Consider the following 70,211-nt stretch of genomic DNA (forward strand, 5'->3'; position numbering starts at 1 on the left):
GTAGAGTCATGGGTGATGGTTTCATTGCATTGCACAAGGCATGGCTGTCCAGAGGACAGCACACCACTCACACCTGTGCCCGGGTGGCCCTCTGAAGACGTAGGGCACTCAGACACAAGCCACATCTCTGCAGCCACGCTCATGCCCACCATGTCGGGATGGAACTGAGGCCAGAGGCTGAGACTGGGAGAGAGGATGGCAAGGCCTGGGGACCGTCCATGGGTTCAGGCCTGCACAGGGGGCTCGGGCTGCTCTCCTACAGGAATCCCCTCCCTCCCACCCCCCCTCCCCTGCTTGGCGACACACACAGGGCCCAGTAAATAGAGGACGTTTAATATTTCTGTGCAGGTCGATGGAACACAGGTGGGAGTACATGGGGGCCCTGCCTCTCAGGAGGGGGTCGTGTGCAGGGGTGTGGGGTTTGCTTGGGAGAGATCCAAGGAGTCTTCTCAGCCAAGGGCCTGGCAGGGTGCTCAGAGCAACCCCCACACACCTAGTCCTTGGTTTTGGTTTGAGGTTCCCCCATAGGGGGTCGGTGGAGAGTCTCACATTTCCAGCTCTCCTGCTAGAATCCACGCTTGCGGTGGGATGGGGGACTTGGTCCTAAGAGAGGGGTCTGGGAGCCCCCGGGAAGCAGCCCAGAGTGGGGAGCCAGGGTTCTGTCTCCTCTCTCCTTTCCCCAGGCAGGGCAAGGGCAGAGGGAAGGAAGGGGAGCAGGTCCCTCAGCCTCTTGTGAGTCCCGGGGTCCTCGAGTGGGGTAGAGGAGGGGTGGGGGGAGAGGTCTTGCCACCAACAGACACTGTAAACTTTGGTTTAAAACAATAAGTTAAGTGGAGGGACTGGGCGGGGGAAGGGCGGTAGGTATTCAGTAGGCGACAAAGGAAAAAGCCAACGAAAAGTTTTGGTTTTTGCTTCCGGCATAAGAAAGGTCTTTGGTCATCCATTTTAACTGGGGGATGGGAAGGCGGGGGCTAAGGGGGTGTAAGGACTGCAGTGGGGGGATCCCCAGCCAGTCCTGGGGCGAGGCTGGGTTTTAGCCCGGCTTCCCCTGTGTGCCACCGTGGATGTTTCTAGTCAGATCAGACACCACTCAGGCTGCAGGGGTAGCCCAGCTCACCTGCCACAGCACCCAGCAACCAGTACGGGATGGAGGCCAGCTCAGTCCAGTTTCAGAATAGAGGAGGGCAGGAAGTCTGCGGGAGACCGTGGTGTCCACCCCACCCCACCCCTCGGCCCAGGGGCTGGTCTGAATGTCCACACCCCTACCCAGGGATCAGGACTACTTAGGGTTACAGAGTAAATCTTCACAGTACAGAAAAGACGAGGCGGGAGGAGGGGGGAATCAGAGGATGGAAGTAGGGACCTCTGGACAGAAACCACTGCCAGAGCCAGGTAAGGGGTGGGTGGTGAGGTGGCTCAGCCCCGCCTGCGGGTCTCCATGGCACTGAGGGGCCTGTAGGGGGCGCTGGTGGGGAGGAGGGCTCTGCTGCGGCTGCTGCTGGTAGTTGGGGAAGGCGGTATTCAGGTGTAGGGGAGGGTTTGAGAGGGAGGGACCCTCCATGTCCTCTACCGTCCCAGACCAGGGGTCCCGTGTCCCCAAGTGTTTGTCGGTCAGGTCGTCTTGGGAGCTGCTAGCTCAGGCCTCCGCCACCTGAGTCCTGGAAGTGCCTTGAGGTTGGAGGGGCTGTGGAGTGGGGTAGGTGGGCCTGGGGTCTGGGCAGTTGGGGGGGTTCCTCACCCCTTCCCTGCCCACCCCTCCAGACCCTTAGGACAGCTCCTCTCCAGGCAGCTCCTCTTCCAGGTCCCTGTCTTCAGGGGGTCCCACGATGCTGGGGGTGGGGGGTGCCAGGGGAGGCCCAGGCCTCCGATCGTCCTCTGCCTCTGTGGGCTCCTCCTTCACCTGTACCTGGTGGCTGGGCGGGAGGGGTGGGGATATGGAAGGGATCCTCTTGTTCCCTCTGCCTCCAAATGTATCCAGAGCCCACAGGCTCTGGACAGCATCATCCCTGACTTTCCCAGGGCACCCCAAAAAGAGGATGTCCAGATGGAGTGGAGAGGGATGTGGGGAGAAGCGATTGGGAGGGGAGATGGAATGTAGGGAGAAAGAAAGAGGAGGGAAAACAGAACGTGGGGGAGAGAAGGGCGGGAAGGGGAGAGCTGAGTGGGCCTCGGGGGAAGGGTGCTGTGGGTGCAGGGGGGCTTCCTCCTGGTGTCTGAGGGTCCCTGTGCTGTGTGCTCACCTGTACTGGGGAGGGGAGAGGCGAGGAGGGCTGCTGCCGCCGCCATTGCTGGACAGAGGCTCCCCGGGGGCGCCTGTGTCGTCCTGGCTGAGGGGCAGGAGGCTGCTGGCGGAGCCGGGGTTCAGCATGCCAGGGCTGCTGAGCAGCGGGAAGCTGCTCTCCGCCAGGGCAGCCTGGGGGAGGGGGGGCAGAGCTGGGGTGATGAGCAGCTGAAGGAGGCGGGTGCCATTCTCACCCCTCCTGTGCATGCACACAGCCACCACAGCCGCCTTTGGAATGCAGTGGCCCCTCCTCGTCTGAGGCCAGAGCTCCGACCACCCACCTCCCTGCATTCCTGGGCACTGGTCAAGCTCACCCCTTGCCCAGGGGACGGAGAGCACGTGGCCTGAGAAGCTCCAGGAGGAGGCCATGCCAGTGCCCCCGTGTGCTGCCCAAACCCAGCCCTGACACACGAAGCACGGGCTGGATCAAGGTGGACGGGGCAGGGACCTGTCTTCCCGGCACCCTCTGCAGGGAGACACACCAGAGAAGGGGATGGGGGAAGGGACAGTCACCTGGTAGCTGGCGTTAAGTGCTCCATAACTGAGACCAGAGATCATATTCTTCACCAGGGTAGGGCTCCTGGGGAGAGAGGGCAGCTGCAGCTCATCCACTCCCTATCTAAGGGCCGGCTCACACTAGGGCTGCGTGGCTGTGGGCCTGGGAGTTGAGAGCTGGGTCCTTACTCCTCATTCCCATCTCAGGTAGCAGAGGCCCCCTGCAGGGGACTGCTGCACTTGCTGACTCCATGGCCTGCCTAGAGTCTCAGTACCAGGATACCTTGCAGTCTGCCTTCACATCTGGCACCCAGTGACTTATGGCCCCCACTCCCATTGACTGAAGAACCCCCAGCCTAGCGGCTGGCATCTGCCTGTGTCCCAGCCTGGGCTGCCTGGGGGCCCTGCCTTTGTGGTACCAGATCCTTCTTCGCTACTTCTCTTGATCAGAAGAAAGGATAGAAGCTAGGCACAGTAGCTCACATTTGTCACCCTAGCTACTCAGGAGACTGAGATCTGAGGATCATGGTTCAAAGCCAGCCCGGGCACTAAAGTCCAAGAGACTCTTATCTCCAATGAACCACCAGAAAACTGGAAGTGGTGCTGTGGCTCAAGGGGTAGGGTAGTAGCCTTGAGCTGAAGAGCTCAGGGACAAGGCCCAGAGTTCAAGTCCCACAACCAAAAAAAAGTAAGGATGGTCAGGTGTCAGTGGCTCACGCCTGTCAGCCTAGCCACTCGGGAGGCTGAGATCTGAGAAGCGTTTCAAACCAGGCGGGGCAGGAAAACCTGTGACTATGTACAATTAACAAGCAAAAAGCACGAAGAAGAGCTGAGGCTCGAGCTGTACAGGGCTGGTGTTGAGAGAAAATGCTAAGGGAGAGGACTCTGGTCCTCAGTTCCAGCTCCAGTATGGACACACACACAAAATGAAAAGGCAGCTTCAGAAGGCGCGAGGGTCTGCTTTCAGGTTCCGGAGGGGGAGGGCCCACATACCCGGTCATCTTTGGTGGTCTCCGCTTCTGATACTCTCGTTCGTCCACAGTCCACACGGCACCCTTGACATTCTCCACGCGGACGAAGCACTTGTGCAGGCTGAGGTTGTGGCGCACGGCATTCTGGGAGAACGGTGGACAGGAGCTCAGAGGCAGCCACTCAGCCTGCCCACCCTTCACCTTCAGTGAGTGAAGCTGCAGCAGTGCCCTGCAGCCCCACATCCCAGGCGGCACAGTGACAGCCAGAGGGGAGGAAAGAAGGTCCCTCCCCTATCCATCCCACCACCGGGATCCCCACTTCCTCTCAACTGGCAGCCCACTTCGCTATCGGGCCCCCTCTCTCTGCGGCACTTTAGAAAATGCTGTTTGCTGACTAAATGACATCTAGGCAGCAGCGATTACTTTCCTTGTCATCACTGATCAAAGACTCGCGTGGCTGTGACTCAGAGCTGCTGATGGTAAGATGGTACCCGGGAGCTGGCTCAGCCCAGACACACGCCACGCTCCCTCCGGAGTCTGACAAGTTTGGAAGTAACTCATGACCTTCATGGCATCTCCACCTACCCGGAAAGGCTGAGAGCACAGCCTCGATCTACCACCTGATACACACTTGTAGCAACAAACCACCTGCTAACTGGGAAGGAGCGCGCAAACTGCTTCAGGCAGGACCCAGCGGGTGGGGCTGGGAGGGGGAAGGAAAGGGAGAGAAAGGGGAGAAAGAAGAGAAGAAAAAAGAAGAGAAGAAAGGAGAGGAGAATGCGTCACCTTGTCCCTCTCCTCTCCGCCTGACAAGGTGAATTTAGGAATCGAGGTCATCTGGCTTGGGTGAGGGTGGGGCTGGCTGGATCCAGTTCCCCACTGACAGCCTAGGCTAGGGTTCTAATCCATCTCCGCACCCTCAGTCCTGCCCCTGCACTCTGTCCTCAGATTTTCTGTCCCCCACACCTCCAGCCTCCAGTGTCACCACCATCACCATCCCTGCCTTCGTCCCTGTCCCGTTACCTGTCCTCTGTCCACTGCCCCCCCCCCCCATGCCTCATCTCTTCTTTACATTTCTAAATGGGGAAGAAAGCGGGCAGGGCGGGCGGGCAGGCAGCCGCTGCCCCTGGAGAGCCCCTCTCCCTCTCTCCCTTCCAACTCTTGCCACTTGCAACTGGCCCGATTTCATTACCAATTTTAATTTGCCTCTAATTAAATCCTGTGTATTTTTCCGACTCGCTTGCTAATCCACGAGGGAGGCGGGCGGCTGGAGTGGAATCTCATGGAGCGATAATTACAAAGGGCCTAATCACGCTGGGCTCCTGCCTCGGAATAAATTTGCCCGCATTACAGGGCTCCGATCCTCCGCTTTGCAAATGAGAATGACCCCAATTTCCGAGGATGGCCTCACCAGGGCTTTTTTCCCTCATTTCGAAGCCTGATTCGTGATGGGAGACTAATTCGTTACGCTAAAACATTAGCGGCAATTTAAGGGGTCTGGTGGGGGCTGCATAAACAAAAGGACGGGCCCACAACACGGGCCCTGGGAGGGGATGGACACGGCAGGGCCAAGAGGATGGTCGCCTTGGCAGATGGCAGCTCTGTCCCTGGATGAGCAGCAGCTGGCCGGGCCCACACCCACTCCTGGTCCTTCTGGCCTCATCTGAAGCAAATGGTATCTTGGCGTGGGGGGGCGACAAAGGTTGACGGAGAAGGGGTAAGAGGAAGCCCAGATAACTTAGGGCAGGGAAGTGGCGGAAAATGGAGGTCAAAGGGAACCTGCAGACAGAGAATACTTCACAAACGATACAAATGAAGTGTTTCTTAAAAAGAGAAAGAGAGGCCGGGAGTTTGGCGTAGTGGTTGAGTGCTTGCCTAGCAGGTAGGAAGATCTGGGTTCGATTCCTCTGTACCACTTACATAGAAAAAAAAAAGCCAGAAGTGGTGCTGAGGCTCAAGTGGTAGAGCTCTAGCCTGGAGAAAGTCCAAGGACAGTGGGACAGTGCTCAGGCTCTCAGCTCAGGCCCAGGAAGGGCAAGGGGAAAAGAGAGAGAGAGAGAGACAGAGACAGAGAGAGACAGAGAGAGAGAGAGACAGAGAGAGAGAGAGAGAGAGAGAAGAGAGAGAGAGAAGAGAGAGAGAGAAGAGAGAGAGAGGAGAGAGAGAGGAGAGAGAGAGGAGAGAGAGAGGAGAGAGAGAGAGAGGAGAGAGAGAGAGAGAAGAGAGAGAGAGAGAGAGAGAGAGAGAGAGAGAACAAGAACAAAGGCCCTTGAGCTCAGAGCTGGTGTCACACACCCATAATCCCAGCTACTCAGAAAGTGAAGATCTGAGGAGCACAGTTCAAAGCTAGCCTGGGAAGAAACATCCTTAAGACTCCATCTCTAAAATAACCAGCAAAAAGCCAGACTGGAGGTAAGACTCGAGTGCTAGAACCACAGCTGAGCAAGCAAGCCCGGCACTAGCAAAGTCAATAAATAAACACCCCTGGAACGTCAAGGTGCATCTTAAGCATAAACAAAGTCTGGCATGAGTAGCCCACAGCATGGAAGAATCAGGCAGCAGAACAGTGCTAACGAGGAAGGCCACTCGGTCATCCCCTCCACTAGCCTCGCTGGCTGTTTGCTGGGATCCAGAGTAGTCAGGGAAGAGATGGAGGCGAGCACAGAGGTAACCAGCCCTGGGTGACCTGTCTTCAGCAGAGGTGTCACATACACCAGCTCTCGATTGCAAGAGGAGACACAGGTAGATAATCCCCTAAAGGGAGAGGCTACTGGATACAAATGAAGCTCTACATTCAGTCCCCAAAGAGGCAAAGGACTAACAAATGGCAGCATCCAAGTTAACACTAGATCACAACTGTCGTCATTCATCTGTAGGGAACTACCATTTCTAAAACCTGCTATCTGATCTGGCCTGAAGCCTTGGTGGCCCCAAGAAGGCCAAGCCGGTTCAGAAAGGGGGTGAGACTGTGGCTGGCAGGAAATGACATCACTCATACCCAATCAGAGCAGTTGCCCTAGCTACCTAGTTTCTCTTCCCAGGCTTTGGGGACCAGAGGTAGGGACCTGAAAGACTATGAAGCAGAAACCTCCTCCTGCACTCAGCAGCTGCACACTCCTGGGCAGAGGTGGCTATGCCTAGGATACTGTGAGGAGAGAGGCCTCCATGGAGTAACACTTGTTGAAATGGAGGAGTGAGGGGGAGTGAGCTTGTTTAAGTGCAATTTCTGAACTGGCCAGCAGGGGGACTCGAAAGCCAGGGATTGAGAAAGGTTTAGCACTAGGGATGCCCTCAGGTGGGCCTATTGCTCTGTGGGCCACACACACACACACACACACACACACACACACACACACACACACGCACACAATCTTGACTATAAAAAAAATAAATGATTTAGCACCCAAGCTCACATCTCTGTGTCCCATTTTTCTAGGGGTTCCCCTCTTGCATTCCTCTGGTCTCTCAGGAAAACTCTTAATGACTGAAGGTGTTGAAATGACTAATTGGATAGAAACAATTATCTTCCTGCCACTGGTGGCAGAGCTGCAGAGTGTATGAGTGGCTGTGTTTGTGTTTCAGAGTATGCTGTACCCCCACTCCCACGGTCAGCATTCAGCCAAGGGGTCCAGATCTATGCATGGACTCACCACCAGGCCTGGCCACTACTGACTCCCTATCTCATGGAGCTGGAGTCTGGGACCTAGAGCAGAACCATCTCTGTGCCTGGGATGGAGTTTTTGGTAATTGGGAGAAGGACTTGTTTCCATAAAGGTGGTAGCATAGTCTGTACTCCTAACTAATCAGGAGGCTGAAGACCATGGTTCAAAGCTAACCTGGCCAAGAAAGTCTTTGAGACTCTTATCTCTAATTAACCACCAACATGCTAGAAGTGGAGCTGTGGTTTAGGTGGCAGTGTGCCTGGTAGAAGACGCCTGTAATCGTTTCTTGGGAGTCTGAGGCAGGACACTCCTGAGGATCCTCTCGAAACCAGGAGTTCCAGGCTATCTTGGGCCACCAGTGAGTCCTTATCTCCAAACAAACAAACCAACAAAGGTAGCCAGGGAACTCAACAGCTCCTGCTGAGATGGGAAAGGGGCCTTGGTCCTGCCAGGAGCTTTTTGGGGAGGGGGTAGTGCTAGGGTTAGTACTCAAAAGCTCTCACTAGCCCTCTAGTGGCTTGAGCCACACCTGGCCCCCTGTTGGGTGACTTCTGCAGAGCTCCATGTTGAGAGAAACTGTGACGTAGCCTTGCCCTGGATAGGATGGAGAGAGCCTGAGTGCCAGGGGCAGAGGGGTGGGGTGTGGAGGGTGGAGGACACACGCCTCACCTTCCAGGTAGCGGTGTTTCTGCGGAAATAGGCGAACATCCTGGTGAACCAGTTATAGATCTCATTCAGGGTCAGCTGCCTGTCGGGGGTTTCCAGAATGGCCTGCGGGTGAGAAAAGAGCAGAGACCCTCCATCTGGGCCTGATAGGGTCTCCTGTATCTCTTCCCTTCTGCCTGGGGCCTAACTTGCAGACTGGAGGAGACCCACTGCAGGTAAGAGGATAGATGGGCAGATGTGGAGGTCCCCTGGGTAAGCGTGGGGCAGGGTTGATTGGGATTTGTCCAGAGCATGGAGGAAGTACATGAGAATGTACATAAGGGTGTGTGTGTGTGTGTGTGTGTGTGTGTGTGTGTGTGTGTGTGTGTGTGTGTGTGTGTGTGACAGAGAGAAAGAGATAGGCAGGCTGAGTGCTGCCTGCTTCTCACGAGTGTGTCCATGGAAGTGACAGATGTCTGACAAATCTAGTTGCGTGTGTGAGCAGTTGAAACCAGTGTGCCTTAGTCATGTGATGCATGTGAGCAGTAGGCCTGCAGAAGGCAAGGTGAAGAGGGCAGGGCCCCCAGGAGGCTGGGTTCCAGGGTACAGCCTCCATGCCATTTCCCACCTCTTCTGTACCGCCCCCCATACACACTGCAGCTTACCTGGCGGATGAGGGAGGCGTAGGTGAACGGGGGCCTGACGTCAGCATTCTTATAGAACTCATGATTCTGGGCCAACTCTAGGGGAGACAGGCAGAGATGAGGGCCCTGGGGTGTGGAGTGCCCCCGCCCCCCAGCCCTGCTGCTCTAGCTCACCCTTCCTTACCCGAGGAGATTGGAGAACAGAACTTGTCACTGCTTCTCCTGCGGGCAGGGCCCCCACTGTGCAGGGAGGCAGAGCCCAGGCCAGGGGGCCGTAGGGGGGTGACAGGGGCAGCAGCCGAGGTTGGGGGGTGCACGAGGCCATCTGGGAATGGGTCTGCAGAGACAGTCACCTTGGAAAAAGAGGAGGAGCCAGAGACTGGGTTCAGCTGTGAGCAATGTGGGGGGGGGGTGTTGAGAACAGCACCAAGGGAGCCAAAGGGAGGGTGCAAGAGACTGGAGGGGGGGGGGACTCAGGATGGGGGAGGGCGGGAGAGTCACTCACGGGCTGGCTGAAGGGCTTGGGCTCAGAGGGTCGCATGTGCAGGTGGGCCATCATGGCCTGTAGCCGCTCACTCTCCTTGGCGAGCTGCAGAGAGGCAGGGGGTGAGCCTGGGGGTGAGGTGAGCCTAGGGGGTGAGGTGAGCCTGGGGGGTGAGGTGAGCCTGGGGGTGAGGTGAGCTCGGATTTCTCCTTCCCTCTCCTGTGGAGAATTTGCTGGTAGGAGGACGCTTACATAGTGATTCAATTACTCAGGCTTAAGCCTGTAATTGTAGCTTCTCAGGAGGCTGAGATCTGAGGATCAAGGTTCAATGCCAGCCCCAGCCCGGCACTAAAGACCATGAGATTCTTATTGCCAATTAAGCACCAGAAAACTGGAAGTGGTGCTGTGGCTCGAGGGGTAGCACTGAGCTGAAGAGCTCAGGGCCAGAGCCCAGGCCAAGGGTTCAAGCCATGACCAACAGTCAAACAAACAAACCTGAAGGACAGTGCCCAGACCCTTGGTTTAAACCCCAGTACAAAAACGAACGAATAAATAAGCTAATTATTTTGATGGATCTTTTGCTACAACCCTCTCTTGGGAGGGTGTTCTGTGGGTAACAGATTGGATTCTTCTTCTTTTAATGATTAAGGTGTGGCCGCACAAGGCCACCTCGAGGACCCCTTGAAAACAGGTTCATGAGGTAGTGCGGTACTGAGCAGATGCCTGCCCTTCATGTTGGTTTTTATTTACTTACTTTTTTTGTGCTGGTACTGGGGTCTGAACTGAGCAATAATGTTGCTTGGCTTTTCCACTTCTGGCTAAAATTTTGCTGGTAAATTAGAAATAAAGCATCTTTTGGCTTTGTCTGTCTGGGCTGGCTTCAAATCTTGATCCTAAGCCCTCAGCTTCCTAAGCAGCTAGGATTGCAGGCATGAGCCACCAGTGCCCAGCTGGTTATTTGTGCTTGTATAGCCTGAGTCTTTTCAGTTCCTCGTTCGCACTCAGAATTCAGCTGTCCTCACCTCAGCACAAGGTAATTAGGACTTAGCACCACGAACTCCTCCCACAAGACTATGGGGACCCTTCCTGGAAAGTTGACTGGGCCCAGCCCATTGTTCCCCTCCCCCAACTGCCCCCTTGGACTACACCTGGATCTCCAGCTGCTGGACCACCTGCATTTGCACACGGCACTGGGCTGTGCTCCGGTCATCCAGCGCATGCTCTGTGTTGAGGTGTCTTACAGGGGGGAAGAGGCGGAGAAGAGAAGAGAATGGGTCTGGGTTTTCCAGCTTCACCTTCCAACCCATCCTCCAATCCCACTCGCCTCTAGCCTGCAAAGCAGACAGACCACAAGATACAAAGAGAGAGGTGGAAGAAAAAGAAAAAAAAAAACAGGGCAAAGGAGGAAGCCTTCTCGTCAGGCTCCTTTGATGTCTTTGCTAAAACTCAGCTACAGAGAGATCTAATTGCAAATGAACTAATTAAGTAAACCTCTGACGAAGCGTGAAAACAATTTGTTTGACCCTGATGCTGCATGGGTCCGGGAGACAGCAGAGTTAATCAGTCAGTGACAGCCTGGCACTGCAGTGGCAGCTGGCCGCCTGCTGCCAGCCGCCTGTCGGCCTCCCGCCCTGCCTGTCCACAGCCCTCCTTCTCCAGTCTGTGGGGAGGGCGGTGGGTAGAAGAGCTTCCCCCTGAGACTCCCCCTTGTCTGGGTAGGGATGGCAGGCTGCCAGCCAGGAAAAACAGAGGAGGAGGGGAGTTACGGGGAGCTGATAGGGGCCAAAGAAGAATCAGACCCCCCTGCAGGGAAGACACAGGCCAGCTGGTGACCGAAGGCCCCAGAAGGGACGGGCTTGGTGGCAGGCTGGGGTGGGGAGGAGAGCCCCTGTGGAGAGGTGCTGCTGGGGAGCGGTCAGGGCGACACTTACTTGATAAACTGGCCCAGGTCTTCACACAGGGTCTCACAGCCTGGCCATTTGCACTCTCCGTGTCCATAGAGGGGGTGGGAACTGGGGGTCTCCTCATGGGAGGAGCTGAGAGGGCAGGAGATAGTTGTGGTTAGAGACCTCCATGTCCCCAGCAGCCCTGGGCCTAGCTCCACCGCTGAGCTTTCTGATGCTCTGGGAGACAGGGCCAACTTCTGGGTCCCAGCCTTTCTCTCCAGGCTCCCCCTCAGTGCTATTCCTGGAGTCCAGGCCAGCCCTGGGGCAGGTAACTGCCGCCCACCCCCACCCCCGCTCACCTGTCTCTCCGCGATGTGAGCACAGTAGGTTGTCCATTGGGCAAGGGGTGGTGGGAGAGGGGTGGGGAGACCTTGGGGGGGCTGGCAAACGAGGTAGCAGTAGCAGCTGTGCCAGCGAGGTCCAGCCCCTCCTGCCTGCCGCTGTCCTCGGCAGGCTGCCCGGGAGCACCCTCGCCCTTCCACAGCTGGGGCAGATCTGTCGGGCACACGGCTGCTGAGGGAGAGACGGGGAGGCTGGCAGGGCCCAGGCACCGCCACTGCCTGTATCTCACCTGGTCCTGGGCTCAGGGATGACTGGGGTGGGGGGGGGGGTGGGGGAGGATGGGAGTGGGCTCACCTTGCGGGAGAGTCTGGAGGGGCCCCGAGGCTTGGCTGGGCTGCAGGCTGACCAGCCCCTGTCTCTGCAGGTTGAGCAAGTGCTGCTGCTGTAACTGTTGTATCTGTAGAAGCTGCTGCTGGAAGGCCAGCTGCTTGTTCCCCAGCGCCTGGGAGGGGGCCCGAGGGGGTGGGCAGAGAGGGGCGCCGTTAGCCTCGGCCGTGCCATCTGGCCCCCAAGCTGCGGCCACCCCCTCCCAGGGCCTGTCAGCCCCCGGAGCTGTCGTGGTGGCGTCTGCAGCTGCAGCTTCTCTGCTCCCAGCCCAGCTTCCATAGGGCTGCATGCCTCCTCACAGTAAACACACGCATGCACGCATGCACGCACGCACGCGCGTGCGCGCGCAAACACACACAGCCAGACCCAGACTCGCAGCACGAAGCCCTCCTTCCTCCCCCTCCCGCCTCCGTTGCTTTGGCTCCAGAGCTACAGCTGCGCATCTGGGGGGAGGGAGAGGCTTGTCCTATCACCATGATCCATTAGCCTCGGCAGATCTGGGGACCATTCCTGCCTGGAGGGCATCCTTCTAACAGGCCCAGGGCCCCCCTCCACTGGGGGGAGGTTCTCTCCCTGCACCCCCAGATCCCATCTTTTCTTGCTTTTTGGACACAGAGACTCAGGGTTGAAAGGAACTTGGCTGGCCTCAGCTGGCCAGGGAACCAATTCAGGAGCAGTCATGTCACCACACACACACACACACACACACACACACACACACACACACACACACACACACACACACACACACACACACACACACACACACACACACACACACACACACACCCCCCCCCGCTTCTGCTGCTGCTCTCGCTGGGTGTCGCCTGCCTCCTCCCCCTTTCAGTTCTTCACGCATGCACTGACAAGCAGGCTGTCAGCGAGCGCTCTCAGTCCTGAGAGCCATGCGTGTGCTGGGTTCTCGGGAGGAGGCAGGGTCATCAATGCCCGCTTGCCCTCACTGGGGCACTGGCTATTGAATGAGACAGGAAGCTAAACCAACAGACTGAAGATCTGAAGCATTTGCAAGACTGGAGAGGTGCTGAGGGGATGGGGAAAGGGCCAGGAAAGGCACCAGAGAAGCTCCGGCTGCAGTGGCTGGGACACAGGTGATGTCTGGGATGTGGAGAACCCTATGCAGTCACTGACCCTGACAGGGCAAGGGATGTGGGCTGGGGAGATCTGAAAGGAGTTGGTGGGGGCTGGGCAAGGCATTATTAAAAAAAAAAATAGGAGAGGTTGGGCACCGTGGTTCATACCTATAACCCTAACTACTCAGGAGCCTGAGCTTGAGGATCACAGTTCTTTAGCCAACGCTGGCAGGAAAGTTTATAGGACTCTTTAACTACCAAAAAGCCAGAAGCAGAGCTGTGGCTCACATGGTAGTGCATTAGCCTTGAGTGCAAAAAGCTAAGAGACAGCACTTACACCCTCAAGTGTGTCTACAGACACACACACACTAAAAAAGCTTAGGTTTCTGCTGTGGGGCTGGGTCATCAACAGAGGTGGGCAGCAGAATGGCATGAGCACAGGCAGCTGGACAGAGTACAGAATGTCATTCACACACTGGTAACACGCATGCGTGAGCAGAGACAGCTCCAGACAAGGAGAGAGAGAAAAAAAAATGGGTGGCATGCGAGTATCCTGCACTCTCACTTCCTTAACCCTTCCCTCCAGCTTTTTCCTGGCTTTTCCATCCCCACAAGGCTGACCACTTCCAGACTGCAGCTTGTGTCCAGGACAGGGCTGGGTTAAAGGTGTTGAGGAGGGAGCGTTGAGGGTCATCCAGGGCTTGGACAACTGCTCACCTCTTTGGGCTGTTGTTTTCCGGCCTGCTGCTGGGTGAGGAGCTGTAAGTGGAGCTGCTCTTGCTGCTTCTTGTAATATTCCTGCAGCTGAAGGCGCAAGGGCAGGTGGTTAGCCATAGGGTCTACTGGCTGCAAATCTAGCCTTGTTCTGCCCAGGCAGAACAGGTTTTAGGGGTTCCATAAAAAAACCTGTCCTGATAGGGTTTGTGAGCTCCAGGAGCAGAAGGGGGGACCAAAAAGGGAGGAGGTAGTCCCTCAGCTCTGACCCCCTCCACTTCTTGGCAAATCTCCTGAGTAGATGACAGGGACAAGGGGCCTCCATGTTCTAGTACTCTGCCCTTCCCAAGTCCTAGAGAAGGACATGGGGCCAGCACACCTGGAAGGGGGAGCTGCTGAGGCAGGTGAGACCTTTGACCTCTCCCAGCCGCCCTGAAGGAATGTGGATGGATCCAGCCTGGGCAGTCTCTCTGGTTTCTACCACAGCCCGAGCCTTCAGCAAGTTGGTGGTAGAGAGGGAGGCCAGGGGCCAGGCAAAGCTGGGGAGCCTACTATTCTGGGGCCAAACTCACCTGCTGGAGCATGAGGGCCTGTTGCTGCTGGAGCAGGGCCTGCAGCTGTGGGGGTGACAGGATCTGCTGCATCTGCTGGGGGGTGAGCATCTGCTGCGACATCATGGCCACGGACACAGGCACCTGTGGGATTCCCCTGTTAGTGCCAGGTGAAGCCCGGGGCCCCACACAGGGAGGTGGAATGCCTCCAGTGAGACTGTCTTGGTTTGCATGCTGGCCCTGCCACCTACAACCCTGTCTCTTTAGACATACGACTTAACCCTAAAATGGGGAGGGGGGGTGGGGGGAAGCAATGCCTACCTAGCAAGGGTAACAGAAGGACTAATGGGTTAGTGGCAGGGCAGAGTGTGGCAAATGCCTGTAAGGGCTGATGGTGATGGTACATTGTCCTCGGTGCAGAAGAATTAGACCCCTGTGACCTCCGATTAGTGGAAGCCATGCTTCAGAAGGTCTTCATGCCGTGCAGGGGAGGAGCACAGCAGATATTCCCAGCTCTGTTCTGTCTGTCCTGAGACCACCAGCCAAGGTGGGCAACCACAGGAACATTTTAACAAGTGACCTGTGACTCGCGCCTATAATCCTAGCTATTCAGGAGGCTGAGATCTGAGAATCACTGTTCAAAGCCAATCTGGGCAGCAAAGTCCATGGGATTCTTTACTCTCCAATTAAACATGAAGAAAGCAGTAAGTAGAAAGGTACAGTTCAAGTGGCAGAATGCTAGCCTTGAGTTAAAGAGAAGCCAAGCGAGAGCACAAGGCCCTGTGTTCAAGTCCTAGTACCAACATCCTGCTGAGTGTGCAAAGAACTGAAGACGCATCCACAGAGGAGGGGATGAGCAGCAGGCAGGGGGGGAGGGGGAGAGGTAGGTTGGTTGGTTGTCAAGAGGACAGTCTGTACTTCTCACTCACACTAAACTTGTTGGGGAATCTCTAGCAAGCAGTCTGTCCTCTCTGAGGTGTTCCTTTTCCACACACATAAAGTACAGGCTGGCTCCTAGCGGGAACACCAGGGATTCGGAAGGGAGACTGGCTTTACACCTCTGGCCTATGGTCCAACTACAGGCAAGAGGTTGAGGGTAAAGCAGTGGTGTCATTCCTTCTCTAGCTCCTTCACCCCGTGCCTGACAGACTTGCACAGTCACAACCAGACAGGTCTAAGCCACTGCACTTTCCTCTTCCTTTGTTGTACAGAACAGGTGCTCTGATGGGAATGACATCCCATCATCATTCTAGGAGCCAGACCCACCCAGGACTCTCACCTCTCACTCCCAAGCCCAGCACACAGTAGGTGCTCTTAACTGCTATGCTCCCTAAACTGAAATACCTTCCCTAACAAATAAGAGGTTCTTTGAAGATGGTAAGGTAGAAAGGGAGGGGTTTGGGGACAGCCCAGTCAGGAAGAAAGTCCTGCAGGAACTTGTCTTTTGACAGGGACAGGTTAGGTCCCTGGGGACCCTTCCCAGAGCCCCAACCCTACCTGGAGGCTGGGGGAGGAGTTGGCTCCCTTCCCAATCCCTGCAAGAACAGGACTCAGTATCTAGCCATCTCATAAAGCCTCAGAATATGAAATCTCCAGGCAGGGTCTGAACAAATGGAGGACCCAGGGACATGGAGGAAGTCCTACTGACAACCCCCCTGCCCAAGTGGTTGCTGAGCCCCATACCCAAGCTTTCCCCCAAGACCCTGGAAGGGATGGCAACCTATCTCTTATCCATGAGTGCACCACATAATATAAAGGAAGGCTCCTGCCAGGGACCTCTAAGCTGGTGGGAGGTAAGTGAGGCAGCCTGGAGGGCTCTTCGAGGCTTGTTCTTTATAGCCCGTTTCTTCCCTGGAGCAGATCAGAGAGACCACCTTAAAGTGTCTTGTTCAAGCTGGGTGTGGTGGCTCAGGCCTATAATCCTAGCTACTCAGGATGCTGAGAACTGAGGATCATGGTTCAACGCCAGCCAGGGCACAAAAGTCCATGAGACTCATCTCCAATTAACCACTAGAAAACGGGAAGTGGTGCTGTGGCTCAAGGGGTAGGGTGGTAGCCTTGAGATGAAGAGCTCAGGGATAACATTCAGGCCAAGTTTAAGCCCCATGACCGATGTAAAACAAAAAAAAGTGTCTTGACCAGTGTTTCCTATCCTCAAATGTGAATGTGAACATTATCGGGAGGAAAATTCTTTGTGCTGCAATATTTGATTCATTTGAAATAGATCACATCATGAAACAAAATGACTCTGGTGTGGTGCTCATGCCTATAACCCCAGCTACTGGGGAGGCAGAGATTGAGAGAATCATGGTGTCCATGAGAGGATGACTATGCTTGCAGGAGCTTGTCCTGGGCAGGGACAAGTTAGGTTCCCATGGGACCAGCCCAAACAAAAAGGCAAACCTGAGAAAGGGTACATCAGGCACACTGAGGATGGGGGGGTGTTGCTCTGTGGCAGTCACAACTGAAGAGCACAAGCAGCTGAGGTCTCAGAAGCAATTGCCTTCTTTGTACCTTAATTCCTGAATGATTCTGAAGTTTTTCCATCCAAAGACCGAATGGCACTGCCCCTGAGCTCTGCAGCTCAAGGCTACCACCCTACTCCTGGGCCTGGGTATTGTCCCAGAGCTCTTCAGCCCAAGGCTATGGCCCTACCCATGAGCCAAGCCCCACTTCTCATTTCCTAGAGGTTAATTGGAGATAAGAGTTTCCGGTCCTTTTGTGCCAGGGCTGGCTTTAAACCTCAATCCTCAGATATCAGCCTCCAGAGTACCTAGGATTACAGGCATGAGCCACGGCGCCCTCAGATTACAGCCTCCAGAGTACAGACGTGAGCCACCGAGCCCAGCTCCAAGCCCTGGCTTTCTGAGTCACCAAGCCTCACTTTGCCCATCATCTTCTGCCCATCATCAGAACACCTGCCCTCCCCATTTCTCACTGCACACAGGCTGCTGCTTGCTGAGCAGGTGTGGGGCACATGGCTAGGCTCTCCCTGTGGTACCATGATCGTTACCATTTCATGAATGAAGCCTGGCTAAATAACTTGTCAGGCTCTCAAAGGGACAGCAGAAGGGGAAGCAAAGGGCACTGAATGGCCAGGGTCATTGAGGCCCAAAGTACCAGTTCCCTTGTTACCTATGACACAGAGAACTGAACTAAAAGAGATAGATAGGACGGACAGACGAGAGCTGCCCAGAGCACTTCTTCAGGCACCAGGGCTGTGAGTCACTGGCAGAAGCACATAGCAAAGGCCTGGCTTGGCTTGGCCTTCCCCTGGGCTTTTCACCTCAGAGGCACAGAAATAGAAGAGACCTTAGAAGGCCTCTGTGGCTCAGGGGCTCCTGCCAGGCTGGCTGCAGAGGTCACTGACACCCAGATGGAGTTCTCACAGTATGCTGGCCTCCAGGTGGCCTGATGGGACCAAGAAGTGTCATGAAGGGGCTGAGTACAGTCACCCACTACTGTGCCCTCTGGGGTTCTGAGAACAGAGTCCCTGTGGACTCACCAGGCTGGGACATGTCAGCACAGGAACTTGCCAGCTGGTAAGCTCAACAGGGCCCCAGGAGGCCCCATCTGGAGAGCAGCCAGGAGTTTCCCTGGCTGGGGAAACTGGGTTGAAAGCCAGCAGCTGGTCCAGCCCCCTAACAACTCTGCTTAGGCCCCAGCTCCTCTACCCATCATAAACAGAATGCTAGAGGGGACAGGGACAGTAATGACAGAGAAAATTCATCTGGGAAATGTAGGGAAGCAATCTGGTACCTGAATAGACGACTTAGACTTAACTTCCTTAAGTCTGGGGTCCCTGGGTGAGGGGAGCAGTATGGAAAGATTAGGATGAAATATTGTTGAGGTTCACTCCTTTGCAAATGACCAGAAGAAAATTCTCAGACTGGCCAGGCACCAGTGGCTATAATCTTAACCACTGAGGAGGCTGAGATCTGAGGATCAAGGTTTAAAGCCAGACAAAGCAGGAGAGTCTTATTTCTAATTAACTAACGTGAGCCTGGTGCCAGTGGCTCACACCTGTAAGTCCTAGCTCAGGATCATGGTTCAAAGCCAGCCCCATGGCGGCTTTTCCCCATGGTGGGGAAGGGGGAAAGTCTGGAAGATTCATATCTCAAATCAACCACCAGAAAACCAGAAATGGCTGTGTGGCTCAAAGTGGTGGACAAAAGAGCTCAGGGGCAGTGCCCAGGCCTGAGTGCAAGGCCCATATGTGGGGAGGGGCGGGAGAGGAGCCTGAGCAGAGCTGTGGCTCACTAGCTATGACTAGCCTCGAGCAAAAAAGCTCAGCCAGGCGCCAGTGACTCATGCCTATAATCCTATCTCCTCAGGAGGCTGCCACCTGAATATCCAGTTCAAAGCCAGCCTGGGCACAAAAGTCTGTGAGACTCTTATCTTTAATTAACCACCAGAAAACTGGAAATGGCACTGTGGCTCAAAATGGGAGAGTGCTAGCCTTGAGCTGAAGAGCCTAAGAACAGTGCCCAGGCCCAGAGTTCAAGCCCGATCACACAAAAACAAAACAAAACAAATAAAAACAGCCATATAGCTGGCCTCAGCCATCTCGTTTTGTGATTGGCTTTCTCTCTTCCTAGGGCTCAGGCCTGACCACACCAGGCAATGGCCCCTGGCTGGAGCTGGAGCCTTAATATGGTTTAGAAAGCTATGTGAGGCTGCTCCAGAATGGTAAAGGAAGCTGGAAGCTGGAGGCAGGCTATGCTGTTAGGGAGCAGAGTGGCACCCGAGGGGGCCCTAGGAATGACACCATCAACCTTCTAATAGAAAGCAAACACTTTCTGCTCAGGTGAAAAGCTCAGCCCTCTCTTCCTTGCCTGAAGGCCTGAAGCCCACAGGAAAGCTCTGTTTCTAGGCCCCTGGATGTAGAATCAAAAGCAAGGGCTCCCAGCTCCAAGGGAAGTTCAGACCTGATCCCAGTGAACCTGGGTCTCCATGATACAAGACACAGGCAACAATAGCGTGTGGGGACACTGAGTATGAGTTCTAGAGCAAGGTGTATGGGTTCACTCCAGGCTCTGCCCTTACTGGGAGCAACTCTTTGGACAACATAACCTCTGGGTGTCACTGCCTTCATGTGTAGGATGGTTTAATGATAGCACCTGTCCCACAGGTATGAGGACAAATGGCATGATGCATATAAAGAGCTTGGGACCCATCTCTAGGAAAACACTCCACACATGTCAGGCACTGGTAGAATAAGCAATACTGGGTGAGATCTGCTGAATGAATCAATGAGCTGATTACTGGGAAGACAGAAGGCAAAAAGAGAGATGGTTTTTATCTGTTCCTCTAAGCTCAAAACTGGCCGGGCACCAGTAACTCATACTTGTAATCCGAACTACTCAGGAGACTGAGACTAGAGGACTGTGGTTTGAGGCCACCCCAGACCAAACACAGAAAGAGGACTTGTGCCTCATGTGATAGATCCTATGGTCTGTGCCCAGGCCCTGTGTTCAAGCCCCAGGAGTGGCACCAGAAATGACAACAAACTCTTAAAACTGCTGGGTGGCTCTCATTTTCTCAAGGTCGAAAGTATCTTAAGGATGCTATGGGCTTCCTGGTCTCAGCACCTTGTCACAGTGCCCCACTCAAAAGCTCCTTATCCGGTTTCATGGCTCCAGCTGGGGCCAGCAGGTTCTACCTGGCTTGGGGGACAGTTCTGTTGTATGGCCAGTCCTTTCCTGTTCTTATAGGGAGGGCGTGAGTCGGACTGGCAAGGACGAGACCAGGCACTGCAGAACCAGAGCACATGTACTAGCAGTGGGGGAAGAGTGTCTCTCTTTCAAACAAACCCAGTCCTGACATCTCAGAGAGCCGGAGGACACATGTGCAGCCTCTCTTCCTCTCTGCACCCCTCCCCAGCCATACCCCTCCTCCCTAGCCCCCTCTGAGAGCCATTTAGATAGCTCACATAATGTTCCTTGGGCACCTTGAACGTTTCAAAGCACTTTCTGAATGTACAATTCAAGTTTTAAAAGTAAGACACAGACTTGGCGAAGCCCTGGAATTTCCCCCAGAACCAGGCTCATTGGTTTTTTTTTGGGGGGGGATAGGAATCCTATATTCATCTCCCCTTCCTTACATCCCTGCTCCCTCTGGCCCCCTTCAGAGGGAGCCAGAGGCTCCACCTCCACCGGCCCCCCTTTGCCCCCTCCCCCCGCCCCCTGAAGGCTCAGATCAGCTCAGTATAGGGAGCGCTCTCTTCCTCCCTTAGATAAACTTCCTTTCAAAGCCTGGCTTAATCCTCTCCCCAGTCCTCTGTCGTCCCCACTGCTAGGGGTGGGCTCCACTGCTGGGTAGAGGGGGAGGGGAATGGCTGCCCCAGTAGTGACCCAACCAGACTCAGACTTCAATTCTCCCAAGTTCTTTGTGTCACAAAAGGTAAACAGAAGGCCTGGCTTCCCCTCTTTCCCCTCTCTCCCTCCCCCCCCCCCAGTCGGCCAGATGGGCTGGCATGCTGGGGGGGAAGGGAGGGAGGGGGGAAAGGGCAGATTGTACAAAGGAAAACAAGAGAGATAGAGAGACAGCAGAGACGGGAAGCAGGAGAGACTGGGAGAGTCAGTGGTTGAAAGATGGGGGGGAAGGGAGACTGCAAAGGGACAGGCGGAGACTCTGGGACAGAGGGACACACAGTCACCCACATGGAGAAACAACAGGGAAGAGTGCCCTGGACAGACCCCAAGTGGTAAGGCTAGGCAACGGAGGTCCAGCAAAGGAAGCCCAGAGACAGCGACTACAGAGACAAAGAGGCAAAAGTGACCAAGGCCTGGGGACCGCCGGGGGCAGGGAAAGTGAACATTTCTCTACCCACACCCTTGCTGTGACTTGACTTCTTCCTGGAAAACGTTGTCCACTTCCTGACGGCCCCCTGGGCCTAGTCCAGCACTGATGGTACACCCTTCTCACCTGCAGGGCAGAGGCTGACTGTTTGCTGTCATTGTTCCCGGGGGAGCTCAGACTGGAGGCCTGCTGTAGCAGGAACTGGCGGGCCACCTGGAGAGCCTGTAAGACAGGGGCTGCATCAGTGGGGACCCAACAAATAAGAGCCTGAGACAGCTAAGGAATTGGGGGAAGTAGGGGATTGCAGTAGGGCTTGAGGCTGGCAGGTCCATCTGGAATCACTGTCTGTAGAAGTTTAAGCCCCCAGGGACTCACCCTGGGACCAATGAGGACAATGAGTGGAAAGTGGATGATCCAAGAGGATCCAGAGCAGCAGGGTTCACACCTGTAATCCCAGCTACTCAGGAAGCTGAGATCTGAAGATGGCAGTTCAACACCAGTGCCTGAACAGGAAAGTTCAAGCAGGAAAAGTCCATGAAACTTTATTTCCAACTAGCTACCAAAAAGCTGGAAGCGGAGCCATGGCTCAAGTGGCACAGGGCCAGCCTTGGGTGATAAAAACTAAGGGACAAGTGCCCAGCATATAGCATGGAAAGGTATAGGGGCCAGATGTCAGGGGACAATAGACTCAGTGCTGGCCAGCCCAGAGGACCGAAGGGGACACGTCAGGATGGGCAGATGTCCATCCCTAGTGGGGTGGGAAAGCAGCAGGGGAGGGGGAGCTTTGAGGGGAAACTGGGGGAGGGCCTAGATCAGTCTCTGGGGCCTGGGGAGTAGCCAGGGGAGCTGAATTCACTCTTACCAACTCTTTCACGTTTTGGTCCCCTGGAGCATGAAATTACAAGATTTACAGGGGGGAAAAATGACAGGGTCTTGCAGTCTCATTCCTCCCTGTGACAGGCCTTCCACACCAGATCCCCCCACCTCCCCCAGAAGGTCCCTTCCCCCTCCTCCCACCTTGCCCAGGGTCCCGCCCTTCCCTTTAGTCCAGATAAAAGAGAAATCAGGTAAGACTCCTGACCTAGTCCAGACTATGCCTTCTTAGCCCCAGGGGCTCAGGTGCTGTGGCAGAGGACTACAGAGACTGCTAAAGTGGTAGGCCAGGGAGCCTCAACTCTAGCCCAGGGAAAGGCCTCCTCTGTTAGGGAGGTAAGGTCTGAGCAGACCTTCCTGGAGGACTGGGCTCTAAAGATCTAAAGAGCAAGGTCACCAAGTGAGAAAGTAATGAGAAGGGTGTCTTTGCAGTGACAGCTGTCCAGGGTTGAGGGGACATGGGGTAAACGATGGGGCTTTAAACAATCTCCAGGGCAGGTAGAAAGCTGAGCTGCACTGGATAGCAGTAGGGCAAGGCTGGAGAAACCCACAGAGGCCCCTGGAAATTGGGAATCTTGTCCTCCAGGCCCTTTCTTCATTCATTCACTCACAGCCAACTCATCACCTGTAAGCCTGCACCTGGAAGACATGGGAAGCTGACCTTGAACATGAATGTCCTGACATACACTGTGCTCACAGTCCAGCCCAGATCCAGTGTGAGGCCCAGAACCACCTAAAAGCTAAAGCCCACCTTGGTGTGCCAAATGATGGGAGCTTGGGATCTGAATGCCTTTACTTAGATGGCCTGGGCATGCTACCCACTGCTCGGGAGTGCTACAGACGCTGCTTCACGCCCTGCTGCTCCTGGCCTGCCATGGGCTTCGCTGTCTATTCCCAGCCTGGGAAAACTTGCAGAAACAGAGGAAAAGCTGCAGGGGTGGAGGGAGGCGGGGCAGTGAAGGGGGACAAGGACAGAGTGGAAACCTGGCAGTCACTGGTCCTTAAGCCTCCTTTTCTTTCTCCCGTCTCTTGGATTGAAAACCATGTCTAGTGCTCTGGTTTGGGGGACAAGGTCTAATTTTCCTTTTGGGGTGGCATAGTTCTATCAGGAACATGAGTTGACCTTGATCCTGACAGTTGGTGATCGTAGGTAAGTCATATCAGCCTGCTGAGTCTCAGGGGTAGTCGTGTGTGTGCGTGTGCACTAGTAGTACTAAAGCTTGAACTCAGGGCTTCAGAACTTTATTACTTAGGAATGGCACTCCACCGCTTAGTTTTACTTCCCTCACAGGGCACCCCTACAAGGGACAGCGCAGGCCACATAAAGCCCTTATACATAGCACCTAGCACACAGCAGGTCTTGGACCCATGAAACTACTATCACCAACCAGAAGACCCTTTTCCAGACCATACCTCTCAGTCTTCTTAATGAAGCCGAATTCCCTTCCCCTACCCCATTCAGAAGTCACCAGCAGGATCTCCACAATTAGTAACAAATGGCAGATGAGGATGGCATCCAGTACCCTGCCAGCATCCAGGATATCGGAATGGAGGGGAGCAGAGCAGATCTACTGCAATGGGGGGGGCGGGGTTCTACAAAAAGAAAAACTAATCTTGAGGTGGTGGGGTTCTATCACTTCCACAGTGAGACCATACTCCACCTTTCTGCTGGAGGGGGAGTCGGGGCTGTGGTTATTAAAAAACAAAGCTTGGAGCCAGGCACTGATGGCTCATGCCTGTAATCCTGGCTACTCAGGAGGCTGAGATCTGAGACTCATGGTTCAAAGCCAGCTGGGGCACAGAAGACCGTGAGACTTTTATCTCCAATTATCTACCAGAAAATCAGAAATGGCACTGCGGATCAAGTGACAGAGCGGTAGCCTTGAGCTGAAGAGCTCAGGTACAGCGCACAAGCCCAGACTTGAAGCCCCACGACAAAAAAAAAAAGCTTGTTGCCGGGCTATTTTAGTTGGATTAGGATAGGAAGCAGTCAAAACAAATCACATCCCAGGTGGAGAGCATGGCCTAGTGATAGAGTGCTTGCCCAACATGCACAAAGCCCTCAGTTCAATTCCTAGATACCACATAAACAGAAAATGCTGGAAGTGGTGCATGCTCAAGTGGTAGAGTCCTAGCCTTGAGAAAGCCCAAGGACAGTGCCCAGGCCCTGGCTTCAAGCCCCAGGACTGGCCAAAAAAAAAGTGCACCATAAACTAAAAGGACCAGTCAAATAAGGAGACACACACCTGTAACCCCAGGCCTCAGTAGCAGATGCAGGTCGATAGGGAGTTTGAAGCCATTCAGGACTAGATTGCAAGAACTTATCCAGAAAATAAAAGAAAAAAGAGAAGGGGGGAAAAAAAGCCAGGCACTGATGGTTTATTTCTCCTATTATCCTAGCTACCTAGGAGGCTAAGATCTGAGGACCATGGTTTGAAACCAACCCAGAGAGGAAAGTCTATGAAACTCTTCAAGTAACCAGCAAAAAGCCAGAAGTGGAACTGTGGCTCAAGTGGTAGAGCATCAGCCTTGAGTAAGCTCAGGGACAGTGCCCAAGACTGGCATACATGCATGCACGTACATGTACGCACACGTACGCGCACCCCCCCCACACACACATACACAAATGGCCGGGTGCTGGTGGCTCACTCCTATAAAGATAGCTACTGAGGAAGCTGAGATCTGAGGATAAAAGCCTGTCTGGGCAAGAAAGTCCATGAAAATCATCTCCAATGAACTACCAGAAAACCAGAATTGGCGCTGTGGCTCAAAGTGGTAGAGCACTACCCTTAAGTAAAAAGAGCTCAGGGGCAGTGCCCAGGCCCTGTGTTCAAACCCCACAAGTGACCCCCCCCCCAAAAAAAGACAAATCATAAGGGTCAGTGTAACAAAGGTGTACAGTGTTACATCAAATAGGAATATAAATAGATAGATAGACCAGCCTAGTCCTGAACTTGCAATCCTGACTCAGTCTCTTAAATCTTGGAATTACATGCAGTACAATGATTTATTGCATTCTACTTGATGGTTAAAAAAAAAATCACTGGAGAACTCTGAATAGAAAGTGATTAATCTAGAAAACAGCAGGTGTCTAATATTCCTTGAATTGAACTAAGTACTCATCTCTCAAAATTGAACTCCTTAGGGAGTGGGGATAGGAGGGGAAGGAATATAGGAGAAGGGACTAGAGGTCAGAGGCCAGTGACTCCAGGACCATAGAAGACACTGACCTAGGGAAACACAAGTTCTTGACCAGTTAGACTTTGTCCTCTAGCAAAGGGACACTAAGAAGAGAGCGAGAGAGGGAGAGGGAGAGAGAGAGGAAGGAGAGGGGGGAAAGGAAGGAGGGAGGGAGGGAGGGAGGGAGGGAGGGAGGGAGGAAGGGGAGGAAGGGGAGGAAGGGAAGGGAAGGGAAGGGAAAGGAAGGAAGGAAGGAAGGAAGGAAGGAAGAAGTTGCACAGGAGACTAAAGGAGGGTAGGGTGGAAGGAGAGGAGACCATAAAACTCTGAAGTGATTCTATATTTTCCCCCCTTGGATTTTTTTTTTTAAAAAAGCTTTTTGGAAATGGCAGTAATTTTTTTTACACCAACCTCATAAAAATGACATCGGCATATTCTCAAATTAGAGCTATTAAAATGAAAACCAGCGATGCACAGCAGCACAGACAGACAGTCCCATGTGGGTAGGAGAAACATCCTGGGTGTAGTGGCAGTCTCTGGACTTTCCTCCATCCCTGTGCACTGTCCCCAAAGAGCTGGTCCTGGGACAAAGAGTCTGACCACTGAACTGTCCTTGGGAGGCCTCTCCTCTCTGTCACCAGCACTGCCTCAGAAGCTCAGCTCCCAGCCATGGCCTCTGCCAGCTTGGTGGGATGCTGGGAGGGACAGAGCTGGGGTTCAGTGCCTGGGAGGGATTACATCATCTGACTGATGCAAGGAACGAAAGAGGCAAGGTATAGCCTGGTGGAGGGAGAGCGGTGGTGAGCGTGACTGTCCTGTCTTGGCAGTCCAGGCAGAGACATACTTACTTGTTCCTTAGTGGTGGAATCCTGTCAAAGCGGGTCTGGGAGCCAGTCTGCCTCACCCTAGCCACCTCTGCGAATGTTATGAGTGTGGGATTTAGTAGGGTGCATGCAGGTTCTTTCCAATGTCCCCCCATAAAAGAAAAAGCAGCTCCCTAAGAGCCGGGGGTGCAGCTCTCCCCATTTCAACCCTTATCTGAAGTCCTTGTCCTCAGAAGAAATGCCCACCTGCCTTCTCCAGATTTGCCTCTAATTCCCAAATTGTAGAACTCACCATGAAAAGGAGATTGGGGCTGGGGGTGAGGGGGGGGGAGGAGCCAGCCTTCTATACCAGGCTTCCTGTTGGGAGCCAAACTGAGGAAACTGACGTCTGGACAGATGGGGAATTTGTGGGTTCTGGGTGTGTTCTCCAAGCTTGTTTGCTTACTCAAAGCTAGTGCTGTGCTACTTGAGCAACAGCTCCATTTCCAGCCTTTTACTGGTTAATTGGAGATAAGGGTCTCAGGGACTTCCCTGCTTGGGCTAGCTGTAAATCATGATTTTCAGATCTCAGGTTCCTAAGTAGCTACAAAACAGGGAATTCTTACAGTGGTTTTTATGTAGTAACGTGTGAGAGGGCCCAGGGAAGGAGTAGCTACGGCTCTTGCCCCACGTCTCACCTGCCCTCCTCTACCCATTTCCAAGCAGAGGTGCTAGCTTCTAATATCTCCCAGCAGCTAGTGTGAACATGAAAGGGGGTAAAGTATATAAGGCCCCCACCACTTATTCCACTCCAGGGGAAGGGGGGAAGAGAAAGGACAGGGGAGGCTGGTCTGCAGATGGACACAGGGCAGGGCATGAAGCTGGGAGTCCAGAGGGGAAATGGACCCCATTGAGGATGGCATGTCGGGGTAGAGATTTCCCTCTGGAACCGCCCCCTCCCCTTCCCAATACCACATCCCCCTAGTCTGGACAGAGGAGGGCCAACTGGAGGAGAAAAGTCTCCTTCTTTCTTCTTCTCCCCTCCCCCACCTGACGCCCCGCCCCCCAATCTCTTTGGAGGGGGTGAGTTAAAAGCCCATTAATGTGCAGAACCCCTCCCTTCCAAAACCCTTTTGAATCCCCTCACAGGATGTGTATGGGGTGGGATTTGGCCTGGTTGCTATGGCAGCTTCAGTGGGAGTTTCCAGACACTAGGCGACTCTCGGGTGACCCTCCCTGACCTGTCACCCCTGCAACCCACGGACAATGGGAACTGGAACTGCAGAGGCCCAGGACTCCTTTCAGTAGCCGCCAGCCGCTCCGCCTGCCCCCCCCCACCCCGTTACCAGCACAGCCCCCCCCCCTCCAGCTTGCAGATCAGTCTTTAAGACCTTCCCAGACCCTCCACTTCCAAAATCTGGCAGATACGTTTCCTTGCCCTCCTTGTCCTCCATCAGAGAGCCCAAAGGATATTTCTAGGGCCCTGGGGTACCCTGTACACATGTGGAACATTGTCACATAGGCGATACTAGCTTACGATAAAAAGTAAAACCAAAAGCCGTGTATTGGTGTTTCAAAAGGCTGAGATTATGGTTTGAAGGCAGCATCAGCAAGAAACCTATGAGACTTTTATTTCCAATTAAATGGAGACCTGGCTCAAGTGGTAGAATGCCAGCTTTTGAAAAAGTTAAGGGGACAGAGTCTGGCCCCTGAGTTTAAAGCACATACAAAAAAATGTAAAAGCCACTTTCAGAACAAACAGCCATCATGTGGGTGGGTACACAGAGAAGAGGGCCAGCAGGGTAGAGATATTTGCCTTGGAGAGAGAGGGAATCCATGTGTCCAAGTGTCACTGGGACAGCAGCGGAGAAAATTCAAGTCCAGCTGGCTCACGAGGTGCTTGGCCAAGTACAGAATTAATGCCTACCTGCTGAGTGAGTGAGTCCTCTGAGGCCCACAGCCCCTCCCCTCACACTCCTCATCTCAAGGCAGCATCTCCCTAAACATCACACTGCACACTCAGAGAAAGACCCAGGGACAGACTGGAGTTCACTACCCCAGTGGCTCTGTCACTTATCAGTAAGGGGAACAGTGAAATAGACCAGGCAGCCAGGGACCCTCTGCCCAGTTAGACCCAGGTTGGCTGCTGAGCTGGGTCACCTCCAGCCTGCTGTGGCATGGAAATGTTGCCAGCCCTGCTTGCTTCAGCCTAAAATCTGGTCACTGGCCTATCTGACTTTTGACTTGCCCTGTCTCTGTCTCTTCTTGGTCAACTCATTTACTCCTGAAGGTCAAGACTGCTTTTTCCAGGGCTTGTTTACCTGGAACAGACCAACAGAAATGAAGGGAGAAAGGCTTGGAAACCCCAGGAAGGCCCTAGAAGGGCAGGGCCAAGGTGTGAGGTCCACGGCTTCCAAATCTTGATCACCTGACCAGGATGGGTGCTCTGCCATGACACCTGGCTTTCAAAGTTTTTTGGTCAGCTTGGGTGCTAGCCCTAAGCATTTTTACTCAAAGCTGGCATTCTACCATTTCGAGCCACAGCTCCACTTCTAACTTTTCATGATTAATTGGAGAGTCCCACAGACTTTCCTGACTAGGCTGGCTTTGAACAGTGATCCTCAGATCTCAGCCTCCTGAGTAGCTAGGATTACAGGCATGAGCCACTGACACCCAGTTTCTTTTTTTTTTTTAAATAGTTATTTGTAAGATGAGGAGGCTGGAAAGAGAGGTCTCTTTTATATTTTGTTTTTTTGCGGTACCACAGATTGAATTCTGAGTCTTATACTTGCTAAGTAACTGCTCTACTAAGTGAGCCACACCTCTAGTCCAAGAGGTAGCTTCTGTGTGTGGGCTAGTACTACTGAGACTTAAACTCGTGGCCTGAGATTTGTCCCTTAGCTTTTTACTCAAACCTGGCACTTTACCATGTGAGCCACATCTCCATTTTTGCCTTTTATTTTTCAGGAAGGGAGGGGGGTACTGGAGGTAAGGACTCTTAGGGATATTTCTTGCCCACACTGGCTTCAAACCTGGATACTGAAATCTCAGCCTCCCGAGGAGCGTTAGTCATTGATGAGTGCCTGCTCCACCTGGGAAGCTCCCCCGTCCAGGTCCCATAGAGTGCCTAGGTGTGAAGCCCTGAAATAGGAACCTGGAGACAGGTCTAGCTGTTCCTTTTATGCCACCTGAACGTTAAAACTGGTGTCTATCTCTGGCTAAGCTTGAGAGTAATGATATTCGCCTCTGCTCCACAGAGATGGTGGGTCTTTTAATGAATGTGAAAGGGGCCTTCTAAGGACTTTCTGCTTGGGGCTGAAATAAAAAAGGGACCAAAGGATCTGGCTCTCTTATCCATACGTGCTTGTCTTACAAATGGTTTCACTTATCATTGGGGTAACTAGCAAGTGCTACCTGAAGTTCCCCCTAAAAGCCTCATTTAAATACTGGGGAGGGGAGGGTGGCAGAAGGGTGGCCCCCAGACTGTTTGTTTCAAATTTTTGTAATTTTAATTTTGCAGAGTTCTTTTTCATAGTTTGAAGCCAACAAAACTCTTTTTTTTTTTTTTAAGACTCAAATATTTTCCTTGGCCCCAGGCACTCCACCCATAGTGAGCCCAAATGGATAAAACAGCCCTCTTGCTTGCCTCCAAATCCCCACCCCAGTTTATTTGTGAAACCGATACAGGATTTTCCAGGACCTTGGGATATTCCCCAAAACAAACAGGAATAACTGGAACATGGGCTACAGATGGTAAGACATGGTTCATGTGTAACGCAGATCCGAGAAACCTGATCAGTACAGACAGTTCCCTCTCTCTCTCCACCCAAAAACAGCTCACTTACCCAGAGAGCTGTGGTCATGCTTCACTTTAAGTCAGTTGCTAAAAGAAACAACTTTCTAGTTTTGCTATCTCCTCGATGCTACGCCGCCCCCCCCAACTGACACATTTGAACTTTTCCACAGTCTATTAATAAAGGTAGGATTTCTGTCCCCAGGAGACTGCACAGATCCTGGGGGTCTCTTCCCCTGAGGATCCCACTTTGGGAGGCTTGAGAGATAAACCACAGACTCCCAACGACCTTCTTCCCTAGGGGAAGCATCCAGCCCTCCAGCTGTGGTCTCCCAGTTAGCAAGATCTGGTGAAAGTTCTTGGTTCTGTTCACAGACACATCTGACAAGTCACACTGGGCACTCACTGGTGAGTCACACCTGTAATTCTAGCTACTCAAGAGGCTAAGATCTGATAAAGATCACAGTTCAAAGCCAGCCTGGGCAGAAAAGTCCATGAGACTCTTATCTCCAATTAACCATTAAAAGTTGGAAGAAGTGTATGTAAGTAGCTCCAGTGGTTCAGCAACAGCAAAAAAGCTAAGCAAGAAAGAGTTCCACCCACAGTACTGGCACAAAGGAAAAAAAGAAAAAGAAAAAGGTAGTAGGGGATCTCATAGCATCAGATCCTAAAACCCTAATAACCCAGTAGTTTGTTCCCAAGTTAGCTGGACAAGGGCTGGGGAGGGAATGGGAGGGGCATGGAGGAGATAGCCCATGACCTGACCAAGGTGCTGCAGCTGGTATGAGACCTACAGGAACTCAGCCTAGGGTTTCTTCATTCCTGCCTTAGTGCCCACTGAGCAGCAGCAGCAGCAGCAGCAGCAGCAGCAGCAGCAGCAGTAGGGGGGAGGGAACATGCACACTCCTTGGGGGGTAACATGACCATCTGGAGTGGAGTGAGAGAGCAGTGGCCTGGAAGGGGTAAGGAAGACACTGGATACTCAGCTGAGGTGGGTGGGAGTGAGGGCACTGGGAGGGAAGGGGATATAAGATCCTGCTTTTCCACCCTCCCAGAAGAACCCCCCCAGCTACCAAGCTGTGATCACAGGAGAAAATCAAAGACAAGAATCCCAACCAAGGCTAGAGCTGGCTAGGCCAGTTCTCTTCAACTTGTCCAGCCCGATCCCAGGTGGAGCTGGGACCTAGGGGCCTCATTCAGTTACCACCCAACCAGGCTCTGCACCCTAGCATGAGAGCTTTTCTCAGAGGTTGGTCCTGAACTCCTGAACCCTGTGCTTCCACATAGGCCTGATAGAACACAGAAGAGCTTCTCAGTGAACCTAAAGAGAGGCCTCTGCCTCCTTCCCTTGGTCTTTTCCCAGCTGCTTTGCCCTCCCTCCCCATGCTAGGAATCACAATCTCTTCCGGGCTCAATTAGAGATCCTGGAGTACTAGGAGAGGCCACAGAGACTATTTTACTAGACAAAGATATTCCTGGGTGCCCGGTGGCTCACACCTGTAATCCTAGCTACTCTGGAGGCTAAGATCTAAGGATGCTGCAGTTCCAAGCCAGTCAGGGCAGAAAAGCCTTATCTCCAATCAACACTCTTATCTTCAATTAACCAGCAAAAAGCAAGACCTGGAGACATGGCTCCTATGGTAGAGTGCTGCTAGTCTTGAGTAACAAGTAAAGCTATGTCCTAGTCCCTGAGTTCAAGCCCTAGTACTTCACCCCCCCCCCAAAAAAAGAAAAAAGATAACCCTACGTATACCCCTTCCCATGTTCATATATAGTGAGGCTCTTGCGTACTCAAACACTGTATCAGAGCCTGCTGCCTAGGAGGCTGTCTTGTCTTGCGGTACTTTGGGGGCTCACCCAAGCTCCATGAACTCAGACCCCCAGTCCTGTTCCTCTCCCAGGAACACCGAGGGCTGCACGACCCCAGGCTCTGGAGGCTGGGCTTTCCCAGGAATGATGGGTGCAGAGAAGCCTAGGCGGCTGGGAGGGATAGGAGGAGGCCCAGAAGGGAGGGGAAGGGAGGTGGGGAGGGCACCTTCTCCTACCTGTTGCTGCTGGAAGTGCAGGAGCTCCGCCGGGCTCACCTCTCCATTGCAGTCTGCGCTGCTGGCTGCATCCCTACCCGTGCCATCCCTGCTGGCACCACCAGCAGCTGTGCCCGTGGCCCCAGCCCCACCATCGGCCTGCCCAGAGAGGCTGCCCACGCCGTTCTGACCAGACGGAGCAGACCTGATTGTCTCTGAGGCGGATTCCACCATCATGTCGTTCTAGCGGGACCTGGAGAAGAAACATGGGGAGGAGAGGAAGGTGCTGAGGCTCTGGGCTGGACAGGAACATCAGGTTCTACCCAACCACACAGCCAGCAACTGCTGCCGAACTCTGGACTCCCTCAGCTTCCTAGAGGGAGATGAGGGGGGGCCCTCCCAATGCCACCCCTCTCCTAGGCAGAGGAGCTCTTGCACCATTCTTTGTGGGGTTCCCAAGCCAGTTCCAGCCTCTCCCTCTAGGTCAGGATATGAAACAGAGAACTATTTCCTGGGATCTTCAGGAAGGCCGTACAACCCACCCTCTCCCCCACCCCAAACAGTAGACTCTACATTGGATCCGGATTTCCCTCAGGGTACAGGGTAGGGACTTGTTTACTCAGGACAACCCCTAATCAACAAGTGATAGTTAAGGCGGTGGCCACTGGTCCCACCCAGTCCCTAACAGCTGCGGTCCTAGGCCCACTTCTCATCTTCTCTCCTATCCTCAGGCCAGCATCTCACCCCAGGCAGACGCTCAAAACTAGTTACTGCTTACTAGTGCAGACCCACCATTCCTCCACTGTAGAATGCTGAGATGTTCTATCACACCCACTTTAAAGATGGAAAAACAAATACTGGTGGTACAGCTTGGTGAAAAGAAAGGTTTGCAAGCTCCCAAGGCCTGGGTTCCATCTCCAGCAATTCAATCGATCGATCAATCAATCAGCTGACCCCCGTGTCACAGACATACCAGGAAAGCTGGCCAGTGTTCTTTTTTGGTTTGGGGAAACCCTCTAACAACCCAATAGGTGAGTGAGGATCTTCGGTAATGCATCTGGGGAACAGCAGGAAGACAAGGAGATTCCTTTCCCTCTTCCCTTCTTCTCCAGAGAACAGCTCACCCCCAAGAGTGTCCCCCACCATCCTCAAATTCTCTCCCTTTCGGTACTTAGGCCACTTGCTGTTTTGATCCCTGCTGGAAGCAAGAGAGGTGAGAAGCAGCTCTTGGGGTTAGAGGCGGAGACAGGGCTGAGAGCATGGATACATCCCTGGGGAGCCACCCCATTGCTCCAGTCCCTCTGACGGCCCTGTCCCAGGGGATCTCTTTGGCCTGCTGGGCTCCTTGTGTATTCCCTCAGCTGCTGCTCCCACTCCAGAGTTCTGAGAAGAGTTGGGCCAGGATGGGGGTGATGGTTCGGAAGAGATTGAGTACTCGGTCTTAGTCCTTAATGGCCGTGTCAGCCCCAGGGCTAGTGGCTGCCAATGATGGATGGGGTGGGCACCATCTTCCACCCACCACAGCACAGGGCCTCTTCCCTGCAACCACCCACCCCGGAGCGACTTCCCCACTCAGGTCTGGGCCCCAGCAACAGGGGAGAGGGGGATGGGAAAGCAGCAGGGGCCCACAACTGGTCTCCCTTTTCCCCAATCCTGGCCCGGGTGGGGGTGGGAGAGCAGCTGCCAGCACTGCAGCCCGGTCTAGCTGCCCAAAGATCTGAAAGTCCTGGGCCCCAGGAGACAAAGACCAGAGCCTCAGGGGTGTGAGCACACACTGGAGAAAGCCCCCGGAGAATCCCCACAGTGATTTCCCTGAGGTAAAGGAGACTGGCTCCTTCCAACATTCACGGGGACACCAGAAAGTTTAGATCAGACAGCAAGTTGAAAAAAGGGAGAATAAAGGCCAGGAAGATGCAAATAGAGGTGTCTTTTTCTTTCCTGTCTTTTCACTGGGGAGGGGGCATACAGAGACACCCAGAGAACAACATAATTGCTGCAATGTGGCGTGTAATAATAGCTATTCAAGGGCTGATCATTCATATTAAACAGGGTGAAGCAAGCCTCTCATTTGCATGCTTGAGATTATATGCATTTTGAAAAGTCATTTCCGCAGGGTGTATGAATGGCATTAATTCCTGTGTGGCATGCTCTGCCCTTTCCCGGGGCGGGGCCTTCACCCTGCTGACACACACCCTGATACTTCCTCCCATACCTCTGCTCACCCACCAACACCCTCCCTGCAAACCTGGATGGCAGAGACATTCTGCATCCTCACTTCTGTCCTGGGACCAAGCACACTGACGGCTTCAGCCTCCCTCCCACCCATGGCTCTACAGGGTGTTGCAATAGCACTGGGTGTTTCCTGTACTATGTGAGATGGGGGTGCTACAGCATGGGGGCCCCTGGCCAGCTAGGAACTGAAGTGTGTATGCAGGGGTCAGGCAGGCTTGGGTGTCGATTTCCTGTAACTTCATGGTAAGTGGGGGATGAGAGGCCAGACTGTTAGGAGAAAAGGCAAGGGTGTAGGCTCTACCACGATAAATTGCGAATCTTTGCCTTCCCTGTCTCTGAACCTCTGTTTCCCTTCTCTATTCATAAAGGTTATTTGAAGGGAGCTGCTGGAGCAAAACTTCCCAGTCCAGCAAGGAGCCACAGGAGTCACAAACACAATCCCTTCTCCCAGTAGGCTCCCAATGAAGAGAATCTCTCCACCCGGCCATCTTCCAGTCTACCCTACCCTCCTGAACCTCTCTCCTCCCCCACCACCCCCCCTTCCTTTGCAAGAAGCCCCAGGGCAAACCAGCAGCAGAGGGGCAGAAGCTCTGAGATTAGACCACCTGTTTTCAAAACCCCACCACAAGGCCTTGGGCAAGCCACAGCCAGTTTCCCAACTCTCCGGGCTGCTTTTTTTTCTGTCATGGAACAAGGACAGGACACCAGAGGTCTTTCCAGAACTCCCTAAAGCTGGGGCTGCCATTCCCACCAGGGCCAGTTCTTTGGGGGTGGTACATGGTTTCTGTGTAGTCTCCCATGGTGGAGCCGGGCCAGTCCCTGAGCTGACAGCAGGAAGCTGGGTCACAGCCTCAGTAGCCTGGGGAGGGAGGAGGAGGAAGGGTTCTCTGGCACCCTCGAGGGATCCCCCTGAGGCTCCTGAGCGCCCAGACAGCCCCAGAGCTGTGACACCTTCTGGGAACTCGTGGTCTGGGTCGACCCCGCCCCCGCACTGTCCGGAAGTGACGAGTCCTCATTACTTTGGGGCCAAAGGGTGACCCCAGGCCTAGGGTGCTTTGGGAGGGAAGAAAATATTCGGGGAGCCCCACACGCGGGGAAACCTTTTGTACCTTTTTTCACGGACCCATATGGCATGGGGAGTATTAATTACCATAGCTTTTTAATTAACAATCGCTTAATCTGAGTCGTAACATTTGCCTCGACACCCTTCGCCTCGCTGCAAACCCGTGCTGCCTGCCCTGCCAACTCATCAATTAATTTTTATTGACGTTTTCTTCCTCAAACAGGCACAATACCAGGGTTTTCCAATTAACACCTCCGCGATCTCTAATTAGTGCAATTAACAGGCTGATGGATGCCCGGAGTCTACCCAAGAGGGAAGGAAGGAGGGAGGGGCGGGGCGGCGCCTGTGTGTGTGTGTGGGGGGGGGGAAGCCCCGTAAGCAAGGGGAGAGGGAACAGAACCCAGGCTCCTTCCCAAGACAGTGCACGGATGGGGGTGATGGGAAGGGGGAAGGGTCACCACAGGTCATCTGTACTCAGGGCCAAGACTGCTACTCTGGCTGGTGGAGGGAAGGTCAGGCCTATAATCCTAGCTTCGCTGGAGGCGAAGATCTGAGGATTGTGATTCAAAGCCAGTCCAGGCAAGGACTCTTATGCCCAACTGTGGCCAAGTGGTAGGTAAAGTGCTAGCTTTGAGCACAAGGCCTTGAATTTAAATTGGTGTGCATGCATAGGACACACACAGACACACGTAGATACACATACACACATACACACACACACACACACACGCACGCACGCCAGTATTACAATACAATGGTGTGGGGAAAAAGAGAATCATGAACCCAAATCTGCAAGCAAGAGATCACAAACTTTAGCCCTGTGACTATCACCTAGGAGAGCTTGTAACTGGGCCCCACTCCCAGTTTCTAATTCAATAGGTCTGGAGTGGGCTTGATAAATTTGCATTTCTAACAAGTTCCCACAGGATGTGGAACTTCTTTTCAGAGGCACTTGGGTTCCAATGATGAACAGAACAAGCTTGGTGGCGGCCAAAACAAGATGACTGATTTCCAAAGGCCAGTCATTCATTCAACATGCATTTAGAAGCAGGGGTGCTACCTGCCTATAATCTTAGCTACCTGGGAGGCTGAGGTTCAAGCTGGCCTGGGCAGGAAATTCCAGAAGATTCTTATCTCTTAGCCAGCACAAAGCTGGAAGTGGAGCTGTGGTCAAGTGGTAGAAGGCTATCCTTAAACAGAAAAAGCTCCTGCTGGCTGTTCTTGCTTGTAATCTTAGCTATGCAGAGAGGCGGAGATCTAAGGATCCTTGCTTGAAGCCAGACCAGACAGCAAAGTTAGAGACTGTTATCTCCAACTAATTTCCAAAAAGTGCGGAAGTGGAGTTGTGATTCAAGTGATAGAGCACTGGCCTCAAGCTAAAAAAAACCCTCTGGAATAGTACCCTGAGTTCAAGCCCTAGTACTGGCACTAAATAAACAAATACATAAATAAAGCCCAAAACAACCAAAATCCCAGAGCCCAAAGGAGCTAGGCAGTGAGGATCTAGCAGCATATGGATTTGACAACTAGACTGTGCGGTGGGTCCTGAATTCAGGGGTTGAGAGCTATGTGTGAGGGACTCCGAGCAAGAAGTAGAGATGGATAGAGGTCTCAGCCCTTCCCCTTTTGCTATGTGAATATAAAAGTTGGCCTCCAGCTAATTCCATCACATATTGGTTCAAGCACCAGAAGGTGTGTGGTTCTATCTATAGACCTAAACAAGACACCAGGCCTCTCTCCTACAGCTAAAGTCCAAATAAAACTAAGACTAAAGAAGAAGGCAACATAAGTAGCGAGGCTCAAATAAGATAAATTCTATCCTCTGTGAATACAGGAAAAAGGAAAAGCCATTTGGAATTCAGGCAAAGTGTATACTGAATACAGGGGCAAACAGCATGTTCAAAGGCCCTTATGTGACAAATACAGAGGCCCCCTCTCTTTTTGTAAACTGTCAATTTTCAGACTTTCCAATGCTACAACTCTTTGAAATGGATACACTTTCTAGGTTATACATAAACACCCAGAGCACTCCACAGAACACAGCATGAACCACCACACCTTATTTTCCACCTCCCCCCACCCCTGCCTTTATAATACTAGTCCTGGGGCTTGAACTTAGGGCCCGGGTGCTGTCCCTGAGCTCTTCAACTCAAGGCTACCGCTCTACCCCTTGAGCCACCACGCCACTTCCGGTTTTCTGGTGGCTAATTGGAGATAAGAGTCTCACGCACTTTAGTGCCCGGGCTGGCTTTCTACCTTGATCTTCAGATCTCAGCCTCCTGAGTGGTTAGGATTACAGGGGTGAGCCACGGCACCCAGCTGACAATTTTATTTTTTAATCTTTAAAATAACAGACATCTTAGAATGTTTCTCTTTTCTGGGTAGGGAAAGGTAGCCTATGTCTGCAATCCTACCATTCAGGAGTCTGAGGGAGGAGGATCAGAGGTCAAGGCCAACCTAGGCCCCATAGAGGACTCTATCTCCCTCCCCAACTCCCCCCTTTCCCCCTTCTCACAAAAAAGTCAGGAACTGGTGGATTATGCCTGTAATCCTAGATACTTAGGAGGCTAGACCTGCTGGTTCAAAGCCAGTCTGGAAGACAAATTAAAAAAAATTTTTTTGGCCAGGCTGTGGCTTGAACTCAGGGCCTAAGCACTGACCTTGAGCTTTCTCAAGGCTAGCACTCCACGACTTAAGCTACAACGCCACTTCTGGCTTTTTCTGTGTATGTGGTACCAAGGAATCAAAGCCAGGGCTTCATACATGCTAGCCCACACTCCTGGCCCCTCTGACACACGCTTATCTCCAATTAACTAGCAAAAAGCTAAAAGTGTAGCTATGGCTCATGTGATAGAACATCACGCTTGAGCAGAAAAATCTAAGCAAGAGCATAAGGCCATGAGTTGAAGCCCTAGTATAGTCATTTAACTGACTAAATAAATAAAATAGCACAAAAAATAAATTAAGAAAGAAAACTAATATACCCTTACTTCCACAGATCCACTCTTTTGGGATAACTCCTTCCAGTCAACAGTCAATCCACTTTCACTGCAAAATGACTAAGAGAAGTGGAAGAGTGCTTGAGAGCACTGGCCTCCTTCCACACACGCATACCCCTCCATACATGCAATAGTTAAACTGTAGTCACGGTCTATACATTGAGTTTTCCTGTTTTCCCACTTTCCACTTACTATCATAGCATTTCCAAGACATCAAAAACTTTAGGCAAGAGTTTTTTTTGTTTGTTTGTGAGATGGGAATTTGAAGTCAGGACCTTGCACTTGTAGATAATACTCTATCACTGGTACCACAACTCCACTTTTGGCTTTTCATTGGTCAACTGAAGATAAAAATCTCAAACTTTTCTTTCTTGCTCCCTCAAACTGAGATTCTCAGATCTCAGCTTCCCCAGTAGCTATGTTTACAGGCATGAATCACCAGCACCAGGCTTAAAATATTTTATTGCTTTTTTTTTTTTATTGGTCCTGGGGCTTGAACTCAGGGCCTAGGCCCTGTTCATGAACTCTTCGGCTCAAGGCCTAGCACTCCACCGCTTTGAGTCACAGCTCCACTTCCGGTTTTTGAATGGTTAACTGGAAATAAGAGTCTTATAAAGATGCTTCTGCTGCGTCTGGCTTTTTGAATTGAGATCCTCAGATTTCAGACTCTTGAATAGATAGGATTACAGGCGTGACCACTGGTTCTTGGCTCAGTATTTCATTCTTTAAAACAAACAAACAAACAAAAACATTCTTCTCAAAAGTCCTTGAAGGGCTTTCAGATACCTGGTCCCTCTGCTTTCCTCAACACTCCAGCACTCATTCTGATCCACAGGTGCCAAGTGACTTGACAAGGTCACCTGGCTGCCAAGTGGCTGAGCATCTCCTATCAGAGGTGGCAAGGACCTGGTTATAACCAGATCACTCTGGGATTTTTGAGGATCTGAGCCCTCTTCCCTCCCTCTCCCCTTTACTAGCTCCAGCCCCAAATACTGCCACTAGACCCTGGATAGGAAGCTTGGTTCAGTACACTTCCCTACCGCTATGGCCAAAAAGAAGAATTAACAATAAAAAGGAGAGAGAGAGAGAGAGAGAGAGAGCGCGAGCGCATAAACCAAAGATCCCACTCCATCTCATTAAGAAAGTAAACATAAGAGCCATCTAAGTGTCTAATTAAGCTTCTAATTAGTCCCTGCTTGTTACTAATGCAAATTAGATTACTCCCGCTTAACTACAGCATGTCCACAACACCCTTGTTAATTGCGGCCTTTTGAAATTAAATTACTCCCTAATTAGCATATCAAAGCCATTGATTTGGAGCTGAGAAAGATGAGGGCAAGAGGAGCCTAACGCCAAGTTTGGTTAATCAGAGCCGGCTAATTAAATAGTGACGTCTTTCTGGGGGGCCTGCTGGTTAGAAGGGCAGGGGCAACCCATTCAGAGCCAGAGTGGGCATCTGGAGACTGGTTCTGGTAGGACCTTTGGTACCAGGCTCTCCTGTGGAGCCTGAATGTGCCCTGGCCCTTGTTTCTCCACATTTCTACCTGTGGCATTTCCAAGGATCTTGAGCATCAATTCAGAAACAGCAAGGACACAGCCAAACTCAAGTATGGACACACTTCCTACCTTTCCACCTCTTTCCTGACAGAAGATGGGGTTCAGAAGGGTGCCTAGTTCTCTCAGTCCCCAGTGGGGCAGAACACTTGTGACTCTTATTTTTTTGGGGGGGGGAAGGAAAACCTCTTTCCCAACAAAATGTAAGAGTTAAGATATACAAAGAGTTAAGTTTTGGGTGAGACAGGAGGTAAAACTTTCATCTAAGAGCTCACTGGGCAAAAGAGACACAGGCCTGTCCTCCCTTCCTTCTAGAAGGAGGAAGAGTTATCTTTCCTTTAAGCAACAGTGTAGGATTTAGATTTGGGTCAGATTGTCCTACAGGCCTTCTCTGAGCCAGTACCATACAACCCCTTGAAGAAAAAAAAAAAAGAATTAAAAAAAGAATTTTTCTCACATGAGCCTCCCTAGATATATATATATTTTTAATTATTATTATTATTTTTTTGGCCAGTCCTGGGCCCTGAACTCAGGGTCTGAGCACTGTCCTTGGGCTTTCTCAAGGTTAGAGCCCTACCAATGGAGCCACAGCGCCACTTCTGGCTTTTTTTCTATGTATGTGGTACAGAGAAATTGAACCTGGGTCTTAGTACATGCTAGGCAAGCACTCTACCACTAGGCCAAACTCCTGGCCCTCTCTAGTTATTCTTTAAAATATATTTTGGAGTTGGTCACCGGTGACTTACACCTGTAACTAGCTATACAGGAGGCTTAAGTCTAAGCATCACATGTTAAAGCCAGCTCAATGAACCAGCAAAAAGCCAAATGTAGGGCCAGGAATTTGGTCTAGTGACAGACAGCTTGCCTAGCATGCACTAAGACCCGTGTTTGATTCCTCAGTACCACATACATAGAAAAAGCCAGAAGTGGTAATGTGGCTCAAAGGGTAGATCTCTAGCCTTGAGCAAGCCCAACGACAGTGCTCAGGCCCTGAGTTCAAGCCCCAGGACTGGCAAAAAATAAAAAAAAAGCCAAATGTAGAGTTGTGGTTCAAGTATGAAAAGGCTAAGGGACAGTGCTCAGGACAGTGTTCAGGTTGAGTTCAAGTCCCTGTATTGACACATGTGGGTGGGTGGGTGGGCGCGCGCGCGCGCGCGCACACACACACACAAATAAATTCAGCAGAGGTGAAATTAGTCAATTTGTGATCTCAGCTCTTCAGTCCAACATATCCAAGAGACAGGTGCTCTGGTTAACTGAGTGACCCTGGAAAAGTCACCTGGTCCTTTATCTGTCACAGGAGTTTAATAAGCATGTCAACTGAGGTCTCTCTAGGATACTGGACTAAATGAACAAAAGGCTTCACGGCATGGCTCCTCAATGAGGGGCTACTGAGCACCGAGTTGTTCCTGCTCCAATCCTCTCCCAAATTTTCTAATGAGGATGTTTTCTAGAACCTTCTTCCCAAAGCTAAGACTTCCAAGTATCCTTGACCATGCGTTCCTACAGATGTCTAACCGAGGCTGGGAAACCAGGAGGTCCCAAAACTATGTTCTTGGACCTACATTGAATGGACAGCTCTGGCGGGGGCAACAGGTCATAAATGACTTCTAGAAGGGATGGAATAAGATGGCCTGCTTTGGTCCTTCCGTGTCTCCCTTCTCCTGACTGGGGACGTTCCCTCCCCCACTTCAAGTTTCTCACCAATAGTCCCTAGAGCACATGTGGTCAGGGTCAGGGCCAAATTCCCAAAGGGTGAGATTTTTGTTTATTTAAGGAAAGATCAAACACAACCTAGGTGAAAGGAAGTTTTCCTACCTAGCACCCAGACCGTACCCAATCCAAGGCATCTGACGAAGCCAAACTGGGTAAAGAGAACCACAGCCCTGGTTTTATTTTAGAAAATGGCTGAAAATTGAAAGCAAGGCAGAAGAAGAGAAATGGGGGAAGGGATGACTGTCCTGGGTGGGGGGGGGGAAGGGAGGGAGGATGGCGACGTAGAAGGACCAAGGCACAGCCCGCTTTACCCTCAGCCGCCTCACCGGCGCTCACTCCCAACGAGATTCAATTAATTGATAACAAGAGGCATCAAATTAATTTCTGAAGGATGTGAGATTTTGATGAAGGGAAATCTCGTCGATGGGGATCGGGCGGGAGGGGGTGGGCAGCACCCCTTTTAATCAATCTGGGTTGCTTAATTGGCAAGGAGACTAGCTGGGTTGTCAGGGTCCCCTACCCTGAGCCCCAGCACTCCCTTTTCAGGAAGGACCCACAGAAGCAGTAGAAACAAAGAAGGTGTGCCTGCTTGGGTGAGCAGCCAAGGTGGCGGCAGGTGTTCCCTAGACGGACAGCAGAAAGCCGGAGGCCCACTGCACATCTCCACAGACTGAGCAGAGCCTTCCTGCACGGTGTAGTCTGGATCCTGTTTAGAAACCAGGCCCATCGCATCACCCCTAAACACAAAACCCAGGCACAGGAATAGCAGCACTCAGTGTGGCTCTGACATCCTACTTTGGGGGCTGTCAGCTCTCATACCTAGACAAGGGGTCTGTCAGAGCGCCCCAAACTGTCTTCATTTTCTCAGTGCTCTGGAGAGGGCCGCAAACCGAGGAGCTGCATGCTGAAAGCCGAGTCTCAGCCACCTAGGGGCTTGCACAGAGACCCTGGAGACTCAAAGAGATAGGGCAACAGAATAGGAGCAACCTAGAACGCCCAAAGTGAGAATTCTAAGAGAAGAGCGACAGGAAGCCTGGCTCTTTGGGGAAATCCAATTGGCTTCCTGAAAGGGAATTCTCCCATGAGGCCAATGCTGAATCCCCAATACAGTCCAATTTTTGGGCATCTCCTAGCTTGGAGAAACTCATGCTTTGCTTCCCAATAGCCAGAGGAAGTACATTTCCCTCCTCTTTTCTGTTGGTTGTAGGGCTTGAACGCAGGACCAGAATGCTGTCCCTGAGCTCTTTTGCTCTACCACTTTGTGCCACAATACCACTTTCGGTTTTCTGGTGGTTAATTGGAGATAGGAGTCTCATGGGGACATTTCTGCTAGGGCTGGCTTTGAACCATGATCCTCCCTCTGATCTTGGCTTCCTGAGTAGCCAGGACTACACCAGTGGCTCCTTTCTTTTCTTTTCTTGGCCAGGTCTGGGGCTTGAACTCAGGGCCTGCGCACTGCCTTCGGCTTTCTCAAAGCCTGTGCTCTTTCACTTGAGCCACAGCACCACTTCTGGCTTTTTCTATGTATGTGGAACCAAGGAATCGAACCTGGGTCTCCATGCATAATAGGCAAGCACTCTACTGCTAGGCCAAACTCCCGGCTCCTTCATTCTTTTCTTTTGATACACTTTTGTGAGAAGGACAGTCCAGAGTTTTGAACTTACAGTCTTGCACTGAAGCAATTTTTTTAGGCCTCAGTCTCCTAGGCATGTGGGCTTCTAGAAACATTATCCTAGAAGGGCTTTTCAGCCAGAATCATGTCCCAGGAGGCCAACTGGGAGAGCCGACACTCCCCCCCCACTCCTCTACCCCCTACCTTCCCCTCACAACTGGCAGTCCCCTCCCAAGGACCCCCAAAGGCAAGCACTTATCAGAAAGATCAGCCCGCCTTCTTTCTTTTGGCAACAGTTCTGGGGACTTGAGCTCAAGGTCCGGGCATTGTCCCCGAGCTTCTTTTGTGGTAGGTTAGCACTCTACCACAATACCAATTCTGGCTTTTTCTGACTATGTGGTACTGAAGAATAGAAGCCAGGGCTTCATGTATGCTAGGCAAGCACTCTACCACTAAGCCACATTCCCAGCCTCAAACTAATTCTTACTTCATTTCACCACTGAGTCTCTCTATACCATGAGCATTCCATAGAAATTCCGTAGCATCTGGAGCCTTGGTCTCCATTCCCTGAATCACCTTGTCCTCCAGTGGCTATCACCCTCCCCTTCCTGCCCTTCAGAATTCTGGAGCAGGCATGAGATTCTGAGTTCAACCCTCAGCAGCACAAGGAAAACTAATCTAGGTCACTTCGGATCCCACCACTTCCGTCAGTGCTGGTGCATCCAGGAGATCTTTGTTCTCATACTTTGCTACTGTGGGGAAACCCAGTAATCATTCCCCTGACCATTAACATGATAACCCGGCCAGAAGTGTCAGAACCATTTCTAGTGGGAAAGGAAACACTGTTTATCTCCATCTTGTGCTACCAACAGACCCCACTCATAGAAGAGGCCAGTTGTAGAGAAGAAAGGGCCTAGAGCATAGACAGAAAAGCTGGGATTCAGGGCATAGGCCATGAGGTACTGCTTGGGCAGGGAAGGACCTCACTGGAGGGGTAGGTGGAGAAAAGACCCCATGGCAGGGACAGAGATTGAGGGTGGGGGGAGCACACTGGCTAAGCCTGAGCTCATTTTTCCAACTCAGCAGTGGGCGGAGTGGAGACTCTACAACAGAGAGGAGATGTCACAAAGTTTGGAGGGCAGAGGAGCAAGCTCCCCACTGTGCCCCCCCAGAGGGATGAGCAAAATCCAGAATTTGCTAAGAAGGCAGACCTTGCTGGGAGAGATGGCATGCAGTCCATAGAGAACCTGGAAGGCAACTCTGAACAGGGCTGCCAACAACCTGAGGCGCACGGAAAGAGGTGTCTTTTCATGTCTGAGAGGATCCGTTCCAGTTGGTAGCTCCCAGACTGGGCTGAGACCAGCAGCTGCCTCCAAAAGGACGCGAGGGTGGTGGTTTTCAAACACTACCAACGTTGTCTTTTGGAGAGAAGGGAGTACCAGTCATTTTTCTTCCTCGGGTCCCATTCTGCCCTAAAGGGGGGCACTCCAGTGTGTGTAGGGAGGCCCAGGTTCTGTGCCCTGATCCTTCCTAAAAGAAGTCAGGAAGGTATCCTGTAGCCCAGGTATAAGAGAGTCAAGCTGGTGAAGGAGAGACAAGAAAAAAAGCTGGAAGGCAGGATATGGTAAGGGGGGGGCTTGTAGCCCCTCTATCCCTTCTATTCTTCCTGCTTATGGCAGAGGTTCAAGCACTGTTGGTTATACTGAGTCAGGAACCCCAAAATTTAGTCCTAGCTTTGCTGCTAAGCAGCTGTGTAACCTCAGACATAGTCACTTCTTCTTTCTGACTTCATTTTCCACCCTATAAAATGAAGGTTAATATTCCAGTATTTCTAGTATCCAACCCAATAAGTGGCCTGGCAGTGCTGGTAAACTAATTAAAAGAAGGGGGGGCGGAATCCCTAGATGGGTACTCCCCAGGCCAAGCAGGATGCTAGGAACTTTACCTCTCACTCAACTCCCAAGCCGACTCTCCACCTGGGTATCACTGACCTACTTTCCATCCTAAGAAAATTGAGGTTCCTGGAGCTTAATTAAGTTCCCCAGAGTCGCATCTCTATTGCCAAGTTCCAAAGCCTTTTCCACTCTGACACACGTTCTGCCCTGAGGAGGTCGGAGTTCTCTGCCTGGGATCCAGAGCTATGGAACCAAGTTTTATGGAGCCTTTTTCAGCCAATGGAGAAAAGCAGCAGAATCTGGACAAAATAGTCCCCGTGGCTGCCTTAGGCCTAGGGAAGCCGGGAGCGAGGTGAGATGTAGCGGAGGGATGAAAGGAAATGTCAACTCGCATGGAAGGAAAAGATTTTCTGCCTGCTTGGATGCACAGCGGCCAGCTAGAGGGACAGCAGGCCTCCAGGGAACCACCAGGACAGTGGGCAACCGCAGGGTAGGAGGGTAGCTGTGGAACACGGAAGGCTTCTTGGGGAGACAGCCTTCCCATCCCCTGGAACTTCACACCCCTCCTGTGAAACAGATGCTGTTTCCCCTACCGCTCTTTTAACCAGGCACTGAAGTCCAAGGGCAGACCTTTCAGTACTTTTAGTATCTTTTGGGTACCCCAGGACCTGCCTAGACAGAGTAAAGACTCAGACAAGATTGGGGCAATTACTGAAGCAAACCGCCCCCCCTTCTTAAGCCATTCTGCTTCCCCCACCCACCCACCTACCCAAGGAGGAGGTGTGCTTGAGGACTGGCCCAACAGGATAGCACATTCCTGACAAGAAGAGACCTACCTGCCCACAGCCAAGAAAGCAAGTTTTCAGCCAAAGGCAGAGGGGGATGGAGATGTGGTGAGGAAAGTGGCTATACAGACTGGACCGGAAGCAGGCAGGTCCCTGGCAGGTCTCTGGGCCCTGAATGCTTTGACCCCCCTATTCTCCAGCCAGCATGGGATCCAGGCCTTTCCCTCTCCAGGTCTCAGGAGTTTCCCAACTCCCTATCTTCCAGGAAACCTGCTCACGGACAGGGAGAACAAAAAATTCCATCAGGAGCCCAGAGCTTAATGGTCAGTGTAACTTAGATCTGAGGGTCCCAAAGCAGAGCTCTGGATCTTGGCTGCACCCCCTCTTTTTCATGCCCTGCTGAGTGGTGTGTGGAGACACACACCACCTGCAAAGCCCTTCAATACAGTCTTTAGAAACTCTGATCTAAGGGTGACATGAGATCAATGCAAACTAGGCACTGATGCCCTCCCTCCACCCACTAGGTGACAAAGAGCCCCAAACCCTCCAAGCAAAACCAAGTTAATCAAGTCAAGGAAAGGAAAAAAAAAAGCCTGCCAACTTCCTCACAGCGCTATTCTGAAGGGCCGACAGAGGCAGAGGTGGCTGGGGTCCGGAGGTTCCCTTTTGAACAGCTACTCCTAGCTCTGCCAAGTAGGGGGTTCAAAAGACCCAAAGGCATGGGAGACAAGGAGCCAACTCCTTCCTGTTTTTGGATAAGAGAGAGAGAGAGAGAGAGAGAGAGAGAGAGAGAGAGAGAGAGAGAGAGAGAGAGAGAGAGAGAGAGAGAGAGAGAGAGAGAGAGAGGGGCGCGCATTGCTGGTGAGAAGCTGGGCAGTGGGGAACTGCCCCCTTTCAGTGGCCGGCTGCAAAGATCATTCTGCAACCCCTTCTTCCTTAGGGAGAAGCCCTTGGTGGAGCCACTGCCCCCTCCCCATGTCGAGCTCTCCGAGACCCTCAGATCTGGAGCTAAGTTGGATCTGGGAGGAATCCAGGCGGGTGCCGTGAAACAGGGGCGAAGTTCACGTAAAAATCCCGCGTTGGCCAAATCGCTCCTGGGTTTCTCATCCACACCGCCGAATGGTGACTTCAGACCGGGGTTTGCTCCTCCTCCAGGCCCCCCACTCCTACCTCCTGCTGAGGGCTCCCCATCAACCAGCCAGGAGACCCCGGCCGGGGTGGTGCTCGACACTCCACATGCCTCAAATCCCAGGCGCAGCGCAGAATGAGCAGAATGAGCAAGAAAACCGGCCCCCAGAGCTGGCTCAGGCAGGCAGGGGTGCGAGGGGAGGAGTGGGCACTTTCTGAGGTCAGGACCCCACCCCCAAATCCTCTTCCTCCTAACCTAGAGAGCCGGGGAGCACCCCGGTGCGGAGAAGGTGGCCAGAGTGCGGGGAGAGGAGCGAGCGGCCGCAGCCAAGGCCTCTGCCTAGTAATTCGCATCCCGCGAAATCACACGATCGATTCCCGACCCGGCGTAGCCGCGACCCCTCACGTCTCTTAAGTGCACCCCGCATTCTAGCGCCACCGGGTCTGGGGCCCGCACAACGTGAGGAAGTTTGTCTGACGCTGAGGCGGAGCGTGAGGCTGGAGAGCCGCGGGGGGAGCCGGGTCGGAGGAGCTGGGGAGCAGAGGGGCCGTCCAAGGACGGCCTGCAAGGTGGGATGGGGTCCTGCCATCTTCTCCGATGACCTCTGACCCTGCCGGGCCCCCACCTCCACTGAGGATCGAGGGGTCCCCCAGACCAACCCCCCACCCCACGGCTCCGGTGCGCACACACAGAAAACACAAGTAAGAGAAAAAGCGTGTGCGTGGGGGGATCGAGGGGCCATTTCCAGACGCTCTCAAGTTCCCCAGAAGTTTTCCGCTCTACTCCGGGCCGTGAAGGACGGATTCCGGAAAGAGGGGTCGGGCTGGGGGGGTCTCGGCGCTTCCGAGGTGCGACCCCAACCGGACCGCGCCCTCCTCACCGCAGGCGACGCGGCCTCGGCCACGGGGTCCCCTGCGCCCCCGGGGCGCCCGGGCCGACCCGAGTCGCAGGACCCCGGCGCGCACCACCTCGCGTCGCAGCTCAGGAAAGTCCGGGAAGTATTCTTTGTCTGCCTCGGGGCGGGGGAGGGGGGTCGCGCCCCCCGACACCCCATTCCGGGGGGGGGCGAGGCCGGGAGGGGCGGAGCCCGAGCTCCCGGGGCAGGCCGCGCCCCGGTGGCGTCTCCGCGCGCCCCCCCCACGCCTTCCGCGGCCCCACCTGTTCCCCAAGGCAGCCCCGGTCCGCGGGGGCCCGGGCCGGGGGAGGGGGGGCGGGGTCTCGAGGCTCCCCGGGATCCGGAGACCGCGGCCGGCGCGGGCGGAACAAAGTGCTCCTCCCGGCGCCCGGCGCGCCTCGGCGGGCAGTTCGTAAACACAAAGTAAGCCGGGGAGCGCGGGGGGACGCGCGGCCGAGCCCCGGAGCGGGGTCCGCCGCCCGCCCGCCCCGCCTCAGGGCGGCCCTGGGCCCGACCCGCCACCTACCTGTCCCGCCCGGCCGCTCCGTGCGGGCTCCGGCCCGTCAGCCCGCGCGGGGCATGGGGCGCGCTCGGGGCGCAGCCCGGGCCCGCCGCCGCCCGCCGGGGCTGCCGCTCCGCTCCGCTCCCGGGCGTCCTCCACGCGCGCCGCGCCGCGCGCCTCAGTCCCGCCGGGGCATCGCACTTTGGGAGTAGCTCGGCTCGCCCGGAGCTCCGGTCGTGTCGCCCGGTCCGCCCGCGACGTCGCTCCGTTCGCTTCGGCTCCCAGGCTCCGGGACCCCGGCGTCCCCGCCCCCGGCCCAGCCCTGGTTCCGGCCCGGGCTCCTCCCCAACCCGCGCCGCCACAGCCTGCGCCGCGCCCTCTCCGCGGGCTGGGGGGCTCGGTTCCGGCCACCGGCCGCGCTGTCCGGCCCGCAGGGGCGGCCGGCTCCGGACTCCGAGGGGCTGCGACTGAGCCCGGGCGGCGAGTGGCGGCGGCGAAGCGCGCGGCGCGCGGGCGGGGCGGGCGGGGGGGGGAGGGCGCGCGCGGAGCGCCGGGGAGGGGCGGAGGGAGGGAGCGAGCGAGCCGCCGAGGGAGGGGAGAGCCAACTTCTCGTGCTACCGTAATTCGCCTAGAGCGCGCGCGGCCGCGTTCTCCCCGCGAGGCCGCGGGCCGGCCGGCCGCCTGCGCGGGACCACCACGTGGGACCCGACGTTCGGGGGGGAACCCCGGGGAGGGGTGGGGCGCAGGCCGCCGATCGGCGCGCCGGGACGGGCGGGGAGGGTCCCGGACGTGCGCGCGGACCTCAGACGGATCTCGGGGCGAGGTGTGCAAACTCGGGCCTTTCCCTGGAGTCCGCAGGAATGGCCGAGTCCTGCTCCCTCACGGGTCACTGGTTCTCCGCCGGCTGCGCCCGGCTCGGGGAGGGGCCAGGGGCCTCCGGAGTCCCGAGCCGGCGTCGGGGGCGCCTCCGGATTCCCAGCTGCTGCTGCTGCTGCTGCTGCTGCACGGGGGCTGTGGGTGGGCTTGGGGAAGCGGAGGTGGGGGTGGGGAGGGTCCCTCGGGGCTGGGGGGATCAGTCACCCCCTCCCCGCCCCCCTTCACCTGCCGAGGGGACTTTCCCGTAGAGAACTCTGAAAACCCGAGAAAGCTAGGTCCACTCCACGCGGTAAAGGGGCAGAAATTTAAAAAAAAAAGTAATTATCGGGGCAAATGGCAGATGAGTTGTCCATGGTAAACAAAAACCCGCGGGGGGGGGGGGGGTGGAAGGATTGTGGTGGCTGCCCGCATTCGGGCTGGGAAGGGGAAGTCCGGCTAGGAAAGGCCCCGGCTCCATAGCAGACCAAGATTGGGGCTGGCTGCTGTGGACAGCTGAACAAATCCTACCCATCCTCCACACCTGACCTCTCCTGCCCCTCCCCCTTCCTCGTCTGTCACTCCCTCCTACCCTCCCTCGCCCCCTCTTTAAGTCCCTACCCCTCAGAAGTGAGCAGGGGGATCCATAAGCCACGCCCCCCAGCCCTACTGTGATTCAGGCCTCACCATTAAGGGAACAGGGTGAGAGCAAGAAGGCCTTTGGTTTGAAGGCCCTCTTGGCCCCAAGTCACCTGAGGCAGAGGGACACGGAGCAAACCCATGATGCCCCCTTCCTGAGGTTGAGTAGGGCAAGATCTGTGCCTAATTCCTGGACATCTGGGATGGGGTAGAAGAACGGGGCTTAGAGAGGAGCCTCCCAGAGGGTTGCTCTCATTTATTCTGTCCTGTTTCTGTGAGAGCACTCTTAGAAGGAGCTGTGTGATACCTGCACAGGCCCAGGTCTTCTGCATATGACCAATTGGGCAGGTGAGACAGACACATCTAGGTCCTGCTGTAGCTTTCCTGACATGTGACTTTGAGATGGGAGTGGACTCTTTTTAGTTCCATTATTTATTTGGGCATTTTGGGCTTCTGGGGACCGAACTCAGGGTCTCAGGGATGCTTTTTCTGCTACACAGGCAGCTCCCATGTCATTCATTTGGATATCACATTGGTCTTTTCCGATGTGACCATAGCCATAGCACTAAGGCTCAAGGGACAGCTAAAGGGTGGAGTGGCACCTCATGCTAGGCACATTGGCTTATCTAACTTTCACATAACCCTAGGAAGCTAATAGTTCTATTACTTCCATTTGAGAGAGGAGGAAACTGAGCCACAGATAGCTCTCATCACATGCCCAGGATTCCAACCAGATTGGCTTAGGTGACCACTAGAAGCTACTCCTGAAGAGGAGAGCCAGCTTGGTGGATATATATGACAAGGTGCAGACAGCCTGCCCAGAGCCTACAGTCCTGCTCAGTCTCCAGAGCCCTGGGAGTCATAGTGGAAATCCTAAGGGAATCAGAAGACTGTCTTGTCCTCACGAATGGCATGCAATGAGGAAAGCCAAGCTTCTTCCAAAGAAAAATGCAGACCAAAATGATGGCAGAAGCCAAGCCAGAACACTTCTTTCTGGTGTATGAGCTTCTGGAGATTCCATAGAAGGATGTCTAACCCTGAGTGGGCGCAACCGGCCTTGTTCCATCTTGATGCAGGATGGGTACATCAGAGGCTCAAACAATGACAGGAACCAAAACTGGCCACCTGGCACTGCTAGGAAGGCCAAGGTTAGGAGCCTGGGAGTCTGAGTCAGGCAGCCTCCAGCTGAACTCCAGCCCCGGCCGCTATTCCTAGACTGTGTTTTGCGCACTACACATTAGGGTCTGAGCCTGGGTTTCTTCACCCATATCATCTGGGGAATGTATCCTTGAGTGCTTGGAAGGAGAGCAGAAAAGGCTTGAGGGCTAGGTCTTCAAGGGTTTTACATAAATGTTTTGTTTTCCCTTTGTGAGTCCATTTTCTCATTTCAAAACCTGGAATATTGGCTTCAGAAAGCTGCAAATCAGCTACTTTAGGAGGCTGAAATCTGAGGATTATAGCTGCAAGTAGCAGTGTGGCCCAAGTGATAGATCACAAACTTGCAGCAAAAAAAAAAAAAGCCAAGCAAAAGTTAGGCCAAGTGACTCACACCTCTAATCCTAGCTACTTGTGAGACTGAGACCTGACCATCTTGGTTTAATCTTTTCCAGCCTGGGTAGGAAAAATCTGAGACTCTTATCTCCAGTTAACCACAAAAAGTCAAAAATGGAGCTGTAGTAGAACTCAAGTGGTGGAGTGCTGGCCTGGAGCAAAAACAAAACAAAAACAAAAAAAAACCTCAGGAACAGCCTGGAGTGCTCCAGGTTTCAGTACCTGTGAGCGTGCGTGTGTGCGTATGCGCACACACGCAGGCACACACACACACAGAAGCTAGAATGTGAGATCCTAAGCTCACGTGAAAGAAAGAGAGAAAGGAAGGAGGAAGGAAGGAGGGAGGGAGGAAGGAAAGAAGGAAGGAAGGAAGGAAAAGAAAGTAAGTTCTAAGTTCCATTTGCTAAGTGCTGCCCTGTGTGCCAGGCCATTGGCTAGCCTGCCAAGCTTCATTACCCCACCTCTGGTGGCTTTTTTTATTTTATAGATAAGGAAGGCTCAGGGAGGTCAGGTAACTTGCTGCCAACCACAGAGCTGGAGGCAGGGACTCAGGGATTCATGCTTAGGTCTCTGTGCTCAGAAATAGATGGCCTTCCCCAGGGCCTGCTGCGTCCCTGCTGAGGGCTTGAAGTTGACTAATCCAAGACATCTTGGGAGAGGGTGAGAAATGCTGAGGATTCATGTGTTCTAGAGAACGCGTCTCCTGTTCCCACAGTCCCAACACTAACTACTTGAATCTGAATTTTTACCCCCTCTCAAGAAGTATTTTTTCCAGTTATTAAGGAATGACACTTGATTAACAATATGTAGCAAAATAAAGGAACCACACTCCTAAGTAAATGCCAACAGAAAGGTATCCATACGCATGTTCACCAGAAGGCACAGACTACCATGCTCTGCTGTCTGCTGTCCAGTCCCATATGCCAGTGGTTTAATATGAACACTAGCATTGGATGGGTCTCAGCACTGGGAACGTGGCTTGGGAGTACAATGCTTGCCTAGCATGCATGAGGCCTTGGGTTCAATTTGTCAATACTACATGAATAAAATAATTTCTTTTTAAAATAGATGGGCGCTGTTAGGCACTTATAGCGCATGCCTATAAGCCTAGCTTCTCAGGAGGCTGAGATCCGAGGCTGGAGATTTGAAGCCTGGCCAGGAAACAAATCCTAGAAGCTCTTTTAATTTTTTTTCTTTTTTCCAGTCCTGGGGCTTGAACTCAGGGCTTGAGCACTGTCCGTGGGCTTTCTCAAGGCTAGAGCTCTAGTACTTGAGCCACAGCACCACTTCTGGCTTTTTGTATGTATGTGGTACCAAGGAATGAAACCCAGGTCTTAGTGCATGCTAGACAAACACTCTACTGCTAGGCCAAACTCCCAGCCCTCCTAGAGGCTCTTATCTCCAATTAACCACTATAAAGCTAGAAGTGGAGGTATGGCTTATGTGATAAAATGCCAGCCTTCAGTAACTTTACTACCTGGACTGGATTTGAACCATGATCCTCAGATCTCAGTCTCTTGAATAACTAGGATTACAGCCACTAGCACCTAGCCTGAACTGTATGTATGCTTATGATTCCTGTGCCTTTTTGCTTAAAATAAAAAAAATTAAAAGTCCTCACTGATAAAATTAAGGCCCTTACCTGTCCATCCCTCTCCCACTCCACCTTTCTCTATACTTCACAAACCAGCTTCATAAATGACTCAGGGGTAGCTCAGTGGTAGAGAACTTCCCTGCAACCACGAGGCCTCAGGGATAAATAAAATTAAACAAAACATATCCTTAGGCTCCATGATTTCACTTATAGTTTATTTTTTGTTTTTGTTTCACTGTAGAACCCAAGTTGACCTTGAATTTGTGACCCTTCTGCCTTAGAATATCGAGGGCTGGGATACAGATGTGAGCTACTAGGCTTTACTTGTGTTTTATTCAACTTTGCTGAGATTAGTTCAGGTTTGTTACCTGTATCACTAGGTAATTTGTGTGTGTGTGTGTGTGTGTGTGTGTGTGTGTGTGTGTGTGTGTGTGTGTTAGCCACAGCTCCATTTCCAGCTTTTTTGGTAATTTAGTAGAGATAAGAGTCTCATGGACTTTCCTGCCCAGACTAGCTTCAAACCACAATCCTCAGATCTCAGCCTCCTAAGTAGCTAGGATTACAGGCGGAAGCCACGAGCACTGGCTCCAGCTTCCTTCCTTGATGGACAGTTAAGAATGCATTGAGCAGGATGCGTATGGTTTATGCCTGTGATCCTCACTACTCAGGAGGCTGAGATCTGAGGATCATGGTTCAAAGCCAACACAGGCAGAAAAGTCTCAGTGAGACTCTTATCTCCAATTAACCACTCAAAGACTAGAAGTGGAGCTGTGGCTTAAAGTGGTAGAGTGCTAGCCTTGAGCAAAAGAGCTCGTTATTGTATCCCACTTTGTTACCTGGTATATAGATGTTTACCTGTTTATTTGAAATAGGAGGAGAAAAATGAGGGGAGAGGGTGGGGGAGGGAAATGGAAACAAAAACATAAGAAGGGATATCAATGTGTGAGAAGTAATGCACCCTCTATCTGGCGAATGTAACTGTAACCCCTCTATACATTGAAATTAAAAAAAAAAAAAAAGAGCTCAGGTACAGTGCGAGGCTCTGAGTTCAAGCCCCACAACCCACTAGAAAAAAAAGTGCACTGATGTTTGGCAGTCATCTTCCTCCATTAGACCTTCTGTGCCTCCCCTCCAACCCATTTACCTCCTGCTTAAACAAGAATTCCCCTTTTCCCTACCCCATTTCTCCTCTCTAGAATCTTCTCTGCTCATCTACCTTGCTTTTCAGTCTCTCCAACTCAGACTGACCCAGAGTCTGTGCTCACTGGAGATGGGGGAGGGATGGGAGGGACAGCTTTTCCTTTTCCACAAAGGCCCCTGTTCCCCAAGATAAATGACGATTTAAACAAAGAAATATTTCATTAAGGGTTGATATCTTAATGAACTGTGCCAAGAGCCTTCAAGGCACTCTTTAGACTCCTCCTTTGCTGGGAAGGGGGGCTCCCAGCCCTGGGGGAGGCTTATGGGTTTTACCATATTGGCCCGAGTAAAGGACCATGTAGTGAGTCTCTGGATAGGACAAGGAGAGCCAGACTGCCCTAGGAGCCAGACTGGCTAGTGCTTGGGCCCTGGAAGATATTTGCAGACACACCACCTCCACCCCTGAAATCACGGTTTTGTTCATGGTTGTAGACACAGGGACTTGGAGATGATTGGTGGAAAATCAAAATTAAAGATGAGGAAATGAACAGTAAGTAACTTGACAGCAGTGCAATTTTCCATCAATTAGAACACAAGATTCGTCGACTGGGATTTCTGGGTGCTGGGAGAGTAAGTCTCACCAAGGGATGGGCAAGAGAGCAGGCCTGGCGCCTGACACTCCCCCTGACGTTTATGGGGGTGGGAAGGAGGATGCGGGGGTGGGGGCAGGAGGAGGGGAGGAGCGAGGCTGGGAAAGCCAAGGAACATAGAACTCTTTCCATTCTTGTTCCTTCCTTCTTCCTTCCCTCTCTCTCTTCTCCCCTATATTTCTTTCTTTCTCTTTCTTTCCTTCCTTCCTATCTTCCTTCCTTCCTTTCTTCCTCTCTTTCTTTCTTCTTTCTTTTTCTTTCTTTCTCTCTTTCTTTCTTTCCTTCTTTCTTTCTTTCACAGGGGCTTAGACTCAGGGCCTCATGCTCTCCCTTAGCTTTTTTCCTAAAGGCTAGGAATCTACCACTTGAGCCACACTTCTACTTCTAGCTTTTTATTGGTAAATTGGAGATGAGTCTTTCAGAGCTGGCCCATGCCTCCTTCCTTCCTCTTTCATGGGGTTCTCATTACATCGGCCAGACTAAGAACTCCTGGCTTCAAGGGATCCATTTTCTGCCTTAGGAGTGCCGGGACTGCAGGCACTCACCACGGTACCATTTTTCTCCTTTGTGAGGACTCTTGGAAATGCCAATTCTTCCGTTCTCTCGCCTGAGTCTTGAAGCAGGAGGCTTGCCTTGATTCTTCAGTTGGGTGAGGGTCGAGGAGGGATGGGTACTGAGAAATGAAGAGGCTGAGGTGGGGTTCTCAGTACAGGCGTTAAAGGGATCTACCTTCTGGTGCTATTTTCTGATTGCCCTGGCCACACCCACTCCTTTTCCCTCCAGTCTTGGGGATTCTGGTCATTGATGTTATAATGTATTGTTGGCTAACTTGTATTTCAGAAGCACCTAGGAACTTGGAGCACCTTGTATTGTTAACGGCTTAGCTTTGCGAGTGACATTTCCCCGATTAGATAACAAAATCCTGAGGTTAATCCTAAGTTTAGCAGCCTTGGATTCTAATCATTTGGGCCTTCCATTGTACCAGCTTAGTGTCCTTTGCACATTTAGTAGGTGCACAGCGAATCTTTGCTGATTTCGCGTGATTTGATTATGACTTGATACTTTTAAACACAGTTAAACAAACAAAACTAACCGCGTACTGTAAGGAACATTGGGACATTGCAGGTAGCACCTGGGGATGGCTGGAAGACATGCGATAACCAAGACTTTATTGTTTGCAAGAAAAAAAATCTGGCTGGATGCCAGGGGTTCACACTTGTGATCCGAACTACTCAGGAAACTGAGGTCAGAGGATCAAGGTTCGAAACCAGCCTGGGCAGAAAAATCCAAGAGATTCTCCTCTCCACATTAAACCAGTGAAAGGCTGGGAATGGAGGCGTGACTCAAGTGGTAGAGCATCAGCTTTGAATGAAAAGCCAAGGGAGATGGATTCCAGGCCTTTCCCTTTGGCTTCTTGCCTTGAGGGTAGGAGATGAGGAGCAGGTGGCTGCCGTGGATGCTGACTGGAAGCAAGCGAGGCCTCCAGGCTCTTCAACCTTCTGTGCTTCTCTGTGGGCCACTGGCCAGATGGCTGCAGATGGATGGAGAAGGCTGGGGACACAACAACCTGGGAGAAAATGAAACTGGGAAAATGAGGCAGGAAGAGAAGAGCACTGTCTTGGGGGCACAAAGATATGGCAAGGCTCAAAGGCTGAGGCCTTCGAAGCCTTTCCATTACACCATTGGCCCCTACCAAAGGGGTACTGAGGTGAAAGAAAGAAAAGAATTTTGCTTGTGGTTCTGGGGATCGAAGCAAGAGCCTCACATATGGTAGGCAAGTATCCTACCACTAAGCTACATTTGATTCCAAGAAAGGGTTCAAATGTGGGATATTCCTTGCTGAGAACCTTAGGACTGGGAGAGAATTGAAGCTGGTCTGTTCCTTCCTTCTTTTCTTCCTTCTTTCCTTCCTCCCTCCCTCCCCTCCCCCCCTTTATTTTTTGCCAGTTCTGGGGCTTGAATTCAGTGCCTGGGCACTGACCTTGGACACTTTTTACTCAAGGCTAATGCTCTGCCACTTGAGCCACAGCTCCATTTCTGTCTTTTTCTATGAATGTGGTACCGAGGACTCCAGCCCAGGGCTTCCTGCATGGTAGGCAAACTCTACCACTAGGCTATGCTCCTGGCCCTCTTTCTTTCTTTCATGTCAATCCTGGAGCTTGAATTCAGGGTCTGGTTGCTATCCTCCAGCTTCGTTTTGCTCGAGGCTAATACTCTACTGGAGCCACAGCTCCCCATCTGGCTTTTTTGATAATTTAGTAGAGTTGGGCATCTCATGGACATTCCTGCCTAGGCTGGCTTTGAACTGCAATCTTCAGATCTCTACCTCCTGATTAGTTAGGATTATTAGGTTTGAGCTACCAGGACAGAGATAGAGATAGAGATAGAGATAGAGAGAGATAGAGAGAGAGAGAGAGAGAGTGTCCTGGAGCTTAGAGTGCAGGCACCATCCCCAAGGTTCTTTCTCAAGGCTTCCAAGCCCTGAGTTGGCTTTTCCACTCACGAACACTCTACCACTGGGATCACAGTTCCAGTTTTTTTTTTCTGGTTAGTTGGAGATAAGAACCTTTCAGATCTGTCTACCTGGTGTGGCTTTGAACTGCCATCCTCAGATCTCAGCCTCTTGAGTAGCTAGGGGTAGAGGTATGAGCCACCAGTGTCTAGGATAGGGCCTTGCCCTTGCTGAGTGGGTGCTCTACCACTTCAGTCATACCCCTCCCCCCAGTGCTTCGATTTTAGTTATTAAAAACTTTAAAAAGTCTTACATTTATGTCCAGACTGGTGTGGGCTGTGATCCTCCTATTTATGTTTTCTGCACAGCTGGGGTGACAGGCATGTGGACAGATGTTTTTGCTGGTTGGAAAGGTGTCTCTTGAACTCCCAATTTCTGCTTTTCAGGTAGTTAGTATTCTAGGCAGGAGCTCCACATCTCATGACCTTGTGTAGAGATGGGGACCTGGCAGCAGGGTGGCCCAATCCACTCACCAAGACCAAAATGAGAACACCATGACGTTTTCTTGTCTTGGTTCAGATGAAGGGACAAGGATTCAATGATAAGTAGTGTATTTGAGATGTGGTCCCAGAGATGCCGGTGGAGAGGGAAAGAGGAAGGGGAGGCAGTTAGTTCAGAGAAACCACCCAAGTTTCCACTCTGAATAATAGGAACAAGAGGAATGCAGTTCCCCTGTGATTCTGGAAGCTCTCACAACACCTGTGTGTGCATGGTGGCTCACCTCGGTCGTCCTCACTACTCGGGAGGCTGAGCTCTGAGGATTGTAATTAGAAACCACAGCTGGGGTGGGAACGTCCATGACACTCTTATGTCCAAATGAATCACTAAAAAGCTGGATGTGGGACTGTGGCTCAAGTGGCAGAGCACTCGCCTTGAGTGACAAAAGCTAAGGGACAGGGAGCCAGGAATTTGGCCTAGTGGTAGAGTGCTTGCCTAGCATGCACAAAGACCTGGGTTCGATTCCTCGGTACCACATATATAAAAAAAAAAAGGCTGGAAATGGTGCTATGGCTCCAGTGGTAGAGCGCTAGCCTTGAGAAAGCCCAAGGACAGTGCTCAGGCCCTGAGTTCAAGACCCAGGCCTAGCAAGAAAAAAAAAAAGCTAAGGGACAGTGTCCAGACCCAGAGTCCAAGCCCCAGGACTTGGCGCCAAAAGAAAAAGCAAAACCCAGCTGCACCCAGGGCCCAAGAACCGGATGCTTACCCACCAGCCCCTCTGCACTCCTGGAGACCTGCATGCAAGTGGATTGACAAGCACTTTCACGTGGGCCTGGCTGGAACCATGGCCAGATAACACCCTCTCCCCAGCCCCCCAAAGTACAAAAGAATCCTCAGGCACAGACTAGGAGCAGGTGTTGGCAACCAGCAGCATTCTACATTTAGAGAAGAAAGCGGACAGAGGAAAGCAGGACGCCTGCATCCATAACACCATCTTCTGTTCTCATTAACCTCTCTCTCTCCAGAGCTTACGTTCCTCCCCAGGGTCCCCTCGCTCAAGGCTTCAGTCTCTATCCATTGCTCTTTTCACACTACCTGTCTTCTTGGACTAGCCCATCTACTCTCATGAGTTTGTATTTGTGTGTGGTACTGCTACTGGGCTTGAATTTGGAGCCTTGTGTTTTTGTTTTTTCGGGGGGTCGGTCATGGGACTTGAACTCTGGGCCTGAGCACTGTCCCTGAGCTCTTCAGCTCAAGGACACCACCCTACCCCCTGAGCCACAGAGCCACTTCTGGTTTTCCGGTGGTTAATTGGAGATGAGTCTCATGTTGTTTAGTGCCTGGGCTGGCTTTGAACCACAATCTTCAGATCTCAGCCTTCTGAGTAGCTAGGATTACAGGCGTGAGCCATGGCACCCGCACCCGGCTTGAGCCTTGTGTTCTTATTTGGCTTTTTGCTCAAGGCTCACATTCTACCACTTGAGCCACATCTCTACTTCTAGCTTTTTGGTGGTTAATTGGAGATTTTTTTTTTTTAATCTCTTGGATTTGTTGCCCAGGCTGGCTTCAAACTAGCATCCCCAGATTTTAGCCTCTTGAGTAGCTAAAATTACAAGCGTGAGCCACCAGCAGACCCTGCTGTCATGTCCATCTATGTGGGAGCTGGTGGCTACCAGTACTATCTTGCCTTGGGCTTTGAACCCACCCTCATGCCTGTGGGCCTCCAGGTAGCACTTATCTCCAACTCCAGTCAATCATCTCATCTGAAGAAACCCAGTCACTCTAGAAACTGCTGCCACCCTGTGACTGTCCTGTCCTTCCCTCCTTCCTCCAGTCATCAAGTCTGTAGATAAAGCTTGCCAAGCATATCCCAGAGCCTTCTCTATCCCTACTCTGCTTGTCATTGGTTGAGATCCTCATCACTTTCTGGGATGGGGAGCAGGGGAAGGGGGAAGGTATCCCAACAGCCTCTGAATAGACTCCCATTTCTAGCTTGGTCTCCTCCCACAAAATTCCAGACTGGGCATGGTAACTGACTCCTGTAATCCCAGCACTTGTAAGCTTGTGATCCCCTAAAGCTACATAACAAGACCTTGTCTCAAAACAAACAATCTTCTATCTAAAGTGCCAATCTCTAGAGCCTGCTGCTTGGCGTACAAAAGGTAATGAGCTTGATCTCCAGGACAATAAAATAAAATACTAACCTGAACATATCATGCCCTACCCAAGACCCATTCCGAATTTAATCACTTTGGTGTTGTAGACAGGGCACAAAGAGTCCCTCTTTTTTTGGTGCCAGTGCCAGCACTTGAACTTAGAGCCTTGATGCTACCCTCTAGCTTTTCCACTCAACGCTGGTGCTCTTCCACTTGAGCCATAGCTCCACTTCTGGCTTTTTGGTGGCTCACTGGAGATAAGAGTCTCATGAGCCAGGCGCTGGTAGCTCACACTTGTAATCCTAGCTACTCAGAAGCCTGAGATCTGAGGATCATGGTTCAAAGCCGACCCAGGCGCAAAAGTCCATGAGACTCCAATTAGCTACCAGAAAACCAGAAGTGGGTGTGGCTCTAAGTAGGAGAGTGCTAGCTAGCCTTGAGCTGAGGAGCTCAGGGACATGGCTGAGGCCCAGAGTCCAAGCTCCACAACCAACAGAAAAAATAAATAAATAAAAAGTTGGGGCCAGGAGTTTGGCCTAGTGGTAGAGTGCTTGCCTAGCATGCACGAAGACCCAGGTTCGATTCCTCAATACCACATACATAGAAAAAGCTGGAAGTGGTGCTGAGGCTCAAGTAGCAGATCTTTCTTCCTGAGAAAGACCAAGAACAGTGCTCAGGCCCTGAGTTCAAGGCCCAGGACTTTCCTGCCCTGGCTGGCTTAGAATTGTGATCCTCAGTGTTCGGTCTTCTGAGTAGTTAGGACTATGGGTGTGAACTACTAGTGCCTGGCAGGGGGACTACCTTTTTTTTTTTTTTTTTTGCCAACCCTGGAGCTTGAACTCAGGGCCTGGGCGCTGTCTGTGGGCTTCGTTTTGCTCAAGGCTAGCACTCTACCATTTGAACCATAGCACCACTTCTGGCTTTTTCTGTGTATGTGGTCCTGGGGAATCGCATCCAGGGCTTCATGCACGCAAGGCAAGCACTCTACCACGAAGCCACATTCCCAGCCCTAGGAGCCCTTTCTTCAAACTCCAATTCTGTCCCTGGACCTGGGGTTGATGGAGTGAGCTGGGCCCTTCCCCACTGCTGGGCTTCCTTTCCTGACACACTGCCTGAAACAAGTTTTCTCCCATTTGTTTTTGTGGTGGACTCTAAGAGCCAGGTAAGATAGCGCCTCCTTTGGAAGCTTTCCCTGAATGCCATAGGCTGAACTAAGCACTCATCTTTCCTACTCTTCTACCAGTGCAAATATCAAAAAATCTACTTCAAATGAGTTGAAGTAACAATGGAAATGGATTGGCTCCCAGAAGCAGGGAATCAAGGGGGTCGAGCTTGCTGCTGATAATGTGTGAGCCAGTGGGACCCCCTCCCCGGTTCTTTTCTGTTTCTTACCTCTGCCTTTCTGTGAGTGAACTTCCTTGCAAGTCACTCCATCAGTTTCAGACTCCTTGTTCAATCCAGTCCTGTGAATTGTTCAAGCAAACACTGGCTTATCTGGACTTCATTATGGATTTTCCAAAGCAATAAAAATGGCCAATGGCTCAGCTTGCAGTGTTCTGCTTCAGGGGTTGGCACTCGAAGGCCAAATCCTGCCTACCACTTGTTTCTGTAAAGTTGGGTTGGAACACAGCCACATCCTTTTGTTTATGCCCCAACCATGGCTGTTTTTGGTGCTAAGATGGTGGTGTTGAAGGACTGGGGGTGTGCTACATATGTTAATGCACCTGCCTAGCGATTGTGAGGCCTTAGGTTCAAACTCCAATACAGACCAAAAATAAAGGGGAGGGTTAGTTAATAAAAGCAGAGAAAACAGCAGAGTGTGTATGTGTATATGCGCACATGTGCACCAGTACTGAGGCTTGAATTCAGGTCCTTGGGCTCCTGCTTGGCTCTTTTTGCTCAAAGCTAGTGGTACTCTACCACCTGAACTACAGTTCCACTTACAGTGTTTTACTTGGAGTTAAGAATCCCTTGGAGCCAGGCACTGTTGCTCATACCTGTAATCCTAGCTACTGAGGAGGCTGAGATCTGAGGATTGTGATTCAAAGACAGCCTGGGTAGAAAGTCCCTGAGATTCTTGTCTTTGATTAACTACCAGAAAACTGGAAGTGGCACTGTGGTTCAAAGTGGTAGAGTGCCAGCCTTGAGCAAAAAGAGTTCAGGGATATCACTCAGCCCCAAGACTAAAAAAAAAAAAATCTCGGCCGGGAGTTTGGCCTAGTGGTTAAAGTGCTTGCCTAGCATGCACGAAGACCCGGGTTCGATTCCTCGGTACCACATACATAGAAAAAAGCCAGAAGTGGTGCTGAGTGAGGCTCAAGTGGTAGAGCTCTAGCCTTGAGAAAGTCCAAGGACAGTGCTCAGGGCCTGAGCTCAAGCCCAGGACTGGCAAAAAAAAAAAAAAAATCTCTTGGATTTGTCTATCCTATCTGCCTTTGAACCTTGATCCTCAGATCTCAACCTTCTAAGTAGCTAGGAGTACAGGCGTGAGCCACTAGTTCCAGGCTTTCTCTTTCTTAAGAAATAGATACAGGAGCAGTGTGGCCTACAGGTAGAGTGCTTGGCTAGCATGCACAAAGCGCTGGATTTAATTCTTTGGTACCACATACAGAATAAAAGCTGGAAGTGGTGCTGTGGCTCAAGTGGTAGAATGCTAGCCTTGAGAAAGCTCAAGGGCAGTGCCCAGACCTTGAATTCAAGCCCCAGGACTAAAAAAAAAAAATAGGTACAGATAATTATTTTAGGATTTATAGGCTATAGCAAAATTTAGGATAGTATGTAAGGACTTATAAAAGAGAAAACGAATTTTCACAGGACTTTTATTGTTGAAATTACAATAATAATTGAGTCATTCTTTTGTTAGAGTGATGAGAAGAATGCAATTTGTGGCATCACCGTTTTATTTAATTGAATTCAAAGATAATTCTTCCTGTCATCATACTGATGGCAAATGTTCATGGATTAAAACCATTTTTGGAAGTAAGGTTGTGGCACAAATGGGGTAGAACTCCAGCCTTGAGTAAAAATTTAAAAAATAAGCCAGCTGCCTTTGGCTCATACCTATAATCCTAGCTACTCAGAAGACGAGATTTGAGGATTGAAAGTCAGCTTGAGCAGGAAAATCAATGAAACTGTGATCTCCAATTAACCACCTAAAAGCTGGAGGTGGAGCTGTGGTTCAAGTGGTAGAGTGCTAGCCTTGCACATAAAAGCTCAGGACAGAGCCCAGGTCCTGAGATCAAGGGACAGAGACATCGCACATGTATGTTTGCATGCATGCATCCATGCACACCCGCATATGTGCATGCACAGATACACAATTAATTAAGTAAGTAAGCCATTCTTGGGCTGGGAATAGAGTTCAGTGGTTAAAGCACTTGCCTACATGTGTGAGACCTTCGGTTCGATCTCTATCACTGACAGAGACAAAACCAAAACATATTCTCAGCACGTAGATTATACAGAAAGAGGCAGGATTCTGTTTGGAGCCACAGTCTGCAGATCCTTCCATTAAATCCTGCCATCATAGACTGAAGTCAAGTGGCTGTGTGGCACTGGACACGCAAATGGAAAAGCACTCTAATGATGTAGATGGCACAGACACCCTGGGTCTTAGAGCACAGGGCTGCATTTGCTAGAGCCATTGTCAGAGTCAGGCTATGGCAGACAGTTAATTAGACATTTCTTTATAAGACAAGTTCCTGTTCATTGGGCTCTTTAATGCTGACATCCTCTGAAGCAGGCAGGGCAAAGACGGCTGTGTCCTTTCCAAGTGGCTGGTCCAGAGTTGCCTTGTGAGGCCTCTCTGGGACAGCTTTGAGGAACCTCAGAGTTAGAATGTGTATCTTTTTGATTAATTGAATAATTGTGGGTTTTTTTTTTTCTTCTGGTTGGAAGGCAGAGGCTGGGCCCAGGCTGATGTGAATGAGCCTTCGTCTTCAGCTGGCTGTGTCACACAGCAGTGTTGAGGAATGGGGTTCACCCACAGACGTGCTCAGCTTCTGCAATCTCTGAGTACAGGCCTTGTCTCCTTTCCAGGTGCCCATGCAAGAGATAGGAAAACAGCACAGTAGCCTGAAGCTAAAAAGAAATCAGGCTTCAGGCAACACTACCCAGCATTATGAAAAATGACCCTTCACCCCAGCGCCTCCAGCCTCCAGGCCTGGCTTCATTTATGTCTCTAGAGCCCTTCTACTAGCTAGGCTGGGGGCCAGGTTGAGAGCAGCCCTCCTCCAAGGCTGACCTGGCCCCAAGCAGGCTGCCCACGGTCAAAGGAGGGCTTTAGGCCTGAGCAGAGGCATCGAGGCATGAAGGGTGGATGCTGGCTTTCTTTCCAGAATGATGATATAGATCCTGAATGCGTATGCATGCGCTGATACATAGAACACATATGTATTACTGGTAATGCATGCTTGTAATCCTCGCTACCCAGGTGGCTGAGATCTTAGGGTGGAATCTGGGCAGGAAAGTCTATGAAACTCTTACTTTCATTAATCTGCAAAAAATCTGCAAGTAGCTGGGCACTGGTGGTGCATGCCTGTAATCCAGGTGATTTAGGAGGCAGAGATCTGAGGGTTACGGTTTCAAAGCAAGCCTGGGAAGGAAAGTCTAGGAGATTCTTATCTCCAATTAAGTACCAAAAGCCAGAAGTAGAGCTGTGGCTCAAGTAGTAGAGCTTAGGGACAGTGCCCAGGCTCTGAGTTCAAGTCCTGGTACTGGCACACACACGTATGTATACACTTCTATAGCCACATCATCTATACCACCCAAATCTTTTTTTTTTAAAGGAATTCTTTAATTTTTCTTTTTTTTTTTTTTTTGCCAGTCCTGGGCTTGAGCTCAGGGCCTGAGCACTGTCCTTGGGCTTTCTCAAGGCTAGAGCTCTACCACTTGAACCTCAGCACCATTTCTGGCTTTTTTCTAGGTATGTGGTACCGAGGAATCGAACCCGGTCTTCATGCATGCTGGACAAGCACTCTACCACTAGGTCAAACTCCCAGCCCTACCACCCAAATCTTATACACATGCTCTGTTTATTTGAACACCCAAGCTTTCATAACATTCATCCCCACAACATATTTTCACACATTAGGGATTGCTCTATCCAAGTCCCCCACAGTGAGCAACTTAAAACAGCATTTACTTCCTCAGAGTTTAGAAGGCAGGTGAGAAGCCCAAAATGAAGGCTCCTCTGGAGGCCGTAGGGCAGGGTCTTTCAGTCTTCTCTCCCAGCACCTAGGTAGCCCCAGGTGCTCTGTGGCCTGGAGAAGCTGCCCTTCACTCTGCCTCTGTAGCATCTTCCCCCACCTTCTCTACCCACTTCTGTCTTTACAAATGTTCTGTGGACCCAGTGGTGTTTTTCATCAGGGCTGTCCTACTCCTCTACTAACTTCCTTTTATTTCTTTTTTGCTAGTCCTGGGGCTTGAACTCAGGTCTGGATGCTGTCCCTGAGCTTATTTTTGCTCAAGGCTAGCACTCTACCACTTGTGCCACAACCCCACTTCTGATTTTTTTTTCCTGTTTATGTGGCACTGAGGAAGCAAACCCAGGGCTTCATGCATGCTAGGCAAGGACCCTATCACTAATCCACTTTCCCAGCCTCGCTCTCCCCCTCCCTCTCCTGTGTGTGTGCCAATCCTGGGGCCTAAGCTCAGGGCCTAGGCACTGTCCTTTAGCTTCTTTGCTCAATTCACTCAAGGTTGGCATTCTACCACTTGAACCTCAGCTTTACTTCCAGCTTTTCAGTAATTAATTGGAGGTAAGAGTTTCATGGACTTTCTCTCCGCCCCCTCTGCCCCCCGCACCCCCGCCAGGCTTCAAGCCACCATTCTCAGATCTCAGCCTCAGGAGTAGCTAGGATTCCAGGTATGCGCCACTGGGGCCCAGACTTTATCTACAACTTCTTCAGTGATCCTATTTCTAAACTAGATGGTATTCTGAAGTACTGCCATCAGGACTTCCTTTTGTGAGGCTAGGGAACACAGTTTAACATGCAGGCATACACTGTAATCTCACAGTGATGCACAGGCAGACGCACTTCTGTCTCCTGCACACCCACATATGCTTCCAGGACTGCACCCATCTGTTGCCTCCAGGTCCCATCCCCTAGTCTCCTACTGAACCCAGCCCTGCATGAGCTCGGTGGCCCTGCCCACCCCACACCTCCCCACGGCTACGCTGGGAAGGTCACACTCAGAGCCCCCACACATTTACAACCTTACACATCCCCTCCCACCCACACAATCTCCCTTTCTGACTCCTCCCTTCCAGCTTGCAGGATCCCCCACCTCCAACCACCGCTCAGCCTGGCTGCACTGCCCCTTCCTGGGGGGACCCCCATAGCAGGGCCACCCACCCACTCACGTGTGGTGGCCATTGCTTGCCTTCTGCAGTCAGGGTGATCCCTCCACAAAGCTTTCCTTCTTTTCAGACTCACAAGCTTCCCTATCAGGGGCAGACAGGCAGGCAGGCAGGCAGACAGACAGACAGACGGACAGACACTCCTCTCTCACACTCCCTCTCAGCCCCACGTCTGTTCCTCATTATGGGCCAATGCGCCTGTTTACTCACCCAGCTGGAGATGGTTAGAGAGTGATAAATAATGAAAGAGAAAACAGGCTTTTCCCCTCTGCGGCTTCTATTTATGTAACATGTGTCACAGCACACTCACAGACTGTTTCAGAGCTGCTTGCAGGAAATCGTTTATTTTTTCCGGACGGTGGCTGGAGGGGTGGGGTAAAGGGCCCCCAGGTTTGGGTTTCTGATCTCACACCCATGGGAGTTTCAGGATCTGGCTCCCAGCAGCCTCTTCCCCCTACCTTCTTTTCCCCGCCTCTGCTTCCCCAACACTGCCCCCCCACACCCTCAGGACAGATAGACTGCATGGCTCAAGGAGGTATCAAAGTGGGCTTCTCTTATTCTTACAAATTTGGAAGAAGCTGAGGTGGGGGCCCCTCCCAGCTGCCTCTGAAACCCCTCAAACAGATGGGCTTGTTTTAAGAGCCAGACAGCTTGAGGCTAGGACTCCCTGAGAGGAGGCAGTTGAACCAGGGGCTTCTTATTTAGTCTGCACCTGTTGTGCCCGGGGTGGGGGGGTGGGGATGGAAGTACAAAGGATTTTTTTTTCTGTAAAAGAACTAAAGGTGGATGCTGGTGGCTCACAGCTGTAATCCTAGCTACTCAGGAGGGCGACACTCAAGGGCCACTGAACCCAGCCCAGGAGGAAAGTCCGTAAGACTCTTTTCTCCAATTAACCAGCAAAAATTGGGAGGGGAGTATGGCTCAAATGACAGCGCTAGCTTGAGTGAAGAGGCTAAGAGACAGTGGGGCCCAGGCCCTGAGTTCAAGCCTCAATATCAACACACACACACACACACACACGAGAGAGAGAGAGAGAGAGAGAGAGCACCAAGACTACACAACACTCATCTAGTGAAAGACAGATAAAGCAGAAGATCATCTTCAAATTGAATGGGTGTTAGATTCCCACAGAGTTCTTGGAAGCTGAACTCCAGGCAGGCTCCCTCTCCTGGAGCTGGTGAGGGTATCAGGAATGAGCCTGGGGAACTAGTGCCTGGGAATTCCAAAAGCAGTGATTTCCCAAAGACAACAAGGCCCTAAGTGGGCCCCGGAGGCCTCCCCTCTCCTCCTCCTTGTCTGTGAAGTATGGTGGTCAGGTCTGGAGAGAATATGACATCTCCAGAGTGGAAATCAACTGGTCAGAAGGTAGGATTGGTTTGGAAGGAAAGGAGGGAAGTAGGGAGGGACAAAGAGAGGAGAAAGGAAAGAAGGAAGGAGGGAAGGAAAGAAGGAAGGAGGGATGGAGGGAGGGAATTTGTTATCTATAAGATGCCAAGAGACTATATAACATTTTAAACTGCTCCTCTGCCATTTGCATTCGTACCCATTTTTGAACCCATAATACTGCAACTTTCTCTATTGGCTAGAAATGTGCACACGGACAGACCCACTCCACCCTGAATCAACAGGTCTTGGTAGGCTGGATGTTCTGCAGGACTTGGATCATCTGTTGGGCATCACTTCCTGTTTCAGGGCCTTCCCACACTGGTAGGTAGTCATATTCCCAGTATACTGGTGTGGACACAGAGGATCATAGAGGTCTAGTAAGTCATCTAAGGCCTTGTGGCCTGGCAATGAGGGGAGCTAGTGGGATGTTGGTTGTTTGATTTTTGTCATGCAGAAGGCTTGAGTTCAGGGCCTATGAGCCGTCCCTGAGCTGTTCTACTCAAGGCTAGCACTCTACCACTTTCAACCGAATGCCACTTCCAGTTTTCTGGTGGTTAACTGGCGATAAGTCTCCTAGGCTTCTCTGCCCAGGGATGGCTTTGAACAGAGATCTTCATAGCTCTGACTCCTGTATAGTTAGTATGACAGTGCCCAGTGATTTTGTTTGTTTTCTAATACTCCAAGAAGGAATCTTATTGGATAGGCAAAGGAAAGGATTTTTAGATCCTGATTTGCAGCTCTCTCTGCTCTTCTGTCTCTTTCTGTCAGCCTCTAGCTGTCTTTCTCTCTCCCCAAGATGTGAGCTTGGGGAACACCCTACCAGGGTTTCCAGAAGCCTTCTGCATCACCATCCCCTTAGCAAGACTCGGGTGTCCCAAGCTACAAGGTGGGCGCAGGGCCAGCTCTGCCTGCAGACCTGGATTTACATTCAGGCTGCACACTGAGTTTGAGTTTCACATAGGGACTTCAAGCAGCTTCGTGGGGCTTTGCCCAAACCCCTAAACCCCAGATGGATCCTCACCTGCATGTGCCACACCTTGAAAGTGTCTTGGTGAAAACTCTCAAGGTGCTTAGGAATCATCCAGTCCAAGGGACAGTTGCTTACCTTGGCCATGTATGATGGTTACCATTGCATTCATTGATCCTGCCAGGAAGTTGTTATCTGCCCCTTCTGGTCTTCCAGAAGAGACAAAAGGATCTCAGAAAACACAACAGACTAGCCCAACACCACAGGGCTATGAGCTGAGTTTGGTACTGGGGGGGGGTCCTTTTCTCTCCCAGCTCCTGGCAGGTTTGCGTTTACTTGCACACAAGCTCAGAGCAGGCCTCAGCTGCCCCTGCTGAGTTCTGATTTTCTGCCCATTCAGAAACATACAGACCCCAGACTTCCTTCGTGGCAGCGGCTCAAGCAAGCCTGGGCTTCATTTCTTCTCTGTCTCTCAGGCTTCTAAATTCAGCAAGGCTCAATATACTTTGAGAAGACCCCTGCCCCAGGTCTGACCCTCATTCTGGGAGCCTCTTGAGTCCAGCCACCTCTATTCTCTCTCTTCCTCCAAAATGTCAGGCAGGCCTGGCACTGTCCCCACCCCCACCCCCCATCCGTCCTCCCAGCATTCCCCGCCCCCCCCCCCCCCCCCCGGGAGCCCCTCTTTGCTTGAGGGCAGCGAGTGAAGCAGGCTGTAACAGAGAAACCTCTGGCTCCTCTTTAGAAGTCCCCGGAGGAGGCAGATCTGAGGAAGGGCTGCAGAGAAGACGCCTGCAGCAATGTCAGCTCAGAACTGCGGCTGACAGGATGCGGAGCGGGGATTAAGGTTGGGATCAGGGAAGCCGAGGATGAAGGCTAGCTGCCACCGCTGCCTGCTCCCTGCAGCTGGGTTTGTCTTCTTGTTTGTTCTCACTCTGGGAAAGTGGGTGGGGAGTGAGGTGGACAGGGGTGCGGCAGGAGATGAGGACACGAGAGAGGGAAAAGGACATTGAAGAGGTGGAGAGGAGGCCAGGTGTCACGGAGAGAGATGCCAGGCCAAGAAAGGAGATGCAACACACTGTCGGGGAGAACATATCTGATTCTTCTAGTCTGTGAACATGACTTCCTCTGAACTGTGGAAAGACCATCATCTAACCTGCTTCATCACCAAAATGTCATTGAAGCCCACTCGAATTGCTCCTGACTGCCAGGGCCTCTGGTCTGCAATGGTCTCCAGAACTTCAAATTTGGGTTATTACGCGTGTGTGGGTTAATATGATTTCTGAGGCCAGAGACATTGTTGTACACCTGTAATCTCAGTGCTCCAGAGGCTGAGGCAGGAAGATCTTAAGTCTGAACCTTGTGTCAAAAACAAACAAGTCAGACAAGGAGGTTCTGGCGTGTAATCCTAGCTCCTTGGAAGACAGGGAGATAGGGAGGGTTGAGGTTCAAGGCCAGCTTGGGAAAACAAGCTCTGTAAATAAATCTCTATTTCAGCCCCTAAAAAGCTGGGTGTGTTGATATGCTCCTGTCATTCCAGCTATGTGGGGATTGTAAATAGGACTTTATTTGAAAAAGGAAAACAAAAGCACACAGAGCTTGAGGTATGGGCTCAAGTATGAAAATGCCTACTTGGCAAACGAGAAACCCTCAGTTCAAACCTTAATACTGCCAAAAATCATGGTGAGAGGTAACAGGTACAGATGAGAGCTGGTAGACCTCAGGAGAGAGGTTAGGTAGACAGGTGACCTGGTCTGGCTTTCTTTGCAGTTCCTGTTCTAACAAGGGGGTCAGCTGAGTACTGTCTCAGCTCTGCCAAGTACCGACCAAGATGCAAAGACCAAGAAAAGATACTGTTTTCATTTTTTCCCTCCCAGAATTGGGCTTATTCTAGGGATCCTAGTGATTCAGAGATTCTGGTTGCACCTGTCTGGATGTATTAAGGAGGGAGCAAGTACA

The 70,211-nt window shown here is 52.0% G+C and overlaps 1 protein-coding gene across 4 annotated transcripts; it reads right to left on the minus strand.

The window, feature by feature from the left end:
* Positions 1–317: 317 nt before the first annotated feature.
* On the minus strand, positions 318–48,468 carry Foxp4 (forkhead box P4). 4 transcript variants are annotated; one of them, XM_090355692.1, is made up of 18 exons: positions 48,034–48,468; positions 31,649–31,880; positions 21,081–21,176; positions 14,175–14,297; positions 13,606–13,692; positions 11,765–11,912; positions 11,428–11,641; positions 11,114–11,218; positions 10,331–10,418; positions 9,937–10,011; positions 9,204–9,287; positions 8,883–9,051; positions 8,720–8,796; positions 8,079–8,180; positions 3,770–3,891; positions 2,795–2,861; positions 2,241–2,413; positions 318–1,913 (listed from the first exon to the last, which is right to left on the minus strand). In XM_090355692.1, exons 2-18 carry the CDS (start codon positions 31,862–31,864, stop codon positions 1,766–1,768), a joined length of 2,094 nt encoding a protein of 697 aa, XP_090211818.1. In that variant the 5' UTR covers positions 31,865–31,880; positions 48,034–48,468; the 3' UTR covers positions 318–1,765. The 4 variants fall into 4 exon arrangements, with proteins under 4 accessions (XP_090211818.1, XP_090211820.1, XP_090211819.1 ...); XM_090355694.1 differs by lacking the exon at positions 9,937–10,011 and having other exon boundaries at positions 11,428–11,638; XM_090355693.1 differs by lacking the exon at positions 9,937–10,011.
* Positions 48,469–70,211: the final 21,743 nt, after the last annotated feature.

This window comes from Megascapheus bottae, chromosome 22, assembly GCF_031878675.1.
Source record: "Megascapheus bottae isolate mThoBot1 chromosome 22, mThoBot2.hap1, whole genome shotgun sequence".
NCBI classification, from domain to species: domain Eukaryota; kingdom Metazoa; phylum Chordata; class Mammalia; order Rodentia; family Geomyidae; genus Megascapheus; species Megascapheus bottae.

Coding starts and splice junctions, on each gene's coding strand:
- Foxp4 (XM_090355692.1), bottom strand. CDS start 31,864: ATGATGGTGGAATCCGCCTCAGAGACAATCAGGTCTGCTCCGTCTGGT. Junction 21,177..31,648: donor TGCACTTCCAGCAGCAACAG/GTAGGAGAAGGT, acceptor CCTGTCTTACAG/GCTCTCCAGGTGGCCCGCCA. Junction 14,298..21,080: donor AGTCAGCCTCTGCCCTGCAG/GTGAGAAGGGTG, acceptor GGAATCCCACAG/GTGCCTGTGTCCGTGGCCAT.